The 72,089-nt window shown below is 38.5% G+C and overlaps 2 protein-coding genes across 4 annotated transcripts in view; both read right to left on the bottom strand.

Moving 5' to 3' along the window:
- The window catches only part of LOC148865896 (putative mitochondrial protein AtMg00300), an 18,096-nt gene extending 751 nt beyond the window's left edge, over positions 1-17,345 (bottom strand). The window contains exons 1-2 of one of the 2 annotated variants that reach the window (XR_016109651.1): positions 17,030-17,339; positions 1-33 (exon numbers count right to left, since the gene is read on the bottom strand). The exon at positions 1-33 is cut by the window's left edge and continues 751 nt beyond it. Coding sequence is in view for 1 of the 2 variants with exons in the window: in XM_088976747.1 (XP_088832873.1) it covers positions 1,089-1,426; positions 17,030-17,036 (345 nt within the window). In the remaining variant the exon portion in view is untranslated. Of the gene's footprint in view, positions 34-61; positions 1,427-17,029 lie in introns of those variants that run through there. The other variant, XM_088976747.1, reaches the window with a different exon arrangement.
- A 1,980-nt stretch (positions 17,346-19,325) lies between these two features.
- Positions 19,326-27,250, bottom strand: LOC148865895 (prohibitin-3, mitochondrial). Of its 2 annotated transcripts, none has more exons than XM_088976746.1 (2): positions 26,241-27,250; positions 19,326-19,639 (listed from the first exon to the last, which is right to left on the bottom strand). In XM_088976746.1, the coding sequence occupies exon 1, from the start codon at positions 27,095-27,097 to the stop codon at positions 26,246-26,248; it is 852 nt and encodes a 283-aa protein (XP_088832872.1). In that variant the 5' UTR covers positions 27,098-27,250; the 3' UTR covers positions 19,326-19,639; positions 26,241-26,245. The 2 variants fall into 2 exon arrangements, with proteins under 2 accessions (XP_088832872.1, XP_088832871.1); XM_088976745.1 differs by lacking the exon at positions 19,326-19,639 and adding an exon at positions 22,590-22,816.
- Positions 27,251-72,089: the final 44,839 nt, after the last annotated feature.

Below are 72,089 nucleotides of genomic sequence, written 5' to 3'. Positions count from 1 at the left end.
TAATAAGATAATAAAATCATCATCAGATAATTCCTGCACAAAAACACAGTGATCAGAAACATACCAAGGGAACATGAATCAAATATGTACTTTTATTCATTTACAATAAACTCATAAAGTACATCAATTTTGATTGAAGCTAAGGGCATACAAAACTGTCTAACATTTGCATCATATCATGTGGAAGGACGTCGATCTCTAGTAGATCTTCTGAGTGGAATTTCTGGTTCTGGCAACTGATCAATAGTCTGATGATCTGTCTCGACCTGCGTAGGAGCATTTACATCATCAGTACCCTATTGATCATCCTGGGTATTTTTCCGTCTATGTCGGATCCAAGTCAATCAAATCATCACTGTATTGATGGACTGCTTTTTCTGTCTTCCTAACATCTTGTATAGTCTGATCTTCTATAAATACAACATCACGATGCCTAACTAGCTTCTTCTCAACTGGATCATATAATATGTACCCAAATTCATCTAGACCATAACCAACAAAGATGCATTGTTGTGTCTTCACATCAAGTTTAGACCTCTCGTCTTTTGGGATGTGCGCAAATGCCTTGCAACCGAAAACATGTAGATGATCATAGGAAACATCTTTGTCAATCCAAACTTTGTTTGGACATCAAACTGAAGAGGAACACATGGTGTGAGATTAAGAACATGTGCAACTGTATTCAAAGCCTCACCCCAGAAAGATCTTAACAACTAAGCTTGCAAAAGAAGACATCTTACTCTTTCAACTAGAGTCATGTTCATTCTCTCAACCAAACCATTCAATTGAGGAGTCTTGGGAGGTGTCTTTTGATGTCGAATACCTCGATGCCTACAATACTCATCAAAAAGACCTAAATACTCTCCCCCATTATTTGTTCTGATGCATTGCAATTTCTTCACAGTCTGTCGCTCAACTAGAGCCTGAAACTGCTTGAACACGTCTAACACTTGATCTTTGCTCTTCAAAATGCACACCCATAACTTTCTTGAATAATCATCTATGAAGGTCACAAAATAACAGGCACCACCCAGAGTTCTTGTCTTCATATTACCACACACATCTGAATGTACTAGATCAAGTATACTTCATTTTCTTGAAGAAATAGAACTGTTGAAAGAAACTCTATTATACTTCCCTGCCAAACAATGAGTACACTTTTCCAAATGTGGATCATTCATACTAGAAAGAAGATTCTTCTTAGCCAATACTGTCAAGCCTTTCTCGCTTATGTGAGCAAGTCTACTATGCCACAACTCTGATATAAGCTTATTTTTCACAGCATTGATAGCATCTTGTGAGAGTCCTACTTGTAGTATATACAAGCTAGAATGCTTGTTTCCATGAGCAACAATCATAACACAACTAGTAAGCTTCCACTGATCATTATTGAAGGTGTTGCAATATCCTTCATCATCAAGTTTACCTGCAGAGATCAAATTCAAACAAATGTCAAGAATATGCTTTACCCCTCTAAGAAGTAGCTTTGTGTCATTGTTCATCTCTAAGCACACATCTTCAATACCAATGACTTTGGCCAAGTCATCATTGCCCATCTCTACTGTACCAAAGTCACCTGCTGTGTAGGATGTAAAGAAGTCCTTTCAAGATATGGCATGAATGGACGCTCCACTATCAATAACCCAACTTGTCTCATGACATGCAATGTTGACAACATCATTATCATAAACAGCAAGAAAGTCTTTAGTAGAAACGGTAGCAACTCTATCATTTTCCTTGTTATCACCACCCTATTGTTCTTTGCCTTTCTTTTTATTCTCCCATTTCAACTGTCTACAATATTTCTTGATCTCTCCTTTCATGATGTAGTGATGACACTCAACATTATCAAACTTGTTGGACTTACTTCTTCCTTTATCTTTGTTCCTAGAATCTTTGCTCTTACTCCGCCCTCTTCTTTTTGTAACCAAAATGTCTGACTGCTGAGAAGACCCATGTGACTTTCTTCCCGTTTCTTCATTTAAAATATTGCTCTTAGCTAGATCCATATTGATTATAACACTGATTTATCTGGCTTCTCAGTGGCAAACACCGGTAAATTAAATTGTTTAACATAAAGGAGATCTTCCATTTTTCCTTTCCAAGTATGGTAATTTGCATCATTCAAAGTAATCATTCTACTCAAATTAGCTTCCATATTCAACACAAGATATTTAGTAATAATAACCACAAGCTCTGATACCACTTTATTGGGAGAATCACGAAATCAAACAAACTCTAACCAAGTTCCATAAACAACAGAAATAATATTTTTCTCCCTCTTTTGTGTGAATATATTAGGAAACAATTTAGTAGAGCTTAAAACCAAAAAACAAGCACACAAGAACACAACAAAATTTACATGGAAAAACCTTCGCAGTGTAAGAAGATAAAAACCACAATCACCAAAAACTTCCACTATCAAGAAAGTAATTGTACAAGGGTTCTCTCTAGATAAAACTGGAGGCATACAATCAGCAAATCATCAAGAAAATACATTCTTTGGAAACTAACAAATATCTCAAGATAATGGAGAAATCTCACCCGAAACAGAGGTACTGTTCACGGACTCATATTTCACGAACCAGTGAGCCAAACCAGATCTCCACCGTTCAAATTGAAAAACCTTAAGTTGCGAACATGCCGGAAAAGTTTCAGCTCAATCGGACCACAAACGACCTTCGATTGAGGCACAAGATGAAAACTTTGCAGGCTAGAATTTGAAAAGTCTGCTCATTTTCTCTCTCTATTTTTTTACATGGGATTCTCTTCCTTTTTTCTTCTTTTTTTTTCAATCTTCTAGTAGCCAACACCACTAAAAGTTATTTCCTTTGACTATTTTCATTTGAACAAAAATACCCTCATCCATGGGCTCAAAAATACCACATGGGGCTTCTTGGGCCATCCTCCATATAAGAGGGAAACCCAACACATAGTTCGCAAATCACAGCATTGAGTATATTTGGTGAAATATCCCCATTTTTCTAGGTGGCGATATAAAATCTTTTGGGGATCTTTTTTTCAATAGAAGCATCCCCAATATTTTGTTGATATGTCGATGATATTTCAGATTTCATGATAAACTTTATATTTAAAGTTTAAAATTTTAGAATATTGTTAAAAACTTTAAAATATTTCATTGAAACCATCACAGCTTTTTAAAAACATTTTCCTAAAAGAACCAACATAAAATTGGTGATTGGATAATTGTATTACTATTTTGATATTATTCACTTTCTAAGTCACTATAATTCTAAAGAAAATGAAAAATGCATATCTATACTACTATAGAAAGTGTGAATAGTTCCCCATGGTTTCTGAAATTTTTCTTAATTGAAACACTCCATTTGAATTTGATCACTCCCTATTGTGAGGGTGTAAAAGTAATTCTAATATTACTTTTTAGTGAATATTACTTCAAAATTTCTGATATGTTCTTGAGGACTCCCCTTTTGCCCATCGTACAGGGGCCATTGCTGGGGTGGGCTACCGCCTACAAGGTGTGGCTTATGGAGGATTTGGATAGAGTAAGGTTTCTGAAGGTTTCTCCCATTTACTATAACTGCTAGAGCTTGCACCAAGAAGTGGGAGGTACGACCCACATTTCCTGTTAAGAAAGCGGAGCCATGGACATCATAGGTCTAGGGTTCTAGTGCTTCGGGTGCAGTGACTTGGGGATGTGCAATGGGTTCGGTGGATTGGTCAACTGGGGTGAATAGTGGGATTTTCGATGATGGAGTCTATGGCTAGGAACGTTGGAGAAGTTGTCGCAACATCTCCATCTCCGCTTGTTACCTCTCTAGCCGACTAATACAACCAACCTTTTAGAGAGTGGCTTGCGAGTTCGTAGACATTGTAGGAGAGGATCTCAAGTTCAATGGCATTCTCATAGTTATAAGGGGCCTAAGTTTCTATTTCATTTTGAGGAAGCTCTTCATTCTTAGTAGGCTCCTCGTGAATAGGGGTAAGGTTGATCCTTTTGGTGGCCATCTTCATGATCAGGGTAGTAACTAGATATTCTAATGTGAGTTGTGAAGTAAGGCTACAAAGTCAAGTCTCCCTAAAGGATGGTATATGACTGGAGAGGTGAGGAAAGTAAGGGTGTTAGCTTAGGACATTGTAAGGGGAGTTTTAGGGAAGTAGAAGGCTAGGTTGCTAGGACTCTTGCAATGTTCTTGAGATGATCTCATGTGGAGGCATTCGGACCTCCCCTATTTATAGAGGAAGGGATGTGGATATAATAGAGAACAAGAGAGCTGAGGAAAGTTATTCTATCCTAGAAAGGTAGTATATAATTTAAATGCATAACAAGTAAGTAGCCCAGGGTTTCGCCACGTGACCATGAGAATCTCTTTAGGATAAGGAATCTCTGTCTTTATAGTTCTCACGTGAGCATGTTTATAGCTACAACCCTTTTTGGGAGCTCACTTGTAGTCATTGGAACGATGCTCTTCTGTACAAGCACCTAAGGGTTAACATGCGATATCACCGATAGACTGACATTGTTGTTACCTTAGTGGGATCATGCGATGTCAGGTAAAGTTAAGGGATTTGGCGAATGTAATAGCACATCAATTGTTAGTTGTATTGTGATGTTTATCATTGTCATCACAGTGTGCCTCTTTGCAGTTATTTCTTCTAAATGACATATTTGCTAATAAGGGGATCAGTGGGCTCATTGCAAGCATCATTGTGTGATCTAAGGAATCATGTGGTCCTATGATTTCAATTGTTGATAGTGTGGTTGGTATTAACTTTGGCAATGGACATAGTCTTCATTTGTAGGTTATGTTATAGTTACCTTTGCATTATTATTACCTTTATTATAGGTTCTGCAATAGTTATCTACTTGTACTTACAATTTGAATTTGCCTTTTGAGTCAATTCCCCATTTTACTTTGTCTTCCATCTCTTCACTAGGGATAAGGAATGTTGTGACTATTTAGGTCATAATCTTGAAATTGGTTGAAGTGTTACAACACCAAACTGTAAGCTAATTTGTCCTAAAATTGGGCTAAAAATTGGTTTGATTCTAGGGTTTCATGGCTGGACTATTAATAGCCCATAAACTCCTTTTAATGGTGATTTAAAAGAATTAATGGTAAGGGTTTGATGGGCCAACATGTTAGCCAATTTAGCCCATGCTTGGAAACCCAACTAGAAAGATTAAAGCATGACAAGCTCAACTCAGCCATACTTTAGTATATAGGCTGATTTTTTATTTTTTTTTTGTAGTTGAGCCTATATCTAAAGGAAATTTTAAATTGTTAAATGGGATGGTGATGTGTTAACCTTAATGGGTTGGGCTTCTAAATTCTTGTTTGTTTATGCTGCTAGTATATAATACTTGTTTGCGTGTGGTTTGTGAAATCAACACATTGTCATGGTTTAACAAAGGCTTTGCCTTACCTACGCTTGGTGGACTATGTTGAGTAGCGTTTTCATAAATTCTGCTAGTATGATTTTTTGGAAAAGTGACATTATCTTATAGCAAACCTCCGAAAACTTAACATCTTTTGAGGAAGGGTGGTTGACCTCCTTGGGTGCCTACTTGTGGCAATCCCAAGACCAAATTCTTTGCGGTGTAGCCTTGATTAATTGCTAACATGACTATCAAGGTTCCTCATGGGCACACAATTGCTCATGGGGACAATGCATGGACGGCATTGTACAATGCACATGAAGGGGAGGTTTTGCATGTAAGTCTGGCCTAAGCATGCTCCTACACCTCACCAGCCTCACGTCTAAGCTAATCGAGTTATCTCATTGTCCTAGCACACAGGTGGGTTCTCAAGGCCTAGTGATTGCCTAACACACACAACATAACCCTCTTTGGCGCGTAAGCGACACCTCCCATGGATCGGCAAAAGGATTGTCCTGGTCGCACATGGCTTGGTTACAACACGAGTATCTTTTTCTACAAGAGTTTACCTCATGACAACGTGGACCATAAAGTGCTTGACCCATGTAGAAACTTAAGTGGCTCTCTGCACATGCACATCATTACCATGATGATTTTATAGATCATTGAATGATCCCCTCTCATATGGATCACTCTCTTATTCCCTCTCCCAAGAGGGAACCGCATGGCTACCTTAACTATGGAACTCTTATAGAATCTGACTTTAAAAAAGTCAATGGAAGTCACTTTGCTAAGACCTAAACATAGACTTATGTTCTTATTGTTACCTCATAAATAATACAAGTGCCTTAGATAGGGACTAACTTAAGAAGCAATCTCTAAAAGCCTTTCATCATTAGTTTAAATGTGGGCTAATACAGGAACAAAGATCCACCATAAAATTAAGTTATCTATTTGACTATTGATGTTCTTGAATCAACTCATAAGATCAATAAAAGTAGCATATCTTTAAATGGAAGATTCTCTCACAGTATTTTGGGGCTCATAATATTATGGGCAACACTTATTGGTAAGGCTTAGCCAAAAATGGTTATAAACCTTATCTAATGGAGGCCAAAGAGAAAACTCAAATGAGATAAAAAGATAAAAAAAAAATTCATAAAAAAGTGATAGAATTATGCAATTAAAAGAGTTGAGTCCATACATCTATGTGATTCCTTACACTCTTAGAGACATACAAATGTTTCCATTACTAAGATAAAGGGAAATATTAGAGATGAAACAAAATGAGAGTGAATCCTAGATAAAAGCTCTTCCTACAGGGTATAACATGAAATAACAAATTGGTTGTAGACTAATATGTCTTTTAAACATTTATCAAAAATGGCAAATATACATTTTGCTAAATTCCTAGAAGAAAACAAGCTTAAGGAACTCAACTATATTGATTAAAAATGTAATCTTAACATTGTTTTCTCATATGAAAAGATGGATAGAATTGCCAACCAAAAAGTTTCAAACCCTCCCCAATGAAAGAACTAATGAGAATATGAGAAAAGATTATCAAGAAAACAAACATGTTTCTATGCTTGTTGAATGACAAGTCTAGTAAAAAGAAGAGGAAAGGAAAGTAAGTCACAAAAGAAGATCACCAAATCCAAGAAGTAAAAGAGAGAAAAATCATCTAATGAGTGTCACTTCTACAAGTAGATAAGACATTGGAAGAGAAATTGTCCTCACTATCTAGACTTCTTAAAGAAGAAAGAATGTATGTTTGAATCTCAAGTTAAAGAAACTAGTTTGATGATTACTTCTACATCATGTTCTATTAACTCTAGTGCTTCAACTCATAATTGGAATTCCTTGTAAGGGTTCAAGAAAAGTAAAATGTTGAGGGAGGATGAGATAATGCTATACATGGAGACCTCTATAACTGTTGCAATTACTATTATAGGGATAATAGAGTTTGTGTTTACAAAAGGTAAAATTGTACTTAAAGATTATCTCTTTGTACCTTAGTAAGATTTTTAATTCTAAACTTTACTTGGATGCTTATTCCAATTTATTTAGTAATAATATTACAATTAAGTTGAGTAACAAGTTCCTAACACATGAAAAACTTGAAAATGGTCTCCATGTACATCCTTCCCTATAGACAAATATATCTAAAATTGTTTCAAAATGACTCCCTATGAAAATGACACGTGAAACTAATAATCCTACTTATCTATGGTATTATCAACTAAGCAACATTAACTTATAAAGAATAACAAGATTAGTTAAAGATGGTCATTTGGATTTTCTTTCAATGAAAGATCTATCAACTTGTATGTCTCACCTACATGGCAAGATTACCAAATGGAACTTCATTGTTAAGGAAAAAATAAGCACAAGCACAGTTGACTTGATATATACAGATGTATGTGACCCATTGAATGTTAGGACATAAAATAAACATGTCTACTTTATTACTTTTACTAACAATTTATCACAATATGGGTATGTATACCTAATAATACACTAGTTTGAATGCTTTGAAAAGTTCAAAGAATTCAAATTTGAAGTCATGAAACAATTAGGGAGACATATCAAAGCATTTCAATCAAATCAATGTGGAGAATATTTCTCTAACGAATGTAATAATTACATAAAGAATAATAGAATAATTTTACAATTGTCACCTCCTATTACACCATAATTTAATGGTGTAACAAAGAGAATGAATCAAAATCTATTAGATATGGTTGAATTACTCTTCATCCATTTAGAGTTACCCATTTTCTTTTGGGATATACACTTGAAACTACTATCTACATGTTGAATCTGGTTCAATTAAGTCAATGCCCAAGACTATATAATTTTTGAATTGGCAAGAAATCAAGTGTAAGATACTTAAAAGTGTGGATGTATCTAACATATATAAAAAAGATAAGTGCTGACAAATTGGAATTCTGAACTAGTCATTGCTTATTTGTAGACTACCCAAAGGATTCAATTAGGTATTTATTCTATAATCCTAAAGAACAAAGGTCTTTGTTAGTCAAAATTCCCAATTCTTAGAAGATCATTACATCCTAAATAATCATTATTAGAAATTTATTTTTGATGAGGAGAGCTCTAAATACAACTCCTAGCTTAGGTCAACCTAGGCATAGAGAACTCTTGTTTGATATGGTTATGACCAAAAAATGTTCTTGATAAAAACCAAGGATAATGAAAAAGAAACCTTGACTTATATGGAAAATATATTAGACATAAACTCTTTAAAGTTGACAGATGCCATGAAAGTTGAGATGGACTAAATGAAAATTAATAGATATTAAAATACTATGGACTATAGCCATACACTATGACTACAAAATTTAGCAAATGGATGTCAAGCTAATGTTCCTGAATAGAGATCTTATAGAAGATATTTATTAGAGTTAGCCGAATAAGGGTATATTAGTTTTACTTTTGTTAAGTTACGTGCTTATGTGGCAGTTTTAATAGAGACTTCCTGTCCCATACTTAAGGGGGGCAGTTTAGTCTTTGTACAACTAATTAGAAGCTAATTCATATTAGGGTCAATTGATAGGGTTTAAGCTATAATATTCGACGGTTCTTCTTCTTCCTTCTTTTTCTTCTTTCTCCCTTACTCTCTATAGGTTCGAACTACTTAAACACACCTGTCAAAACATGGTATCAGAGCCATAAACGAAGGAGAAGGCTGCGACTTCAAGTTCTCTCTCCTTTTTTCTTCTTCTTTGGGCTGTGAATTTAAGGTGCACAATTTGATAGCTATGGTATCTGTTATTTATTTTTTTAGGACTGTTGCAATCCCTATTACAAGTATTAGGAAGGTGCGGCAATCCGAGGATATCAGCCTAATACTGTTGTCACCATGTGTGACAGCCCTAGTCGTGTGGTGGTGCTTGTGGTGTTTATCCTCTACTAAACAATTTCAAAAGGGTTTGTGTGTGGTTGCTCAAGTTGTTGCATTGTTGTCATGGTGACTACTATTTCTAGGTTGTTAGTAGTGGTGTGAACAGAAATTTTTTTGGGTGTGGTTGCTTGAGTGTTGTGTTGTTGTAATGGTGCCTAATATTTCTGCGGTGTCAGTAGTGGTGTGAACAAAAAAAAAAATATGTGCTAAAAGAAGTTGCCGAATACCTCAGCCTAGTAGCTTTCATCAATGTTCTAATCTAGATGGTAGTCGAATCTGGTCAAAACATCCAGTTCTTAACCTGAATGTTGGTCTACATCAAGTTGTTGATTGTGACTAGTTGTGAGATTGTTATCAGTGTGCTGTAGTGTTGCCTTGACAGCAGTATTTGGTTGGTGACTGAGAATTCAGCATTAGAGATAACAATGGGGGACATAATGGTAGCAAGGAGAGATGGTTCTAGTGATTAGAAACTAGGTGTGATGATCCCCTCCGATTATTTGGGTGTGCAGATGACCTCCATAAAACTTAATGGTAAGAATTATGTGCCATGGGCCAAGTCAGTGGAAGTTTTCCTCAAGGAAAAGAGGAAAATGAAACACGTGAAGGAAGATAAACCATCAGCTGACTCTCCAATGCTTGATAACTGGGAATAGGAAGATGCCCAAATCATGACATGGTTATGAAATAGTATGGAACCCAAAATAAATGCCAACTTTATGTTCTTAGATACAGCCAAGGACATATGGGAACATGCCCAAAAGCTTTATTCTGGGCAGGATAATACTACAAGGGTATATCAACTCTATCAGGAGTATTTCGATCTGCAGCAAGGGAATAAAACCCTAGAAGAGTACTATGCCAGTATTGAAGAACCTCAGAAATGAACTCAATGTCTATCATCCCCTCACTCCAGATGTTAAGGTTCAACAACAACAGAGGGAACAACTAGATGTTACTAGGTTCTTAGTGGGGCTAAAATTAGAATATGAACCAATTAGGGCCCAAATATTGGGAAGCTCTACTCTTCCTACACTTGAGGAAGTTTTTGCACGGCTTCGTAGGATTTCTTTGGGATTTATAAAGAATCCCACACAGTCTGACAGACCGGCATTTGTGATAGCCAGAGGAGGTGGACGTGGTACTAGAGGGGGAGGACATGCCTCCCGAGGAGGTCATGGTGGTTCCATATTTGGTTGTGGTTGTGGTCCTAACTCAGGGGGAGGCCATGGTAAAGGAAAAATGAACATGCCCAAATGCTTTATTCTGGGCAGGATAATACTACAAGGGTATATCAGCTCTATCAGGAGTATTTCGATATGCAGCAAGGGAATAAAACCCTAGAAGAGTACTATGTCAGTATGAAGAACCTCATAAATGAACTCAATGTCTATCATCCCCTCACTCCAGATGTTAAGGTTCAACAACAATAGAGGGAACAACTAGATGTCACTAGGTTCTTAGTGGGGTTGAAATTAGAATATGAACCAGTTATGGCCAAAATATTGGGAGGCTCTACTCTTCTTACACTTGAAGAAGTTTTTGCACAACTTCATAGGATTTCTTTGGGATCTACAAAGAATCCCACACAGTCTGACAGATCAGCATTTGTGATAGCCAAAGAAGGTGGACGTGGTACTAGAGGTGGAGGACATGCCTCCCGAGGAGGTCGTGATGGTTCCATATTTGGTTGTGGTGGTGGTCCTGATTCTGAGGGAGGCCATGGTAAAGGAAAAAGTAACTCTACAAGGAAGTGTACCCATTGTGGTGGGACGGACATTCGGTGAATTTCTGTTATGATCTTCATGGCCCTCCTTCTACATGGGCTAATCATGCAGTAACTGGTGGGGTTGATGTCAGTGATAACCAATAGGCAGATTTAACACCTTTCACATCTACATCTGTTTTCAGGAAGAAAATGGTGAGTGTACCACGCGATGAGTATGAGAGGTTCCTCCAGGCTACTTCATAGCATACTACAACCACCCTTACCCACTCAGGTATAGCTTGTCTGGCATCCAAACCCTCTCCCTGTATTATGGACTCTGGAGCCTCTAATCACCTGACCGGGACTCCAGGTGTGTTCTCTTCCCTCTCCAAAGCTTCCACATCTCAAACTGATACCCTTGCCAACAATTCCTCTTCTCCCATTTGTGGTGTTGGTAATGTTGACACAACTTTTCTTTCTTTATCATTTGTTCTATATGTCCCTAAATTTTCATTCAATCTTATGTATGTTAGTAAATTAACTAAGACTCTTAATTGCTCTATTACATTTTTTCCTTCTTTTTATGTTTCTCAGGATCTCAAGACGAGAAAGAAGATTGGTGGGAGGCATGAGGCTAGTGGATTATATTACCTTGACGGAGGCGGCTCGTCAGTTGCACTTCTGACTTCACTCACTCCTCTACAGTGGCATTGCCAACTGGGACATCCATCTCTCAAGGCACTCAAGATACTAGTTTCGTCTTTGAGTCATTTGTTGTCTTTATAGTGTGAATCGTGTCAGTATGGGAAACATCGTCGGGTTCCCTTCAGTCCTAAAGTTGATAGTCGTATGTTGAGTCATTTTGCTTTGGTTCATTCAGATGTTTGGGCTCCGATTAAAAGTCTTATAATAGTTACAAGTATTTTGTCACTTCTATTGATGATTGTTCAAGGATGACATAGATTTATCTAATGAAATAAACGAGTGAATTATTTTCCATTTTTCACAAATTCCATGCTGAAATACGTACACAATTTGGTGTCCCAATCAAAGTTCTTCGTTCAGATAACAGTCGTGAATACTTTCTTACTTCCTTTCAATAGTATTTAGAACAGCATGGCATCATTCATCAAACTTCGTGTGCATCCACTCCTCAACAAAATTGGGTGGCTGAAGAAAAGAATCGTCATCTCCTTGAAACTGTTGAGTCTATTCTTCATCATATGAGTATTCCTAAACAATTTTGGAGTGATGTTATACTTACTATGTGTTTCCTTATTAATCAGGTGCCCTCCTTCATTCTTCATGGTAGGTCTCTATTTTCTATTTTGTTCCCCACCTTGTCTCCCTTTCCATTAACACCCACATCTTTGGTTGTGTGTGTTTTGTTCACAATCTGAGTCCTAAGATAGACAAGTTAGATGCACGCTCTATTAAGTGTCTTTCTTGGCTACTCTCGAACTCAAAAAGGGTATAAGTGTTACAATCTCATTACTCGGAAGTGTTATGTCTGTCCTAATGTCACCTTTTTTGAGTTTGTCCCCTTCTTCTCAGGACTTGAAATATCGATGTCTCCACCTTTGCTTCCTCTTCCTCTTCCAGTCCGTGATCCAGTTTCGGTTGTTCTAGTTGGGGTTAACCCTTCACCTCCTCTAGTGCAGATCCCAACTAAACAACCACCATCTGGCACATGTATACTCATCGACAGACACCGGCTCCTCCTCCGACTTCTACCTTGTCTCAGATCCTGTTGTTACTCCTGTCCCAGAACCTTTAGGACTTGATCTTCCCATTGCTTTACGAAAAGATAAACGAAGTTGTGCCCTCCATCCCATTTCCAATTTTGTTTCAGTCTCTCACCTTTCCGCTTCACATCACCAATTTGTTTCACTGTTGTCATCTATTTCTATACCTAAGAATGTCCAAGAGGCTCTTAGCTCACCTAGGTGGCGGCAGGCAATGGAGGAGGAACTCTCTACCCTTCAGCATACTCAAACGTGGGAGCTCTACTCTTCCTCCTAGTAAGCATGTTATGGGTTGTAAATGGGTGTATACTGTTAAATACTTGCTGGGTGGTAGTGTGGAGAGTCTAAAGACCAGACTTATTGCTAAAGGTTATTCATTGTTGTATGGGGTGGACTATATGGAGACCTTCTCTCTAGTGGCTAAGATTGGTTTTGTTTATGTCTTAATTTTTCTAGCAGTTATGTATGATTGGCCGTTGTTTCAACTTGACACTAAAAATGACTTCCTTCATGGTGACCTTATAGAGGAGGTATTTATGGAGCAACACCTAGGTTAGTTGCTCAGGGGGAGGATGGTAAGGTGTGCAGATTGAAAAAAAGCAATTTATGGGTTGAAACAATCGACTCGTGCTTGGTTTGGGAAGTTTAGTGAAGTGGTGAAGAATTTTGGAATGAAACAATGCTAGGTTGATCACTCGGTGTTTAGATATGATTCAGAAGTCAGAAAGATTTTATTAATGGTCTATGTGGATGATATTGTCATAACTGGTAGTGACAAATTGGGGATTGATAAACTAAAGGTCTTTCTACAAAATCATTTTCAATCAAAAGACCTTGAGACATTGAAGTATTTCTTGGGTATAGAAGTTGCTAGATCAAAATAATGTATAAACCTGTGCCAAAGATAATATGTTCTTGATATGCTAGATGAAACAGGACTGTTAGGTGCAAAACCGGTTGAAACTCCAATGGAGCCAAATGCTAAGTTGAACAATGATACAGGGGAAATATTTGATGATCCTATAAGGTATAGAGAGTAAGTGGGGAAGCTAAACTATTTGACTATCACGAGACCAGGCATCTCCTTTTCAGTTAGTGTGGTGAGCCAATTTATGCAGAACCCTCGAATACCTCACTAGGATGTAGTTCTTAGAATTGTAAAGTACCTGAAGGGAACTCCAAGTCGTGGGTTATTGTACAAACTAGGAGAAAGATTTGAGGTAATTGAGTATACGAATGCAGATCGGGCAGGCTCTATGTCTGATAGAAGATCTACTACAAGTTACTACACATTTTTGGAGGAAATCGTGTGACATGGAAAAATAAGAAGCAGATGGTTGTGGCAATGAGCAGTGCTGAAGCCAAATACAGAGCCATGGCACACACTACATGTGAATTAGTATGACTGAGGAATCTCCTACAAGAAATCAGGTTCTCCATTGATAGACCTATGAAATTGTACTGTGGCAATCAAATTACACTCAACAGTGCCGAAGCCAAATATAGAGCCATGGCACACATTACATGTGAATTAGTATGACTGAGGAATCTCCTACAAGAAATCAGGTTCTCCATGGATAGACCTATGAAATTGTATTATGGCAATCAAGTAGCACTCCACATCTCATCTAACCCTGTTTTTCATAAGAGAACAAAGCACATAGAGATTGATAGCCACTTTGTGAGGGAGAAGGTCCTTCACATAGAGATTAATTGTACTATGACAATTAGAGGCTAATTCATATTAGGGTCAATTGATAGGGTTTAAGCTATCAGATTCGATGGTTCTTCTTCTTCCTTCTTCTTCTTCTTTCTCCCTTACTCTCTACTAGTTCGAACTACTTAAACACAGCTATCAAAACAATATTTTTATACAATAATCAAAAGGCTTTATTGTTAAAAGTCTAGAACACAGTGTGAAAGCTCAACATATCAATTTATGAACTAAAATAGGCTTCTAGAAGCTAAAACATCCGATTTTACTCAATAGTTGAACAATTTTATTTTAGGTAGAATATGAATGAAACATCTATTTATAGAAAAATAGTGGAAGACAAAGTTATGTTTTTAGTATTCTATGCGGATGACATCCTACTCATTGGGAATAATATATGAATGTTGTATTATGGCTTTCACAATAGTTTTCCATGAATGATCTTGGAGAATCTTCCTATATCTTGACACTCTGACTCTATAAAGAAAGACCAAAGCGTTTAAAATGATTGTCACAATCTACTTATATTGATAAGGTCATAAAGAGGTTCAACATATAGGACTTCAAGAAGTGATTTATGACTTCCAAGCACAAAGTCACTCTCTCTAAGGGTATGTCACCTAAGACTCACGAGGAAATTGAGGACATGAAGAGGATTCTCTGTGCCTCATCGTAAGGAGCATCATGCATGCCATGTTATGTACGCAAACCTGATATTGTGCAAGTTGTCAATGTTGTAAGTAAATACCATTCTAGCCCAAGAAAAAAGCATTGGACTGCAGTGAAAAGCATATTTAAGTACCTGAGAACCTAGAACCATTATCTAGTCCTTGATGGTAATTCACTACAAGTTGTCAAGTAAGTTGTCAGGTACATAGATGCCAACGTTCAATCAAATCCGAATGATAAAAAGTCTACATCTAGATATTTCTTTCTATTGGGATCCTACTTAGTTAGTTGGAGAAGCAAAAAAACAAGACTCCACAATGGATTCTATAACCAAAGGCAAGTGCATTCCAACAAGTAAAGGTACTAAGAAAATAGTATGGTACCTACCAATATATCACTAATTCCACTACTGTGAGACAACATTGGAGTCATTGCTCAAGTTAAGAATCCAAAAGCCCATTCGAAGTCTAAACACATCAAGAGAAAGAACCATATATTGAGGGAGATAATTGGAAGAGAGGACATCCAAATACAGAAAGTAGCATTAATAGATAAAGTGATTGACCTATTAAATAAGCTAATGACACAAAAAGTGTTTGGGAAACATGTGAATAGTATGAGATTATGGCTTGTACCTAATTGGACCTAAGTGCAAATGGGAACGTTAGATATTATATGCCCTTAGCTCTAATTAAACTTATGCAATTTGATATTTATTAGGGAAAATTCCCGATAGGTACCCTATACTTTAGGTCGAGCGCCGATTTAGTACCCAAACTTTAAAACACGACAATCTAATGCCCGAACTTTTGAAATGCAACAATCTAGTACTTGTTGTTAATCAGCCGTTAAGTATCATGGGAAAAGACACAAATACCCGTTAAGTATCATGTAAAATGACACAAATACCCGTTAAGTATAATCCAATTTTCTTTGTCAACCTTTTGTTAATAAATCAACAACGATCCCAACTTCTCACTGACCAAACCAAACACAAAGCATAAGAATTCAAATATATGAAAAGTGAGCCGAGTGGTCGTTACTCGAAAGGTGATAGGCTAATAGCAGCTACCCTCCCCGGTAGAATAATGGCTCTGATCAATAAGTAATGGGCGAGTGGTCATTGCACGGAAGCGAAGCCGAGTGGTCATTACTCGGAAGGTAATAAGCTAATAGGCTAATAGGCTAACAGCAGCTCCCCGATTCAATAATGGGGATCATTGCAAATCCCTATTTTTCCTCTTAATTTATTCGTTAAAGGTTTTTCTTTTTTATTTTTTAGTTTGACCGCTTTACCAGGCTATTTGTGGATTCAAATATCTTTCATTACTCTATACATTTCTTCAATCTTACTTCCCATCTTTTTCCACTTGCATGTTCGCAAGAAACGGCAGGCATTTCTGCTGAAATAATTCCAGCTCTGGAGATGGCGAATAAAGGTAGCGATGTAAAATGGGTGGTCTTCAATTCCCGTGAAGAAGAAGAAGAAGAATAGGACGAAGAAGAAGCCTTGTCGCTCTCTAATCTACCAATTATGGAAATCAAGAGAGAGAAGCATTCAAGTGAGGAAATTAAAGCTCTGATCTACCGAATTCCATCAAGATATTCTACTCTCACAGTTTAAGTCAACTGGGAATCAGTTGATACAATGACGAATAAGGGTACCGCATCGCGTATTTCAACTTGGGTACCCCTTAAGCTGGTTTCAAGACAAAGATACAATGGTACTACATCAGAAAGTGGCGAAGAAGGGTACTGTATCTTTCTCTTTAAACCAGTTCCCACTTATAAAGTAGACTGACAATGAGTTAAACTGGTTTCCACTGCATCAGAAAGTGGCGAAGAAGTGTATTGCTCGAACCAATTCAAGAGAAAGATATAATGACGAAGAAGGTGTATGAATTACCTTTCATCGCGTATTTCAACTTGGGTGATGTCGAAGTTCGCTTGCTCGAATCATAGGAATGTTGCAGATGATCTTGGTGAGTTTTCTCATGTTCAAGCCTTTGCTTAACCAGCCAGCGAGAAGCTTCATTGGGCTCTTAGAAGGCAAGCCACAGGAAGATGGAGTCATAATTCTAACACAGGAGCCGGAACCCCAACCTTGTGCATCTTCTCTTGGTTCCCCTGTCCAGGTACATAGGGACGAACTCGTTGGAGTGAGTGTTGGCTGCTTTCAGGAGGTGGAGAAGGGGGCTGTGGTTTTTCTCTAGAAATGGAATGGTCTCGGTCGTGGAGGCGGAGGAGAGAGATACGAAGAGTAAGGAAAAAAAAGAGGGTGGAACCAATGAGATACAAATAATAGTAAAAGATTTGTGATGTGGTTTCTGTTTCCGCCTCTGACGTATTTCTCTCTCTCTCTTGATCAGGATCATCAAGTGTGGGTCAGGGTGTCAGCTACGGTGGCAAATTAAGAACACCACCCCTTGTGTTTTCATAATGAAATGGTGGACTTAACTGTTGAGAACTTGGGTTGGGCTCTATTTCCTTTTCTTGAGAAATAAGATGATGAACAATGTGTTTTATTTTCAAGGGTAATTTTGACATTTTCAAAAGTCTTAAATCGCACATGAGGTCACATCATATACATAACTGACAGTCCATTAACGGTAGGTACTAGATTGTTGCATTTCAAAAGTTCGGGTACTAGATTGTCACGTTTAAGTTCGAGTACTAAATTGGCACTCGACCTAAAGTATAGGGTACCTATCGAGAAATTTCCCTATTTATTATTGAATGAAATCTAAACATTGTTATTTTATTAGTTTTGGTATGTTTCTGTAAATTATTTCTTAAGTTAGACATTTATGAGACTTGTGTTTGCTTAGAATGTTTTCAGTCATTTGATAAACTTAGGGAGTTTATCATGTCAAGGCTAATACTATTCCACTACTGAATTAGTGGAGCATGTCTCAACTACTAGGGTTAGACCTAAGATACAATGGATGATTGTTTAGTGAAACACTAAATAGGAACCGTTTCTAGTTATGCCTTACACTTTAGATGGAAAAAAACTAGAAAATTGGACTCAACCTCTGACTTGATAATAATATTTCAATATGTGTTAAATTAAATTACTTTTGATGTACCAACTAGTGAGATCCACTTATGATGAAATACCTATGTACGTTGAAGTAGTTTGGAATAGAACTTGAGTGGTGATCATTGTGATAGAATCAACCACTTTGTCAAACAAAAAAAAATTCTAATTTACATTCTCTCTAATGGAAATCTAAAATTATCAACAATAGATTTTAACTTGTTTTGATATTAGTTTACAAAATGTATTTATATTTATAAATAGCTTATTTTATAAAAGGGTTTGCAAAAGGTTTTTAATCTTGAAATATATTGAGTAAAGGGTGTGAAATTGTATCCTATAGTCATGGAAGAGGTCTTTCCCTATGGGTAGTATACAGATATTACTAGCTAAGAAGTTGAGAGCAAGTGTCTACTTGGACTGAAACCTTATGGGCACTTTTCTCACATTAAACCATTGGGCTTAGGTTCATAGGATGGCTAAAATCCTAGGTCTACTTAAGTGTTGGGCCAAATTTGAGACATAGGATTGGGGCAATTCACTAGATTGTACTAGTGAATTTTGCCCATATGCTTTAACATATGGCCCAAACCCATGTGGCCTAACATGGGAGGTCAGTGGGTGCAACAAATACAAGGTTCAAGTAAAATTGACTAGTAAGAGATGTGAATATAAATAATTATTTAGGCCCATTGGCTTTTCAATAAGTTACTTACCCAGGCAATTACCTAGGTAAGTTTTTCTGGGTTTCCCCCTAGATGGGAAAGTTATTTACCCACCTAGGAGGGTAAGTGATTCTAGGAAAATAAACTTTCCCTAATCCCCACATAAATCTGAAAAAAACGTACATGGGATTCTTGGTCAATGGGAACCAAAATCCCATTGACCAACTCTCCCCCCCCTGTCAAAGTCTGAAAAAAGAACGCCTCATTAGGAGGTTTAGTTCAAATTGACTAGTCACTTGCCTACTTTAAATAGGAAGTTAGGTTGTTAGAGATTATGGGTCAAATTAGGGAAGCTTATTGTTCTCTATGATCCTAATTTAATTAGGATTATTTCCTAATTAGAAGTTATCTAATTTAGTTTGAAATCTGATTAAGAAACTCCTTTTAGGACTTTAGGAGTCCAACTCTATATAAGTGTAGGAGAATTGAAACACACATTAACATCAACAATTGTTCTTCCAAACCTTAGTTCGACCAAGGTTGAAGACTTTCTTCGCTCTTTTCTCTAGTTTTTCCAACAAAAATTGCAAGCCTTATAAGTGATCAATTGCTACATTCAATTGGAGATTTTTGAAGTGCACAACATCAACATCAATTCACATCAATTGACTAGGATCAAATTCTGGCAATTTCGGTTGCATCATCTTCAGCTTTAAAATTCAATTTTGACTGAATCCTTGACAGTTGTTGAATCTGAATCAAGTAACATTCTCCCCAATCTCAAACCACTTGTTAGTCATTGACAGTAAAGCTACAAAAACAATGCAAAACAACCTTATAAACCTCACAAGATAAATGTTGAACTAATGTAGAAGAGAAGAAAGAAAAGAATGAACACAAAAATAAATCACGTATCAAATTTTGTTCCTCTTTATTTCTTACCAAAATATTTTTGGGTATTCTATGAAAATGAAAAGATATCTCTGAAAAATGGATTCAGGGTTGGTATTAAAGAGAAGTTATTCAATCCAACCAACATCTCTGTTTGGTTCAACTCTCTTGTCTCTCTTGTTTCCATATCCAAATGGGTCAAGAGGCCTTTTCTTTCTCAAACTAGGGCAAGAACTTGGTGGCTTCAGATTTGTAATTTTGTTTTGCATTGTTCTTGCAGCTTTGTTGTCGATGATTACATTGTAATTGTCAAAAAGATGACTTGCCATGTCCTCAAATTACTAGTAGAAGGCCTAATGATTTAACTGAGGAATGTATTCAGTTAGACTTTGATGGATGATAATAGTGACTCCTTTATACTCAATCACTACCCACCATATCCATAGTCAAGATTGAGTGATCAAAATACTCATACTTGCTAAGATTGGATAATTTATGTATTTTACCTTATTTTAATTAAACTTGTTTTAGGAGAAAAAGTCATTAGCATAATTAATGCTTATGCATCTAAAGTAGATTTAAAATAAAACATTAAAAAACAATTTTCTTTAAGATATGTTATGGTACATAAAAAATTTCGATTTGGATTTGGGGAGAAAAATAATTCAGAAGGTACAATATTAGATTCTGTAGTAGTTTATGATATGGCAATTTTAAACACCTTTTTCAAAAGAATGATGAGCACTTAACAACATTTAAAAGTAGATCAAGCATAAACCAAATAGCATTATGTTAAGAAAACAGAACGATTGATGTATAAAAATTGTAAAGTTCTTCCAAGAGAAAGGTTAACAATACAAAATGGAAGAGAAATAGGAAAGAAAATACATGTCCAAAAATTAGGTGGAAATTTGAACTTAGAAATATTAATTATATCTGGCTTGAAATGATAAACCAAAGAAGGTAGCAAAGGAAATCTTAGGAAAATGGAAAAGCATTAAAAACTTGGTGGGAGAATGAAGAGATTTAAAATATAGTCAAATTAAAATAAACATGTTACAAAGAATGATAGAAAAACTAAAGTACAAAAAGTTAGAAAAAATATAAAACTATAAGAAATAAAGTGAATGAAGCTAAATGTAAGCTTATGATGAGCTTTACCATAATTAGGCATTAAAGAGGGAGAAAAGTAGTGTATAAGCAAAAAAAAACTGAGAGAAAGGGTAGAGATTTAAACCATGTTAGGTGCATTAAAAATGAAGATCAAAGAGTGTTGATAAAAATGAGAAAATGAAACAAAGATGGGAAAACAATAAGATTAAAAATAATACATACTTTCATAGAATTAAACTTATTGAAATAAAAGAGACATTAACTAAAACGAAGGAAAAAGGCATTAAAACCTTATAGGATTCCAATAGAAGTGAAAGGTATGGGAGATATAAATTTGTTATGACTAAATAAGCTATTTAACAAAATAATAAAGAAAAAAAAGATGCCTGATGATTGGAAAAATAGTAATATAATGTCTATATTCAAGAATAAAGGTGATAAGCAAAATTGTAATAACTATCAAAAAACTAAACTCATGAACTACAATATGAAACTTTGAGAAAGAATAATTGAACAAAGATTACAACTTGAAACAAGTATATTAGAGAACTAATAGGTGAAAGGAAACAACTATATCAGAAAACCAATTTGGCTTTATGCCAAGGAGTTCAACCATGAAAGCTATATTTCTTTTGAGACGATTAATAGAAAACTTAACATCATATGGTATTTATTAATCTAAAAAGACTTATGATAGAATTCCTAGAGAGATAATATGGTGAATTTTGAAAAATAATAAAGTTCTAAGTAGGAGAGACTTCAGATTTCATAATTATAATAGGTCTTCACTAGAGCTCAACATTTAACACTTACTATTTGCATTGATCATAAATGAATTAACTAAACATATTCAGAAAGTTCCATGGTGTATATTGTTTTCAATTGACATTGTTTAATTGATAAAACTTATAAAGGATTAAATGCAAAATTAAGCTTATGGACAAAAGCTTTAGAAATAAATAATTTTAAAATAAATAGGCCTAAAACAAAGTATATGACATATAAATTTAAAAATTATAGGAGTGTAAATCAAGATAAACTTAGAATTAGAGATCAAAAGAAAATTCAATATAACCATTTTTAGTATTTTGGTTCAATATTCACAACAAGAGAGGGATTGAAAAGAATGTCACCCAAATGATTAGAACAGATTAAGTAGAATAAAGGGATGCATCGGAACTTTTGTGTGAGATGAGAATACCACTTAAAAGAAATTTTCTATAAAACAATTACAAGGCCAACTATGTTATATAGAGCAAATTGTTGGGCAATCAAAAAACATATTCAAAATTAGAAAATATTGAATCAGGAATGACACCATCAAACCTATGAATAGCTCCAATAAGTGATATAACGAGAGAATAGGCTAAAATGGGTTAGACCAAAATGGGCATGGCTAGTAGTAAGAAATTATTTAAGAACTGATAATTTAACAGTGGATATGGTTTAACGGAGTGGTGAAACAACATTCATGTAGCCAATCCCATATAGTTCGAATAAGGCATGAATGATGATGATGATGATTCATGCAAAATAAGAATTAGCAGAAAAATGTTCAAAAATGTATAAAATGTAAAAGAATAAGATGAGCATGCACACATTTGTGAAGCTATATGCAGTCCTAGTTTTAATGACACTTTCTTTATTTTTCTCTATTTTTGTGTTTCACCTTTCTGGTTGATACTGATTCTAAGTTTAATGTTCAATTGATTATTTTTCTAACTTGGGATTTCAAAATGGAAATAATGCTGCTGTTATTTGATTCATAACCGGTAAACACCGACAATTTTTTAATCTATAATTTCCATCTACATAAAAGTTCTGGTTGACATATATAGTTTCAGAGGAAAAAGCACCAAATGTTTGTAAGAAACTTCCATTGAATGTGCTTAATATAAACCAAAGCTCAACATTGCATTTTTTTTTTGATAGGTAAAGCTCAACATTGCATTGGAGCCCAACATTATCATGTTCTGAAACAAACCTGTGACAAAAATAAGAGTACATATTAGAGACTATGATTTTTTTTTTCTTTTGAAGCGGAGACTACGATTAATAATATAAATAACAGAACAGGAAAAGTTGCACAAGGACTATTAGTTTAATCAGCACTAATTAACACACTCTAAGAGGAAAAAAAACCTCTCTAGAAGACCAGCCAAAAGTTATGCTCTAAATGAAAATGCAAGGCCAAAAAACTGCAGTTGTAAAGGCACCCCCACCCCCAAAAAGAGGCCAACATACTTCCAACCCTTAACCTACAAATTAATAAATGATCAAGAAAAATCCAGAGTTGTCTATTAGAGTAGACATATACATTGGTGGGGTGCAAGAGGCAACAGTTAATTTTTTTATAGTAAAAATGAAATTTCATTAAAAGAAAAAAAAGGGATACATCCTGATAGGTGATAAGGAATCACCACATACAAGAAAACAACCAAAAATTGCTAAACTAATCACACAAGATTTTCCAAATTACACAATTGAAACCCCGACACTTCCTCAAGTTTATCCCCAAGATCCTCCTTTAAGACTTGTGTTAATTCCGGTAGCATCAGCACCCACTCTCCAACAAATTTGCTAATTGCCACCAATACCCTGTCCATTGGCTAAGATTTGCCTTCAAAAATTCTTCTATTTCTTTCCTTCCAGATATTCTAATATATTGCAAAAATGATGCAATCCAAATTATTTTTGCTTTTCTGCATCCTCTTATCTTCGGCCATGAGGAGAAAATTGTTGTAGGTGATCTTGGAAGAAAATCTCATACCCCAAACATAGCTATAAACAAATTCCATATAAAACCAGCAAACTTGAAAAAAAAAAAAAAAAAACGGCAAATATTTTGCTCTTGCTCTTCACAAAGATAGCACATGTTAACTAAGTTAAATCCTCTTGATTCAGGTGATCCACTTTCAAAATACTGTCCATTGCCACAAGCCATGCAAAGGCTTCAACCCTAGGGGGAATCGGGTTTCCCCAAACAAACGACTATAAATAGACTCCATGTAAAACCAGCAAACTTGCAAGAAAAAAAAAACAAACAAATGGAAAATGTTTTGCTCCTGCTCTTCACAAAGATAGCACATGTTAACGAAGTTAAATCCTCTTGATTTCAGGTGGTCCACTTTCAAAATACACCTACACCATATCATATTGCATAAACAAGTTAAAACTTAAAAAGGTGCAATGGGCACTATAGGAAATCAATTTTCAACTTAAAGAGAAATAAAATAATAGGGGTGCAAGTCAGGTGCCCGACTTAAAAATTTAAACTGCACCAAGCCCAGCCCTCAAAACTTAACGAGTGCCACCTAAGTACAACCATTGCATTGTGGAAGGTCATTCAGAAAACTCAAGCACAATTCCTAGAAGGCATTGTAAGCAAGCTGGGCAATGGTGGATGTCTAAAAGATTCTGGTTGGACTTGTGTGGAGATAGGTCCTCGGCTGAAATCTACCCTAGCCTCTTTAATTCAGCCAAAAACAAAGAGGCAACAATTGCTGAGACCTTCACTAACGAAGGAGCTATTAGTCATTGGTCCCCTGTTTTCAGAAGAAACTTGTTTGACTGGGAGATTGAAAATTTAGAAAATATTTTCCTCCATCTTCAGCAATTTCAGCCTATCAACACAGAAGAGGGCAGTAGAATTTGAGCAGCACCTCAGTTTGAATGTACCCACTTTCCCACATAAAGTTGTTTGGGCACAGAAAGTGCCACCAAAAGTTGCTTTCCAAGTCTGAACTGCAGCCCATGGCAAATGCCTTACTAAAGATAAGCTAAGCGAGGTATTCCCATAAACTCCCCCAACTGTCCTCTTTGCAATGCTTCTCAAGAGACTCCAGACCCTTTTCTGAATTGCCCTCTCAGCATAATCATCATTTGGAACCATTTGTTGGCTAATCTGCATTTATGTGGGTCTTTCCCAATACAGTCTTGAACTTCCTAACAGTTGGAGAGTTGAAGGCCTCTTTGTTAATGGCATAATTTTCCCGCATTTTCCCGCAGCTGCACTTTGGACAATTTGGAAGGAGAGGAACAGCGGAATTTTTCAAGGAAAACCCTCTCATACTGACGAAATTGTACACAACATGTTAGCAAAAATTTTCTCCTGGGAAAAGGCACAATATTTCTACAGATGCCCTCATTTTGTAATTATCTTCCTTAAGGTTTTCTTGAGGAAGTCTCACCCCATGTACAGCCATCCATTTACACATATGATACAATATACTTTACCTTCTCTTAAAAAAAAAAAAAGGAGTTTTGTACCTTGTTTCATTTTTTAATCCTATATAATTACTCCCATCTGTCTTTCTAACCATAAGCACAGAATAAAGGCTCAGCCCTTTTTCCCTTTCTCTGCAATTAACCACACTTGTACAACCTCTACTCTATATCTGTCACAGAAGTTCTCAACCTCTACTCTATATCTTTGAAGACAAACTCAAGAACAAAAAAGTTCTGGTGGCTCTGGTAGGGAAGTTGATTGCAGAATGGGTTTGGGTGTTACCAGATTTCGATCAAGTAAACAGATCAGATTTGGGGGGAAATCTCTGGAGTTAGCTTGAGATTCAATGATGTGTGTGTACCAGTCTTAGTTTTTCTGTACCCAGTTCAGTTTTTGCTCTGTTTTGTAAGCTAGGTGTCATCCTGTCACTTACTACATGTAACTTATCTTTTTCTTTTAATAAATTTCTATTTTAATCTTCAAAAAAAAATATATCTGTTACATTCAAAATAACAATGGCCCCATCCCTTAATATGTTTCCTTTCACCTATTCTTTGACTTAACACATTATACAAATTCTCTCTTTATCTCCCTCTCTTGTTAAAACAATAGAGATCCATCCCCTGGATTTTAATAGAGAAACTAGTTAATTCATAAAGGAAAAGAGGAACAAGTGACAATCATCTAAAAGTTATATATAAATTCCTTAGGCTACAAGGCGCTATGTTGTCCCCCAGCCTCAACTTAGAAACTTGGCAACCTCGCTTGTGAATCAGTTTGCACTCTCTTACATTGGTATTTTGATACTTAATGCAAATGTCATATTCTCTAAAATTACATATATTGAAAATCAATAAAAAATCAAATGTCTCCCTCAAAAAGGTAATATCTATTATAGTCACGGTAACAAACAGAAAAACGAGCAAGAAATACCAATTCAAGCTAAAAACGTATTCTATAAGCCCCTTTCGCTAAACAAGCCTCCACTTCAAAAGCAAAAAAAAAAAAAACAAAACACACAAGAGACATTTGAAATTTTGGTAAGTCCATCATAATTAAAAAGAGAAGTAAAGAACCAAGACGGGTTAAAGAAACAGTGAGAACTCAGAAGCATTGCTATTCTTAATTCTAAACTAAATAATTAACTTCTAGAAAGATATACAGAAAGAGAAAAGTTTACCATGATCAACGCCCAGGCGTCAAAGAAGGATTGAGCCCAAGTAACATGTTGTTTCCACCAGGAAGATACGCCACATTGGGTGACTTCGCCAATGTAGCAGCAATTTCTCTTGACGCCTCAATCCTTCTCAACTCTATCAAACCCATCCCAGCAGCTGCAGTGGCATCTGAAATCAGCTTAGCCGACTCACTTTCTCCTTCAGCCCTAATAATGGCTGCTCTCCTCTCCTGCTCCGCCTTCATCACAATAAACTTGGACCTCTCCGCTTCCTGTTGTGCCACCTGCTTCTGCTCAACAGCCTTAGAGAACTCAGGACCATAGGACAAGTGAGTAATAGCAACATCATCAAGAACAATGTTGAAGTCCCTGGCGCGATGAATCAAACTCTCGCGGACGAGGGCAGAAACGTGGGGACGTTCAGTGAGGAGCTGATCGGCGTTAAATTGGGCGACGACCGCTTTGAGGACTTCGTTGCCGATTGAAGGAAGGACCTTTTCGTCGTACTCGAGACCGAGGGTTTTGAAGATAGTGGGTAGGCGAGGGACTTCAGGGCGGGAGAGGACCCGGAGTGTGAGGTTCACCATTTGAAGGTCCTTTGTGCCGGAGACGGAGGAGAAGGTGTGAGGACGAGTTCGGATGTCGAAGATGTAGGGTTTCTGGAGCCAGGGGATTAAGAAGTGGGTACCTTCTCCAATGGTCTCGTCGAGAACTCCCCGGAAACGATCGAAAAGGACGGCTCGTTGGCCACCGTCGACAGTGTAGAGGGAAGAATTGAGGATGGTTGCACCCACACCGAAGCCGAAGGCTGCTCGGGCAAGGTTTGTGAGGAAGGACACGGCTGCTTGGCTGCTTCCCATCTTCAGAAATCACAGAGCGAGCCTCGGAGAGAGTGGAGTTAGCTGTTTGATTTGTTTGTGATTCTGGTTTAATGGTTTTTTTCTTCTGAAAGGTGGCAAAACCCTAGTTTCCTAAACCCTATGGGCTCCGTTTTGTTTGATTCATTACAAGAGAAAGAATGTGCTCGGACCTCGGAGTAGGGATGCAAACGAATCGGATCGGATTCGAATTCGATCCGATATTTGTTATGTCGGATCCGACCAGATCTGATAGTATTCGATTTATCCAATTTGAATTCGAATCCTATCGCATCTTCATATCTGATCTGGTTCGACTTGTTTTTTAAAAATTAATAAATTATTCGTAGGGAGCGTGCGATGCATGGGAAAATTTAAAGATTTAATAAATTTATCTTTTATTTAATGTTAATTTATAAAAAATAATTATTGTTAATTGAATATGAACAAATATTTTTAATAAATTTAGTTTTATTAATAATTTGCAGTAAATTTAATCATTTTTATTCTTTTTTTTTATTTTTAAATGAAACTTTGATTAATTTTAAATAAATAAAAATAATTATAAAAATTAACATTTTTATTAATTCCATTAATAATTAACAATTATATAGGAATGGCAACGGGGTTCAGAGTAGGGCACCCATTCCTTTCCTTGCCCCATAGTAAAGACACTCTACCCCATCCTCGCCCCGTCCCTAGTGTCACACGGGTTCAAGGCAATGTAACCACTCCTCAATGTCGGGCGAGTTCAGGGGCAAGGCACTCCACTCCTCATCAAGGACGGAGAATCCTCGAATTTCCCTGTCTCGTCCCCAATAGTGGACGAGTTCAAGTAGAGGTGTAAATTGGGTCATGCTGGGTCGGCACAACATGACCCACATGTGGCCCGCACAAAGTGCGAGTCGTGTTGTGGTAGCCTACGAGGTGTCCTAGGGCGTGCGTCCCTCCTCTAGGATAATTTGGGGGGTCAGTTCGGCACGACCCATGGCTTGAGCCTACATAGGCCCATGTTGTGTCGTGGGTCGGGTTGGGCCTTGGGCCAGAACATGCCGCACACCAAGCCAAGCTCAAGGCAAGGCACCCACTCCCCGTCCAATGTTTTTTAAGTTGGACCAGATAGGGAACCATTCTGGGGTCGAACGGTCTAACTATTCGATCCAAATGGATGACATGCTCTAACAAAAATAAAATTAGAAAAACAAAAAAAGGCCAAAAACTATTGCCCGGGTAGATAGTTCCACCGCCCAGGTCAACGATTCACTAACCAAATAAATGGTTTTTGGACAAAAAGTGGTTTTGAGGTGAAATGGTGTCCAATTTCCAATTTTTTTGGTCTAACCATCTGGTTTGATCCAGTTTTGAAAACACTATCCCCGTCAACCCAATATTCAATTTGATCAAAAGGATATATTGAGTATCAACTATATGGTAAATTTCTAAAAGTACACTAAATTATCTTTAATATTCAAAAATGGAATTTTATTAAAATTTTGGAAAATTTATTGTACTTGTGTAATTTTGAAAATTTATTCAAATTTATTTAAATTTTTGTTAAATAATTTATTTTCTTTTTAAATGGTTTACTTATAGAATTAGACTAATTTATCTTATAATTTCTAATTAAACTAACCAATAATTTTGTATGATGCGCAATCCGGTCGGTCCTACCTGCCGGTTACCTTGCCTCTGACGAAATTGGAAGTGCTTGAAACAAAGAAGAAAATGGATATTTCCGGGGAGGAACCCAATTGGAACACTCCGAAGCTCAAGTTAGTGCTCTTGAGAAGGCAAGGGAAATGAGGGACTTCAAGACCAGAAAGAACAAGAATCACATACCTTCTTCTTTGGGGGAAAGGGGGTCTTTTATAATCACCCTGGTACACTCACTCCCATACCTCTGCCAGATCGGGCATCAATACCTCCGCCAGATCGGGTGTCATCATTTCCGCTAGACACCAGTTTGGGTGTCATAACCTCTGCCAGTTGCCAGTTTGGGTGTCATAACCGCCACTGTCTTCCTAGTCAAGGCCGTCTCTGCCACGTCTGAGATGGCGGTGGCAGGTGGCCGTTGGAGGGCGGCTGTCATGTGTCGGGCCCCTAAATCAGTCAGGCGGGCCGCCTCCGTGTACGGGCTTCCTGGATGTCAGGTACGATTGTTTAGCCAAGCGACTTGGAGCCGAAGTGGCGTGCGAAGTGAAGTATTGAGTTTGGATAGAAGTGTGGCCCGAACTGCCCCGAGGTGGGTCAGCTCGGGTTTTTGCCCTTTGCGCTCCTTGCAAGGCTTAGGACCTAAAAGGGAGAGCTCGGGTTCTTCCTTGCGGAGCTCGGGCGGTGGGTTCCTTTTTTGGGGGAGCTCGGGACTCCTTTTCTTGGACCTCGGGTTGTGGGCCCGCTGTCGTGCCTAGTTGGCGCTTCTGCCAGGTCACTCTCGGTTGCTTCCACGTGTCACGTGGCCAAGGGGTCGGGCCAAATCTTCCTCCATCAATTGCCCCCCACTCCCCGTGCCCGAGGTCCTGACCCGGCGTGGGGAGTTCACGGGATGACGGGTGGATTTGCCTTATGACGCATTGGCCTTGGTTTGGAGCTTCTCCAGTCTGACCTACTTGTGTCTTTGGCCCGATCAGGGTCGGCTTGGTTCGACCAAGGGTCAATCCCAGGTTACGTGCAGTTCACGCGCGGGCGCTGAACGATTTTAAATTTTTGAATATTGAAAATGCACGCTTCCTGACTTCTTCCTCGGGGGGCGTGCAACCGGTTTTGCAGGGAGTCGTTGGATGGTTTTGATCTTGGCCATTGATGCGCAAGTACAGTGACTATAAATAGTGGGGGGGCCCTGGTCACTTTCCTTCGCCATTCTTCAGCATTCGTTCCTTGAGCTCGCGTCCAAGGCTATCAGCTCGCGTCATTCTTCGTAGTCCATAGCTTTTCCCTTGTGAGTCCTCAGCCTTTTTTTTCAGTTCAATGTCTAGCTCGGGTAGTTTAGATTGCCTTCTAGGGGGGTCAGATGCTGGGTCCACGAACCGAGCTGCTGGCGCTGACAGCCTAAGTGAGTCTGAGACAGTGCCCAAGGTAGAGCTCGAGGAAGAGCTCGAGTTCGAGCCCGTGGGTCGAGTTACCTCGGGTAGCTTGGCATCCACCTCCCGTCGAGGTCAGATGCCAGATAAGTTCAGGCCTTCCATTATGACGCCTGAGAGACTTCGGTCCTTGATTGCTCAGTATAACCTGCCCGGGGAGTATACTTATTTTTTACCCTCGGGCAACTCCCTTGGGAGCATGGTCCAGACGAGATCATGATATTCCGGGAGCAGCTTGTTGCCGGGCTGCGCCTTCCCTTCCATCCCCTTATCATCGAGGTCATCAATCACTTCGACGTTACTATCGGTCAACTCCACCCGAACTCCATTCGCAACCTTGTTGGGACCATCTCCCTTTGTTGCGAACACTGCCTTCCCTTTGGACCTGGAAATCTTTTCTGCCATTCTTATGCTCAAGAACCAAGCGGGTCCCCTGCCCGGGAGTAGGCGAGCCTACTTCTTGTCTCCTCGTCCGAGGTTCAAGCTTTTGCACGATCTTCCGAACAAGGTCCCGGCATGGAAGCGGGACTACTTCATGGTTCGAAGTGCTATGGGATGGCCGTTTCCTACCGAGTGGGGATTGGTCGTTCCTGATCCCGGTGCCACGTTGGATGAAGAAACGATGAAGGGCCTCCAGGATTGGGCTCGACTTGGACTCAAATGCGAAGTCTACCTAATGGAGGCCAAGCTTATCCAGGCCGGTCTGAGTTCGGGAAGGTTTCTTGCTTCAGAGGCTTGCTTTTGCTTTGTTTTTTATTCTCGTCTTTTGATGCCGAGCTCTTTTTGCAGGTGTTATGGAGGCAAAGAAGATTCGAGGTGCGAACTTATTTGATGGTAAGAGGAGGAGGAAGCGAGTGTTAAGCGGGTCCGTGCCGATCCTTCCTGGGTTGCGGAGCCCGATGCACCGAAAATGGAGCCTCCTGGGGAGTCTGAGGTGGCCCCTCCAGTTGAGGAAGCGGCAGGGGTCCCCTATGCCGATACTGCTTATACCTGGGCTATGCCTTCAGGCTCGGGGAGTCAGGATGGGACTGAGAGCCTGCTGACGCCGAGCTACGCTCTCCGAAAAAAGTAAGGCTACTTGCCCTGAGGAGGTCGCGGTGTGGGTCGATCTTCCTCCGCAATACATAGGCACGTATGCTGCTACTCACACCACAGTGGTAAGTCGAAGTAGTTTTTTTTTTTTTTTTGTCGGGCTGATTTTGTTCTTGTTTTGGCAGGTGAACTCCTCTATCCACGCTCTAACAATCCAGGCAGAAAGGGGCTTGAAGCGAGTGTAAGCTGCCGAAAAGGCTTCCGGCGCTGCACGAGTCGAGCTAACGAGGTCTCGGAGGGACAATGAGGCCTTAGGATTGGTGGTGAGACACATGGCGGACCTGAAGTTGGACCTTGAGCATCAGGTCGAGTACCTTCAAGATGATATCGGGGAGAAGACAGAGATCTTCTCTCAGGTCGTCGAGGAGGCGAAGGTGAAGGTTGTTAATGATTATATCGCTTGGCCGCGCTTTGACAACAAGATGGTGGGCTCGTACAGAAGGGGTTTCAAGTTGAGCCGATGGATGATAAGGAACACGTACCCTGAGCTCGACATTAGTGCCATAACCACTTCGCGCATCACTCCGGAAATGGCTGTTGCAGCTGATGATGATGCGGATTCCGAAGACGAAGCGGGACCTTCAGGTATTGTCCAAGTCCCTTTTGAAGGCGAGGAAGATGTACCTCCCGGCCTGTGAGCTCCTTGCCATTGTTTTTCGTTGTTTTGTTTTTTTTTTTGGAATGAAATGTAAGCAAAATTATTTTGTAATGAATAGTCCCCTTTTTTGGTTAAGTGTTGGGCAGTCATTTTCTCTTTTTGCCGAACCGACTATGTTGTCGAACTGCTAGATAGGCCCCGAGGCGAGTTAACATAGTAAGGTCATACGCCCGATCTGTTCTCTACCTGGGCTATGCACCTCAGGACCCATACTTGTGCAGCCTGCTTCGTTGATGAGGTGCCGAGGTCATCTTCAGCTCGGCATTCTTGCTCTTACGGTGCCGAGGTCCTTGTTAGCTCGGTATTCTGGCCCTTAGGCTCTAGTAGTGGCTCATGGCCTGCTTAGTTTGATAATTTATAGGTAATATCGTCTTAAGTTGACGATGTTCCATGCCCGGGGTATCTGTCTACCCTCCAGGGTCTCGAGCCTGTATGCTCCCCCGAGTGCTCTCTTTACTCGGTAGGGTCCTTTCCAGTTCGGCCCGAGTTTGCCAACGCCGGGCTCAAGTACCATGATCTTGCGGAGAACCAGGTCGCCAATGCGAAAGTTTCATTTCTTAACTCTGGAATTATAGTACTGAGCTACCCTTTGCTGGTACGCTACGGTCCTGATGTACGCGAGGTCCCTCACCTCGTCAAGTAGGTCGAGGTTGGTACATGGCTCGTCGTTATTAATATTGTCGTTGTATGCTTCCAACCGAGGTGGGGGGACTTCGATTTCGGCTGGGATGACTGCCTCTGTGCCATACGTGAGGTTGAAGGGAGTTTCTTCGGTGGCGGTCTTCTCCGTAGTTCGGTATGCCAATAGGATGCTAGGTAGCTCGTCTGCCCATAACCCTTTAGCTCGGTCTAGCCTGGCTTTTAGTCCACGGAGGATAGCTTTGTTCATGACTTCTGCCTGACTGTTTGCTTGTAGGTGCGCAACTGACATGATGTTTTGTTGGATCCCCATGTCTTGGCACCACTCTTGGAATTTGATGTCCTCGAACTGCTTGCCATTGTCGGAGATCGGCACCCGAGGTAGCCCGAAGCGGCACACTATGTTCTTCCAAAAGAAGTTTTGGACGTTTTGAGCTATGATAGTTACGAGAGTTTCAGCTTCGACCCACTTGGTGAAGTAGTCTACTGCCACTACTAGGAACTTCCTTTCTCCTGTTGCTGGCGGGAATGGCCCAAGTAGGTCGATACCCCATTGTGCGAAGGGCCACGGGTTGGTGAGGTACTTGAGGTCGGCGGCGGGCTGGTGGTGAATATTGGCGTGCTTTTGGCACTTCTTGCACTTCCTGATTAGCCCTACGGCGTCTGCTTTTATTGTTGGCCAATAGTACTCTTGTCGTAGTGCTTTCTGGGCGACGGCCCTACCCCCCAGGTGTCCGCTACATAGGCCTTCATGAATGTCATGGAGTACGAGCTCGGCTTTGGGAGGCCGCAAGCAACGCAGGTAAGGGAGCGTGTAGGATCTTTGGAACAGTCGTCCGTCTATCATGACGTACATGGCTGCCTGACGCTCTACCCTCCCGGCGGCGTTGCGGTCTGCGGAGAGGGTTCTGTGTAGCAGGAAGCTCGCGAGTGGATCAATCTAGCTCGGTTCTGCTTGGGCGACAGGAGCGACCTCCTCTGCCCCCTAGAGAATTATAGGCCGAGGTAAGTCCTCTTTGTACACAGTTCTCATGGTGTTGTCACTAGTGCTGGCTAGCCGGGACAAGGCGTTGGCCTCAGCGTTTTCCAACCTCGGGATTTGCTTGATGAAGTGTGACTGGAAGCTAAGCAGAGCCTCTTTTACCTTTGCCAAGTAAGCGATCATAGTTGGTTTGCGGGCTTCGTATTCCCCTGTAACTTAGTTTACCACGAGCTGGGAATCGCTACAGATAACTATGTGTTTTGCCTTTACCTCTTGCGCCAGGGCTATCCCAGCTATCAACGCCTCGTATTCTGCCTCATTGTTGGATGCCGCGAACTCAAAGCGTAGTGCGTACTCCAGCTTCGTGCCACTCGAACCGTGGAGAACTACACCAGCTCCGCTGCCCTGCTGATTTGAACTGGGTGACCTCATGGGGCTCAGACTCAACCGGCATGGGAGCACCGAGCTCACCCAAACTGGGAGCCTCGTGCTCAACCAGGCTGAGGACCTCGGAGCTGAACATGCATTCTACAACAAAATCCTCCAAGGCTTTGGCTTTGATAGCGGTTTGTGGCTTGTACTGGAGGTCATACTCACTGAGTTTGATGGCCCACTTCGTCAATTGACCTGAGACCTTGGGCCTAAGTAATACTTGCCTCAAGGGTTTGTCGGTGAGGACGATGATGGTATGGGCTTGGAAATACGAACAGAGTTTGCGGGCCACAATGACCAGCGCATAGGCTAGCTTTTCTATCTCCGAATATCTTGTTTCTGCTCCCTGAAATATTTTACTAACATAGTAGATGGGTCATTGGACCCGATCTGCTTCTTTTACCAGTACCGAACTGACCACTTCGTCGCTTGCCGAGAGGTACAGTTCTAAAACATCGCCCTCTTCGGGCCATGTCAAATGCGAGCTGGCATTTTGGGTTCCACTCGAACCCTTTGCCTTTTATTGCCTTGAAGAAGGGTAGACAATGGTGTGCTGACTTAGACATGAAATGACTTAGAGCGGCTCTTCTGCCATTTAGCCTCTTAATCTCCTTCACTTTTCGGGGTGGTCTCATATCTAGGATGGCTTTTATCTTGTCTGGGTTGGCCTCAATACCGCGTCGGTTGATGATATACCCTAGGAACTTACCCGAGGTGACACCGAAGACACACTTATTTGGGTTTAGTTTCATGTTAAAGTGACGCATAATTTGAAAGACAGAATGCAAGTCTTGTATTAATTCATGCAAAAATTTTGTCTTGACGACCATGTCATTTACATAACATTCTATCTTTGTGCCAATTAAGGGTTGAAACAACTTATTCACAAGCCTTTGAAAGGTCGCCCTAGCATTTTTCAGTCCGAAGGGCATAACCTTGTAGCAGTACAGGCCGAACTCGGTTATGAAGGCGGTTTTTTCTTCATCGGACAGGTCCATCCTGATTTGTTTGTAGCCCGAGTAGGAATCCAAGAAGCTTAGCAACTCGTGTCCCGAGGTCGCGTCCATTAGGCGATCAATCCTGGAGAGGGGGAAGCAATCTTTTGGGCAAGCTCGGTTCAGGTCGGTGTAGTTGACGCACATGCGCCACTTGCCGTTTGCCTTTTTTACCAGAACAGGGTTGGCCACCTAGCTCGATTTATGAACTTCCCTTATGAAGTCTGCTGCGAGGAGCTTCTTGACCTCCTCATCGACCGCCCTCCAGCGCTCTGGGGCTAAGTTGCATTTCTTCTGTTTAATGGGTCTAACTACAGGTTCAGTATTGAGCTTGTGAGTTATAAGGTCAGGGTTCATACCGGGCATCTCTATCGAGACCATGCAAAAACATCTAAATTTTGGAGTAAGAAACTTACCAGTTTGGACCGCAAGGGTTCTTCCAGGGATGCTCTGACCTGAAGTAATCTGGCGAGGTCTTCTACCGAGATAGAGATGGGAACAGTTTCCTCCGTTGGTGCAGCTCGCTCCTCGTTATGCTCCACAGGTCGCTCCAGTTCGAGGTCGCCGGTTACCTTGGCTTTTCCCTTGAGGGCAGCGACGTAGCACTTATGGGATTCGAGCTGGTCGCCCCGCACTATCCCGATGTCGAATTCCATTGGGAACTTCATAGCTAAATAGTAAGTGGATACCACAGCCTTTAAAGCGTGGGTGATCAGCCGACCTACTATGGCATTGTAGGGGGAGGGGGTTGCAACCACCAAGAAGTCGTGCCTGAGTCTAACCGTGCTAGGCCACGTGCCGACTTCCACAGGTACTATGACCTTTCCCATGGGTCTGACCTCCTCTTCGCTAAAGCTGACCAACGGGGTGTTCGCAGGCTTCAAATCACTCTCTTGGAACTGGAGTTTGTCGAAGGCCGCTTTAAAATGGATGTCTGTCGAACTGACGGATTCAATGAGTACGCGCCGGACTTCGAAGTCATTGATCTTCACCTTTATGACAAGTGCGTCATCGTAGGGGTAGTGGACACCGCGTGCATCGTCTTCAGTGAAGAATATGGGGTCTTCCATCCTAGGCCGCTTTGGGGGATTTTGTTCTTCTCTAGTGGCTTCCCGGCTTGATGCCCGAGCTGCTGCCGAGGTGCATCATGCTACGATCGATCCTCCAACGATCACGTGGATTGTTCCCCGAACTGTTCTTTCCTCTGGGGGTTGCTTCTGCGGTTCGGCTGGCCAGCTACTGGACTTGAGAGCATCTCTGCTGTGCTCTCCCTACCGACTTGTCTTATTGTTATTATTGTTATTATTATTATGTTGTACAAAATTTCTTAGGTACCCGTGACGGATAAGTTCTTCTATCTTGTCACAGAGATTATTACAATGTTCAGTGCTATGACTATGGTCTCTATGGAAACTGCAGTACAAGTTTTTATTCCTCTCGTTCGGGTTTCCCTTCAGACGAGGTGGCCATTTCACGTATGGGGCATCTTTGATTTTCATTAAGATCTTGGCCTGCTTCGCGTTCAAGGGAGTGTAGTCCATCCGACCTGCTAAGGGAGCTCGGAATGGCTGGCTTGGCTTCACCCCCCGAGGTGGGTCTTTCCTTCTGTCATCTGGGTTGGAGGGTTCGCCTCCCCTCTTCCTTTTTTTGATCCTGCTTTCAATCCTTTGACTGATCTCCTCCTCTGTTCTTATGAATTTGTCCGCAAGCTTGAGAAATTTAGCTACGGTCGCGGGCTGGTTGACTACCAAGAGCCACTTGAAGTCCTTGTGTGTACACCCCTCTTGGTTGTTGCGAGCTGTACCATGGGGTCTAGGCCCGGTATCTGCAAGCACACATCATTGAACCGCTTGACATAGCCCCGGAAGGATTCTCCTTCCCTCTGGACTATTCCAAGGAGGCTCTCCTCGGTTCAGGGACATCGCTTGCTAGTTACAAAGTGCGCGGTGAAGACTTGCACAAACTGGTTCCAGCTTCTTATCGACCCAGGGGCCAGCTTCCTGTACTAGGTGCGGGCTACTCCCCTGAAGGTGGTAGTGAAGACCACACACATGCAGGACTCGCTGGCCCTCGCCAGGTGCATTTGGGACTAGAAAGCATTAACATGGTCATTTGGGTCAAAGGACCCATCATACTTGTCTAGGGGAGGGAGTTTGAAAGAATAGGGGCAACTTTCACCTCGTCCGAGCTTGTTTCTTCTTTACCTCGAAGCTCGGGCAGGATGCAGGTGGTAGTTCGGTGACTTCGCCGGCGTCTTCGCTGCTGCTGAGGCTTGGTATTGGCGCTATTTGCCTTGGTTTCGCCGAGCTCGATCGGCTCGGAGTGTTGGTAGTCCGCGACCAGGATGTCGAACTGGTTCTCTACGAGCGGGAGCTCGAACTTAGAGTGCCAAGGTGCTGACTTGATCGACAAGGAGGTTCCTGATCCACCGTCGAGCTGCGAGGCGGGGGTAATTAATCTTTCCCTTCTGCCCGGGGATGAGGCCTGGCTCCTGGAGGGGTTCTGAAGTTGGGAGGCTTCCCCTCGGTGAAGGCGCCCACCCTGAGGGGAGGGTTTGACCGGCTTCGAAGCAGGGTGCCAAGGTGGGAGCTGTGGTTGGTTCAGAGGCAGTTGGGGCAAATGCTGTTGATAGTGACACTGAGAAATGCGGTGCAGTACTTGCTGCTGATGGAGCTGATGTTGCTGGAATTGCTGCATTTGGGCTTGCATTGCCTGCATGCACTGCATCAAGTCATCAAACTGGTTCTGGCTAGTCGCCAAGGGGACAACAGTCGGTTTGGCGAAAGTTGTCTCGATAAGGGGGGGGAAGGGGGACATTCACAAGTGCCACCGCACTTGGTGCATTGAGGTTAGGGATTTCGTCCGTCGAGAGGGGGACGATGAACTGTCCGATACATTCGGTGGTAAGTGGCCGTTGGAGGGTGGCTGTCATGTGTTAGACCCCTAATCAGTCAAGCGGGCCGCCTCCGTGTACGGGCTTCCTGGGTGTCAGGTACGGTTGTTCAGTCAAGCGACTTGGAGCCGAAGTGGCATGCAAGGTGAAGTATTGAGTTCGGATAGAAGTGTGGCCCGAACTGCCCGGGGTGGGTCAGCTCGGGTTTTTGCCCTTTGCATTCCTTGCAAGGCTCAGGACCTCCAAGGGAGATTTCGGGTTCTTCCTTGTGGAGCTGGGGCCGTGGGTTCCTTTTTTGGAGGAGCTCGGGACTCCTTTTCTCAGAGCTCGGGTTGTGGGCCCGTTGCCGTGCCGAGCTGGCGCTTCTGCCAGGTCACTCTCGGTTGCTTCCACGTGTCGCGTGGCCAAGGGGTTGGGCCAAATCTCCCTCCATCAATTTCCTTTTTTTCAATATTATACTAATTTATCATAATAATTTGTGTAATTATTTGTTGAAATTATAGTTTTCCATTTCCCATAGTCATTTATCTTTAATTATTTCCAATAATTTGCAATGAAAACTACATAATTTTTCAATGGTTTTCCAAAATCTACCAAATGTAATAAATTTTCCTACAATTTCCAAAATATTCTAATAATTTTCAATAATTATTTAATGCATTTTAAATAAACTTTCAAATACTTTATATATTTTAATTTCAAGATTATTATTTTATGACAATGTAGTTTTATGAAAATTTTATTATATTTGTGTAACTATGGGGATTTATTGAATTTTTTTTAAATTGTTATTTAATTATATTTTTTTATTTGATAGTTTATTAACAAAATTACACTAATTTATCTTTTATTTTTTAATATAAATTAATTAATAATTTCATTTTCTAACATTATAATATTTTGTTCCCCATTTGTATTTGGTTATTAATTATAATAATAACAATAACTAAAATCTTATACTTTTTGATAATTGTTAAATATAATTCTCAATTTTATAGAAATAAGTTAAAGAGTTTTCAATTTCTATAAAATGTTGTTAATGAGTTAATTAATAACAATATTTAGTAATTTACTAAGTGTATTAATAAGAATATTCAATTTTTGGCAATTTACTAACTGCAATTTTATTAACTTTTGGTAATAACACTATTTAATACTCATTGAATATGGGTGGGATTAAATATTAATTGTATTTAACTATTTATATGAATATTTTAAATGAGGGAGAGTGCATATAAAATGGGGGAATGCATTTTAGGAATTGATTAGGGAGTGGAGAAACATGATATTTTCCTATTGGTTTAAATGAAATACCTTAGGAGAGAAATTAAAATAATATTTTTAGGTAGTTGGGTGACATGGCTTAATGGGAGTGGTGGGAAGGGAAGATGAGAGAAAGTCAAAGAAAATGCAGGGTGGGGATTATGGAACAAGGAGAGGCATGGTAACGAGGACCCTACTTTGTTAAGCGAAAGTTAAACAATAGAAATAAATAAGAGTATATAATTGTTTTATATTTTAACTTTTTAATAAACGATTAAACTCAACTCGAGTTGGTCAGTTTTCTAGCATTTCATATTGGTTTTGATTTAATAAATATATATTAATATTTTATATTTTAAATATAATTTTTTAATACGGGAAAATAAGGAAATTCCCATATCTGTTAGTCCAAAATATTTTATATCATAGATTTAATTTTTGTAATTTATTTTTTAATAATATTATTGTAATTTATGAAATTTAAAGTTAATTTTTAAGTTTAAATATTTTGAACAAACAAACAAACTAAACCAAAAATAGACCCAAATCAATACAACCTGAATTGGTGGGTTTTCGCTAATGGTCAATCAGTTTCGAGTGACAAACTACAAGCTTGTCCAGATCAATTTGGTTAGCGAAACAACCTGCAACTAAACTGAACCAATCATTGAACACTCCAAATTTAATAACAAAATTAAAAATACATGTATAAATAATTATTGAAAGCATATTTATAAAAACAATAAATAATTACTAAAAATAAAATAAATAGTAACTATAGTATATATAAATATATACGAAATATACACTATTATTGTAAAATTATTACTAATAAATATAATTTTGGTGATAGTTATTTTCTATAACTATTAATTGATATAAATGAAATTAGTTATTTACAATATTATTTAGTTATTGAAATAATATTGTTATTAAGTTCTTAAAATATTAATTATTTATTCAGTTTAACAATCCATAAAATTATAATTGTACTATTAATACATAAATCACTATTAATTTTGTAAAATATTAAATTATTATTAATATGAATATTATGAATTCTATTATAATTATTTTTCTACTTCTAGGATTTTTTTTTTAAATTTATTACATAATTTCATTATTTTAACTATTTAATATTTTGTCATGGTAAATATTTAATTAATATGTAAAATATTTAAAAATTTTCATTATTTGAATTTTATTTATTTTAATGCTATTACATAAAATTAAATATTTTGTTATATTATTTATCTATTTTTAATGTTTTTTATTTAAGTTTTTAAGTTATTGAGATATTTAAATAATGTTTTATTTTTTAATATTAAATTTTTATTATTTGAATAACAATTAAATTGAATAAGTAATAAAATAATAATTTATATTGTTACTACATAATTTCATGATGAATTTTGTAAAAATATTGATTTATTAATAATACAAATATAATTAAATCTATTAATTTTTTGTGTTTTGAATAAATATTTTAAATTTAGTATATAATTTTGTTGCAACATTTAAATAGTTCTTAATTTTTTTAATTAATACTTTCTTTAGATAGATATAGATAAAAAGTGGGGGGAGAGGATAAATAGGAACTAGAGATAGTTTATGAGAGAATCTCTCTACTAAATTAGAGATAATTTAAGAGATAAATAGGAGTTAGAGATAATTTAAGAGATAAATAGGAATTAGAGACAATTTAGAAGGAAATGGGTGAAAGTGGTGCCACTTGGCTAAACATTAGAAAAGCAAATCCCTCTTTCTTTATGGTTGTTAGAAATAGTTAAGCATATGTTGGTTTAATGGGTAATTATGTGGAATTAAAAATTAAAATTCAAAAAAAAAAGAAAATTAGGAAGGGGGTTTGAAACAAGGAGAGGTATGGTGATGTAGACAAACCAAATTTAATATATATATTAAATAAATAAAATATACAAATTTATAAAAATATAATATAAAAAATATATAAATAAATAACATATATATATATATATGTATTATATATTTTATTTATAAATATATAAATATATATTGGATCAAATCTTCTTGGATTGAATTGGATCATGATTTGATCCATTTGCACCTCTAGCTCGACGGGAGAGGTGTAAAACGGTCTGGGCTGCCCACCATGCCTTAAAAAGGCCTTCCAGCTGACGGGTCATGCTAGGCACCACACAACCCCTTGGCCATGGGATTTTGACCCACAACACAACCTGCCTTGCCTAGCAATAGCTGTGGAGCCAATTATAATACTCCACATCAATTATAAAATATATGGGACCTATTTGGGTTATGGTTGAGCTGGCCAAGGATGCCATGTGTCAGCCTCTGTGGCCATCTTCTCTCTCTAGCCACATCAGCACCACGCATGATGGAAACACCAAGAATGAGTGCCTTGCATGGATGAGGAATTTAACTCCGTTGGGGAAGAGGAGACATCTCGAAGACCTCAGCGAGCAACCTCATCCCGAAAACCCTAGAAGCCTCATCCGTTTAGAAAACGAACGTCCAACTATAAATAGGTAATCTCCACCTAGGGTAAGGGACTTTTGGACTTTGAACACCTTTGCTCTACCTTCTCTGCTCGGACTAGCATTGTTTACACTTTCTCGGCCCAACAACTTAACTATATTCAACTAACTTGAGCATCGGAGTACCTACCCAAGGAATAATTCCTCAGGCCTTTTATTTTCCCTCTTGGTTGCAGATCCTAGTGTGCGGCTTCGTCCTTCTACCTCGACTTCGTCTAATTGGTAGGATTATCTAATAGTGCCCTCGGTTCGAAGCACTTTGGATTAGACATCATCAGATTGGTGTCGCCTGTGGGAAATGCACAAAAAGTCATTTCCCAAATCTCATTCTGCGCACTAAAAAAAACCATGCCTAAGAGCACATATAACCGCTCTAGAGCCTTTTCCCCATCTCGGGGCTCCCACTATTTTTGGATCATACTGCAAACCACCTTGATTAGAAAATTGAGTTATAGTCATAAATCAAGGAAACCCTAATAAACCATAAAAGACATATCAGGAAAAATCTAAAGAAATAAAAAAAAATCTATGCTAAAACACAAACAATCAAAGCAATTACCCCTATATATATTTTTTATGAAAATTTCAAGAACAAAATAAGGATTAAAAGAAGCACAAAAATCAACTAGAAAGACCCCGACAACGACGCCAAAATTCGGTGAGCTGCCGCAGGCACCCAAAAATGAAATTTATACTCCTAAAAACACATACAGTAGTGCGAGTAAGGATCGTTCCCACAAAGAGTATCTAGACCAGTTTTGTGCTACGTGAACAAGGAGGGGGGGGGGTTTGAGTATAATGAAAACAAATAAAAATAAAACAAATGAGGAACAACTGAATTTGAAATATCGAAATTAATCAAAAGAGCAAATCTTGGTCCAAGTCAACATCCACCATCAGAATTTTACCACTGATCATCGATGAAAAAATATATCAATTCACACCTTGAATATTCACCGTTGGAACTATTTTCCTATCTTTCCTTAGTTGCAGTTAATTAGAAAACAATCGATCTATTAACCCTTACTACTAAATAACCCGAAACAAATGTTAAAGATTTAATCTAGTAGTAGTTGTAAGAATTAGAGAGAGATCGATGAAGCTAAACAACACAAGCACAAGCAATTGTATTTAATTTAGTCGAATGTTCTTCCTAAGATCTAACAACTTCTGACGCAGCAAATCATTAAATCCTAGTTGCTTCGTAGATTAGATGAATCAAACAATTACGATCTGATATCTAACCTAGCAGCAGATTGCAACAAATAAAGAACTAGTAGGCCTCCTAGCTATTAAACGAGACAATCATGAAAATAGGCATAGAAGAACATTCTACACTCAAAGCATGAATTAAACAATAAAAATTAAATTAGATCTCACAGTTTTGATGTTTATGAGGCTTCCGTTTCCTTTGACCAAGTATCAAAGTTTAGCCATGCAGGGACATGATGAAGAACTCAAGGAAGAATTAGAGAGAAGAAGAGAGGTTCCACTACTCTTACGTCTGATAATTCTTTTTCTTTTTTTTTTCTCTCTACTTCCCCTTCCCCAAGAGAAGCCTACAAAATCTCCTAAAAATTCTCCTAAGATAACAATCTCCAATTCTGACTTATCAGGGAAGATATTAAAAATAAAATAAAATTAAGTTCTAATGCAAGTGGGAGAGTGGTGATTTCCACATATTAAACTTGTGGGCTAAGAAACGTTTCCAGCACGTGAACAGTGTAGGTGCAGCTATTTCGATCCCAATTCTGACCTCAATGCAGCTAGTATCTCTCAAAACTCAAAACATAAAAGTTTTAGATATTTTCCTTGTCGTTCCAAAGCATCTTGAATCATCTCAATTGGAGATCTGATGAGAGAATTATGCCTAGATTACGAAATGACGCTGAAACTGTCTACAATTGCCCAATTAGCGTCGTTTTTCACTTAACGCCTTCATGCGCATCCTAAATCAAAATATAAGAATAATAAGTACATTTAGGCACCAAATAAGTATAAAAGACTAAATATTAAGGGAGAAAAATATGATATTTTTCATTCTCATCAGGAAAGGTTAATCGGCTAGGGTTTACAATAAAATACAAAATGTCGGGTCGGGATGGGCACGGGCTGGGATTTTGTGACAAATCCCAAGCCCAGCCCGTAAAATGGTCAGGCTCGGGCTTTCAGGCCAGAGGTCAAGCCCGCAGGCTAAAGTTCATGCACAAGCCCGTCCAAGGTTCGGGCCAGGCCATCGGCCTACCCGGCCCATGAACAGGTCTATGCAATTCTAGGCAATGCAACAAAAAGTTGATCACATTCTTGCAATAATGGAGACACTAGGACAGCAGGCTCAAGCCCCTTAGACCATTTTCCCTTGCCGCGTAGGCACTTACCATGGCTAATCCTCATACCGAGGACCCCAAAAAGCGCCACACAGACAGGTAAGGGGCCTGGTTCAATCGTGAAAAGCAGTAGTCATCTAGAAGACTAGACTCGCTAACCCAATCTCGTGAATATGACATCCACAGCAAGTCACATCATTCCATCTAAGTATCAGCTAAAGAACGGCTTGGCCAACGTCTACAATAACTGCCAATCTCGATAGCTGAGTCTAGTTCGGTTTGCAATCCCAAAAAGGAAAAAATCTCATGGATGTGACCCCAGCCGACAGAGACACTGAGATCAGAGAGTTGGGAGAATAGTTGGTCAAACTGGAACGTAGCCGAGTAGACAAAAGCACGACTCCTCCAACAACCCGACCCGAAAAACAACACCATAGCTAGCTCACGAAGGAACCTATCTTCGTTCAAGAGGTCATGGACAAGCTCCCATTGGATGGCTGATGATCTCCTCAGTTCTAGAAGTACGACAGAACCTCAGACCCCAATGACCATGTCGAAGGATTCAAGGCTGTGATGATGATGCATGACTCTTTCAAAGGTCTCATATGCAAGGCCTTTGTCGCCACCCTCCACGAAGTCCCCAGAACTTGGTATGCCTCCCTTCCTCCGCAGTCCATATCCTCTTGGGTGCAATAGGAGACCCAATTCTTGGTGCAATTCATCGCCAGTCAGAGACATTGGAAGACGTCGGCCAGCCTCATGCGAGTACAACAGAGGAAGGGAGAGACCTTGAGAGAATACATGGCAAGGTTCAAGGCCAAGGCCCTCCAGGTCCAAGCCTTGGATCAGTCAGTGGCAGTGACAACAATCATGAGCGGCCTATACTCCTCTATGTTCAACTTCTCATTGTAGAAGAACCCTCCTCCCAACTTCACAGTGCTCATAAAGCATGCACAAAAATATATGAACATTGAGGAAGCCCAGGCACTGCGAAGGAGCGAGGAAGACTAGCATGATCGAAAGCAGAGAGATCATGATGAGCGCAGGTCAAGCCAACGATCATAGTGCGACGGCAACCCCACGAAAGACCTAACCAACCACAGACAATCGAGGCCAGAACAAGACCCCAATGGGTACTGCAGGAATGGTGTCCCCACCACATAATGGCAAGAGAATGGCCATCAAACTCTGCACACCCATCCAACTAACAGTCCAACTAAAGAGCGTGCAGCTCTCCAAGACTAGGTGCCACCGAGGTCTTCAGCAACATTGAGAGCTTGGAAGCACCTTGGCTAGAATAAGACCAAGGTCAAGCCAGAGACCTCAGTCAATGAAGACCATCGACCTCATTCAACATAAGATCAAGACCACTAAGCTAGAGACCTCGACCAACAAAGACCAATGACCTCTGCTAGCATAAGCTCAAACCCACTGAGCTAGAGACCTTGGCCAATAAGAACCAAAGGCCTCCAACAAGCCCAAAGTACAAGAGCATGGCCTACACTCCGTATCAACCAACCAAATTTTGAAGCAAGACAACTTAGAGAAAGCAAAAAGTATCACAAAATCTGCTCGGCAAAAAGATGTAGTTCTCCATTAATGATAAAGATTAGTACATCAATCAAAAGCTTGGCATACTGAGCTGAATACAATAAAGAAAAAAAAGGGGAAAGGGAGCACATCAGTCTTCCATTAGGGGGCCTTCGGCTCGCTCCTAATCGGCAGCAGCATCATCCCCTTTGGGCGCTATGGCATCAAATGGGTCAAACCCTTGAATGACTTCGGCCGCCTCAAGGAAGTGATGCATGAACCTCTGCAGACCTTGGCCTCTTCCCCTGGTGAGGCGTGCACTCTACCGAGTGCCTTTGTGTCTCTGCGGTCCCGAACTGCACACCTGAAGCCCTAGCCGTCTGTGCCCTTCTCTCCACCATGACCCTCATGCATCGAGCCCTTTCTTCAGCACTGGCCATATATGCTTCTGCAAATACACCACCAAGTTAGAACCAAGTAAAAACAAGATCAAATATTAAAGAAAAGAAAGATCATGTAACCCACGGATAATGGCCGCCGACTCCTCCCTAGACAGCTCAGCCTTAGTTGGCGGCTTCACCTTGGTTCTCAAAATATATAGCTTGGTGGGGAATGGCCAACTCCCTGAGTAGCGCACAAAGAAGAAGCTCTCTTTCCAGTGTTTCATTGAGGAGGGAGTCCCGATGAGCACCTAGTTATGCAGCCGAGCTGAGAAGTAATAGCCTTGCTAGTGCTTCTTCAGGTGCAGGAAGTAGGTGAACATCAGTAGGGTGATGTCCACATTGTGGACCGAGCAGTAGCAGGGAAGGCCAACAAAATACCTAAAGGAGTTGGGCATTAATTGAACCAGTTGGACATGGTACCACCTCAACACCGTGGCAATACCCTCACTCAGAGGAAATCTTAGCTCGACTATTAGGCTGTGCTCATAGATATAGAGTTCACTAGGCTGAGCTGAAGTAGTCCGATCACTTGTACTCAGGCACCTTAGCTCATACTCCGTGACAATACAATACAGGGAGTCAATCTGTAGAGAGAAGACGCAAAGTGGATACCAAGCCGTGCAGGGGCGCTGGGCACCTCATCTGACACGACCTCCGGTTTGGCATCCTCGACATCGCACCCTAAAAGATCACGACCTCCTCCACCACAGCACCCTTATCCACAAAATTGTCGACCATAGCCCTGTGGCAATCAGTTCACGGACCACAAGCATGACAGCCTAGACATGAGACCCCGGCTCAAACTCACTACTCTGCAAACCAGACGAAAATGATGAAGAGGAAGAACAAGAAGACGAGGAAGATGAAGTCATCTTACCAAAAGAAATGAAGTGACTACACCGCGAAACACCCAAAGCACCAATTGAGGACTATTTCTCACCGAACTCCAAAGAGTAGACTCTTTACAAATGACAAAGTGAAATGGCTCTTCACCCCCCTTTTTTATAAAGCCAACCAACGGCTCAGATCAAGTTAGATCAATGGCGCCGATTCGACACCACAGTCCGCACGTGCATGACCTTGGGAAGGGAAAAGATGCATCTACTGATCCATCTTGGAAATGGCATGAACGTCGAACCGACTTTACTCTAGGCTCTTCCACGACTAAGCACTACACTCCTTAACTTTGGATCTAGGAAGTGGTGTTTGGGTTATGGTTGAGCTGGTCAAGTATGCCACATGGCAGCCTCCATGGCCATCCGCTCTCTAGCCATGCCGGCACCACACATGATAGAAACACCAACAAGGAGTGCCTTTCACAAACAAGGAAATTAACTCCACTAGGGAAGAGGAGACATACTGAAGACCTTGGTGAGCAACCTCATCCTGACAACCCTGGAAGCCTCATTCATTTAGAACATGAATGTCCAACTATAAATAGGTAATCTCTGCCCAAGGTAAGGGACTTTTGGACATTGACAACTTTGCTCTACCTTATCTACTTGAACTAGCATTGTTCTCACTTGCTCATCCCGATCACTTACCTCTACTCAATTGACTTAAGCGTCGAAGTACCTACCCAGGGAGTAACTCTTCGGGTCTTTGACTTTCCCTCTTGGTTGCAGATCCTAGTGCATGGCTTTGTACTCCCACCTCAGCTTCGTCCAGTTGGTAGGATTATCTGACAACATCCTTGGTTCGAAACACCTTGGATCAAACAACATCATATCTTCTCGGATTGGATTGCATCATGATTCGATCCATTTGCATCCCTAGATCAGAGGGAGAGGTGTAAAATGGTTCAGGCCGCCCACCGTGCCTTAGAAAGGCCTACCAGTTGACGGGTCATGCTAGTCACCGCATAACCCCTTGGCCAAGGGATTTTGACCCACAGTACAGCCCGCCCTACCTAACAATAGTTGTGGAGCCAATTATAATACTCCACATCAATCATAAAATATATGGGACCCATAACCATTCAATCACTTAATGTGGGTCCATGTATTTTCCTCACACCATATCTCAATCGTAGATAGAGAATATCAATTATAGTTATGTGCTATTATTCTTGGGAGTCCAATACATGATGGGATATAGCCGTGAGGAGACAGGAGAGCTTTGTGAGGAACAAATTCCAATTCTCCTATTTTAACATTTTACAATGCTAAGGATTTGGAGTTTGGGTTGAAGTTCTTTCATTGGTCAATACGGGTGGCAATATGCCAAACTGGGTTGTGCCAAGACTGCATGGTATGGGTCTGACGATCTAAATATCGATACGATATGTCCGGTGTATTGTATCCGTATTAGGCAATACAAGATACATTATGAATAAAAGCATATCCCGAAAATCGTCCGTATTGAACCGATATGAATGCGTATCGACATGTGTCACATTGTATCATTCGATACACCCTAATACAGGTACGTGTTATATGTCATATCCCTCTATCCTCTAGAAAAAACGTAACATGGTGGTTCAAACTCTAGTCAACCAAAGCACGCCAACTTACAATGCACCTCTATACCATCTAGCCACATTTAATCTTGTGATAATAAATTTTATTACTTTTTGCATCTATATACAATTTAAATAAAAGCCACGTGTTTATATTTAACAACTCTAACTATTCAAAACAATAATTTGTAAAAATAATATTTTATAAACTAATAGAACAAATGATCTACCAAATCCACATTTACATAAGAGGATGATTTTTATCAAAAAATTTATACAAATAAAATATTAATAAGAGAATAATTATTTTAATATTAAAAAATTTATAAATTTCCACATGACATGTATCTTAAAATTTTTATATATTTTTACAAATTATTAATTAACATTTTAATTTGCATTAATAAGTAATAACAACCTATTTATTATTTACAAAAAATAAAACATTGAAGAATATAATATTGGATTGAATCTATCAAATCCACTAATCTATGTTCATTTCAAAAATGATTTTTTATTTCATATAATTTATAGAAAAAATGTTAATAATAGAATAATTATTTTAGTGATTAAAAATTCTGAATTTGTATATGATATGTATCTGAAAATTTTAAAAAATTTGATATACTTTAAGTTAAGATTATATTTTTATAAATTATTAGTTGATAATTTAATTTGCATTTGAAAATTTAATATTTAGTTATTTTTTGTTAATGTTGAAAATTTTTAAATATAAAAATAAAAAAATAATGGACATAATAATTAAAATATAATATGTGCATGTTATTAGTGTTTTGAACTCCTGACTAATGCACTATAAATAAAATTATATGATATCTATGCATTCCAGTATATTAACTGTAATATATTTCTTCATAATATACTTTTTCTATGTATTTATATACGATTTGTGATTATTTTAGTCTTAAATTTGGTGTTATTAATGTGTTTGTGGAATTTGTATGTATTTTCTAGTGTATCCATGTGTTTTGAAAGTGTATTTGTATTTGTATCCATATCCAAATTGTTCAATACGATATTCGATACCGATACTTTAATCCTTGTGGGGGTTTTAAGAGGGGCCTAGGCCTAGCCTACCACCCATTTTTGGGCTACAAAATTCGGAAAAGCTGAACATGCCAATGGGCTCAACTAGGAAAAGTTTCTCAAAACTGAAACATCAAAATTATATTATTAATAGACTTAACAAGAAAAATGATTCTTGATTTTGCCTAAGTTTCAATTTTTGACTAGCGATAATATGAATGTAATAAGGTCTATCTACATTTTGCTTAAAAAGAGAGAAAATATCCATATACAGTTTTTCTCTTTCAAAGGGCTTTGCAGTCAAGTTAGGGATAGGAGTGTCTCAAGTCTCAAGTCTCAATGATACTTGGTTACATTTAATTTTACTTTTTATAAAAAATAGAATATCTATATGGGATAATTACTTATATATATATATATATATATATATGAAGGATTCTTGATTTTGCCTAAGTTTCAATTTTTGACGAGAGATAATATGAATGTAATAAGGTCTATCTACATTTTGCTAAAAAAAGAGAGAAAACATCCATGTACATTTTTTCTCTTTCAAAGGGCTTTGCAGTCATGTTAGGGATAGGAGTGTCTCAAGTCTCAATGATACTTGGTTACATTTAGTTTTACTTTTTATAAAAAATAGAATATCCATATGGGATAATTACTTATATATATATATATACCTAAAAACCACTTAATTGTATCCTATATAATTTCAAATAAGATACCCCTCATAACATCAATAGGCCATTTGTTAGGAAAACGTTTAGGACTGTTTAAAATGTTCATTAAAATATTTTATAATCCTATTTTTACCCCTCTTCTTAAATGAGAATCGACTCTTTCCGTTCATGTTAGTTGAGATATTAGGAAAACCATATCTCTACAAGAGATTAGTAGGTTGCTTGTATTCAGATTTTTTTGTTAAATCCAAAGTGAATTTGTCCTAAAAAAGATATCACTTTTTTATTTAGGTAAGTTGAAAATTTCAGGAAAACAATGAAAAATTGGTCTAGAAAGAACCCTAATCCCATTGCTAAAGTTACTTCATTCAGATAAGTATAAGTAATGTGTTAGACATTTAACAGATCTATTAGGATTTTTGTCACTTGCCACGATTAACAAGATGCAACAATTCAGATTTGAAAAGACTGATACAAAGGATGAAGTCAAATCACCGGAGACAAAAGTAGATGGACTCAAAACAAAGGAACCTGGTTTTGCTCTAATACCATCTAAAATTTTGAGAAGGGCAAAGAAACTCAAATTTCATCAAATAAACTTAGCATAAGTACTGAGGAAACATGCAATTGTGTACATGAAACTTGTTTCACATCTAGATTTCGGGGTTTGAAGACAACTTGTTTTGGGTTTTTAAAATGAAGGTTGTTCTATGTTTTGGGTATTGGAGATGCTTGTTTTATTTAGACTCTTATTATTATAAATTTTGTCCTCACACATCCTTATGTGAAAAGAAGCTTCCAATTATTTTGTTGCTCTGTTAAAGGTGACAATAGAAGATCTTCAGTGTTGCTACTAGGCTTGTAAATGGACCGAATTCTAATAGAACTAGACGATATTCATATTCGATTCTGATTAAAGAATAGCTGATTTGAATTTGATCCAATATCCCTTGGTCATTCAAAAATATAAATTGAATCCGAATTCATTTAAAATATCGAATATTCGAATCAATTCAAATTTGGCTATTCTATAAATATTGATTTTTTTTATTGGAAACAGTAAATTCATTAAATAACTTTTCAAATTTAAGTACAGCTGTCAACCCCCAAGTAGGTGTTGAGCCCCAATTATTTTTCTTACAAAACTGCCCAAAACATACTCTCCCTCACAGTCCCTTGTTTATCCAGTGTGTCAAAGCTAAACCATTAGCTAACCTCTTTGTCCATTTGACGCATGCACCGATCTCCCTTGTTGTATTGTGGATTTCCCTTATGAACTGTCTATAAATCCAGGCTCCCAATTTATCAGATTGCCGCCACTCAATCAACAATTTAGAGTCTCCCTCAATCTCAATTTGGTGTAATCCCAACTGTTTTGCATATCTTACACCTTGAAGGAAGACCATCACCTCCATTCTCAACGAGTCCCCCACTCCTATTGGTCTTGAAAACAAAGTCACAATTATGCCATTTTCATTTCTGAAAACTCCTCCTATACCTGAAGGGCCCAGGTTACCTCTTGAACTCCCATCAAATTCAATTTTACTCTTTGTTGTGTTGGTGGGGACCACAATTCCTGCACAATAGATTTCGTGGAAGTTGTAGAAACCACCACTTCCCAATTCTTGTAAATGTCTTCAGCTGAGAAGTCTTTAAACAAATCCAAAGTTTTCAACCAATGAATAGTCATAATAATTATCCTTTCTACAATTGACTCATTGGACTTCTCTACGCCTTTAAAGATTATATTATTCCTTTCTTCCCAAACTGGCCATAAGATAGCGCTGCTCTTGTGGCTCTCCACATTAATCTTCCACGCCTCTTCGATTGCCTGAAAAAGCTTGGGTCAAAAAGGCTTGCCACATCTGTGGGAGGTGTCCACCTAAAACCAAAGATAGAAGAGAACCAAGTCCAAATAAAGCATACAAATGGACAAGAAATCAATAGGTGTGTGATCGTCTCACCAGATCCCAAGTAGAGGTTACAAACATGGGGTGATAGACAAACATTTGGCCTTTTTCTTTGCAACAAATCTAGAGTATTGATTTTTTGGATAACCACCTCCCAACAAAAAGCTTGAACTTTTGGGGTACAGGCTGACACCAAATCTTCTTTGAAGGAAATCTCCTTATGAGCACAAAAGAAACAACCTCAAAAGACCAAGAATAAGAAGAAAAGAAAATCAGAAAAACACCTAAAAAATCTAAAAGAAAATAACAGAGAAAGCAAGAAATGAAGGAGCTTGGGTGCTTACATCGGGTAGAAACTAAGATTCGAATGATAGAAGTTGGAACACCACAAAACCCATTTGTCTTCGACAAAACCTGGTGCTATCTCCTTTTTTCTCTCCATGCTACCTCTGATTGCAAGTTAAAAAGCAGTGAAAAAGGAGGAAGATGAAATGAGGAAGGGAGAGGGAAATGAAGCGGAGGTGAGGAGAAGAAATAACTGAGAGTAGATCATTTGGCCATACCTGGTCTTGTTTGCCAGTCCCAACGGGCAATGCCTGAGACTTCTCAAACAATCCATGGAATTAGGGCTTTTCTCACTTCTCTCTATTGATCATTTGGCCATAGTTACCTACTCTATTAAGAGTTGCAGGTAGGAGATGGCAAGAAGAAACTATCTTGTCAAACTATCAAAGTGAAGTAGGGAGAGGGAGGGGTTAATGGGTGATTGTCTTGATGAAGAAAAATAATATAATAATCACTGAACTATTGTATCATTAATGTGTTTTGTCCTTTTTTCTAAAAAGGACTATTGTATCTTTTACTCTCAATAACACAATACTTTTTTTAAAAAGGTTAAGAGTATTAAGAGTACAAAACATGGTAAATATATATATATATATATATATATATATATATATATATATATTATTTAATTGAATCGAATAAGCCTATATTGGAATTCAATTTATTTATGTCAGGTATCAAATTCAAAATCAGATACTTAGATACTGTTTACACCCATAGTAGCTACATAATCAAAACATGGTAAAATGTTAGGGTTGTCTTGTTTTTGTACAATTGTTGGATTAGAATGTGTAAGTACATGTAGTTCGTTATTACCGAAATCACAATGAAAGCCTTAAATGAAGACTACATAAAGAGATCCCAGCCAGAAAGGACAAAGTAGTTAGATTAAATAAGGCATTGGGAGATGTCTAAAGTGCCAGGGCAACTGATGAGACACCTCTGTAATAGCACGATGATGCTTTGTCGAAGTAACAAAAACCGCCTACACTTGCGATGAGCACAAAGTGTTATCCGAGACTAGAAATGTGTACAGAATGATATCACAACTCTGCGATGAACTCAATATGCTACCATCACCCAGTGAAGAGCATAGAATAGTAGCATGTCGTGACAAATGATAGACCCAAGACCGGAAATACCCGTTCATAGGTGGCTTTCGCTTCTTTTGGTCACAACAAGCTATGACAAAGTGCCTTGAGGATGATTAATGAGACATTTGAATACGTTAACCAGACTAAGATCTTGTCTATGACACGTGGCCAGGAGAGAACCCATAGAGGGACGTAGCTAGCACGTGCTATGTGAGAAACCTCAGGGGAAAGAAACTTTATTCCTAGAGGACCTCACTGAATACGTGGCGAAACCCCAATGGTGTTTGTCTGATAGTTGATGTGAGGACAAAGATCTCCTTCCTCAATAGGAAAAGTCCTCTTTTGGACTCTTCTCCATATAGCCTTGGGATCGCCTCTATAAAAAGGGGGAAGCAAACCATGTGGGACACAAGAGAAAACTCTGAGAATCCACTAGCCGAAAATCATTCTTCTCTAAGAGATTACGCTTACATATAGACCCTAACCCAAATCCTACCCCATCTTCGTCCTTCAAGGCGACCATCTTATATCACCTTACCACCACACTTATAGAATGTAATCTAATAGTGGGTGTTATCCCTTTAAAAGGGTGTGTTTTTGCATATAAAAGGTTTCGTTCTTTCCTATGTATATGTATACTTATGCCTCTTTTATGTTAAAAAAGAAAGAATCCCTTTTGGGGAGAGAATAAACCTCTAGGCAGAGATCTCTTTAGGAAGATTTGAACAAAAGTTGATGCTCTTTGTAAAATGGTTGTTTTTCTATGTAGTAGTTCTTAAGTTTGAAGAGGAAAGAGAAAACAAGTGTGCAAAAGATAAGGATTGGTTTAGATTGTAAACTATAAATAATCATGTATTGTCTTTTATCATTTTTCATAATAATGAATGAATTGTAAACCACAAAGAGAAATTTTTACAAGAAGAGATTTACTGGAAGCAAAAATCAAGAATTAAATGGTTACAAGAAGGGGATTGTGATCCCAAATTCTACCATGCAACTGTTAAGGCGAACCAACAACACCACATGATGAAAGAAGTTTTTTTGGAGGATGGTTCTTGGGTAACAAAGCCGGATCATATTATTTTGGAGGGCATTCAATATTTTGAAAATATTCTCTCAGCTAAACATTTCAGAGGAAAATTTTACAAAGATGGCATATCCAAGGAAAATACAAAGGCTCCTATATGGAAGATCACGACAAATCTTCTAGAGTGTTTCTTTCACCTTACAATCCGGCATATACGTGAAAGAGATATACCTTTCTAGATAGAGAATTGGTGGGGTCCAGAACCATTGTTTCACTTTGCTCTAGACCCAGTCTTAGTGGATCTAGGTTTGAAGCTAAATGATATCCTTGACAGGGATGGTTCTTGGCATTGGGACCGAATTGAGCATAATCTTCCAACAAAAATTATGTCTTATTTGGTTGCTCTTTCGATTAATATTAAGGAAGGTATGGATGTTAGAATTTGGCAACTTTCTTCAAATGGTTCCTTTTCATGCCACTCTGCTTGTCGATCTATCTCTACTTGTGAAGATCCTTTATTCTAGAACTCGTTAGTGTGGAACAAAAGAATCCCCAAAAAATTTCCTTCTTTGCTTGGAAGCTTTTGAAAGGGGACATTCCTACAGACGAGAGAATTAGAAGGCTTGGTATTCCAGTAGTTTCAGCCTATGTTTGTTGTGCTTCCAAAAAAATTGAAACCACAGATCATTTTTACTTGTATTTGGCAAAATGGCAGATCAATCGTGGACAAAATTTAGCTCATTGTATGGTGTTCCCCTTATTCCCATGAAATCCACAAAAGAAAGACTGCTATATTGGCTAGAAAAAGGTAGTAGTAGGCTTTCTCAAGTACAGGAATTACTGGCTTCGGTCCCCCTCTTTATTATGGAAAGAAATATGTAAAAGAAAGTTTGAAGGGCACTACAAAATGGTTGGGCAGATAATTACAAATGGGTGCATGAAACTTGTTGGTCAACGCCGAAAAGGAGCCTAGTTTTATTATTAGTCTGACTCTCGAAGCTTTGGGGGTCCATCCTTTGTAACTTCGTCGTCCAAAATACCTTTTGGAAGCCTTCAAGTCCAGCCTAGTGTAAGGTGAATGTTGATGGTGCCTATAGAGGTAATCCAAGAGCTTCGGGGGTTGGAGTTGTCTTCCGCTCTGACAATGGGCAGTTTATTTTTGCTTTTGCTTCCTTATATACTCACTCAACAAACACAGAGCAATCTTTGACTCTATTTATTATGCCAAGGCCTTAGGAATCATGAGACTTGTGATAGAAAGTGATTCCTTAGTGATGTCTCAGATTCTTATAGAAAAGTCAGATCCTCCTTGGAATATTCTCTCTTGGTTAGATGACATAGCAGATGTATGACCAAGGGCTTTGAGGTTCACTACACTTACATTTGTCGAGAGGGTAATACGGTGGTAGATAGTTTTGCTAACCTAGCTTGTGACAGTTCGGGGAACCTTCTCTCCGATTCCAAGGATAATCTCCCATGACACATCTAGTTTTTAATTCTTGATGCTTCTTTGTTTCTTCCTAGAATTTGTTGTAAATAGTGTTTGGGGATGAGTTTCTGTTTATACTTTAAGAGCTTCTTGCATTGTTTTGGAATTGGGGCAAGGTGGGCTATGTCCTTCCATGTATCTATTGGTTTTTCTTGATATTCTAATGAAATCTTAAGGTGGCACCCCCTCCACCTGGAGTGAAAAAAAAAAAAGAGAATCGTAAACCACAAAGAGTCATGGATTTCACTTTAGTGTAATCCTAATCGTGAGATGAGAACAGTCCAACTCCAAAAACCCGAAGGAAGTTAGTGGTAGTTGCAAAGGTTAGTGATTTAGGGAAGTGAGAGAGAAAACGTGGTTCTCCCCTCCCCCCTTAATGGGATTAATCAATATGGTGTTCATAGGTCCCCATATGGGTATGGGCCTTATTTATAGTGTTTTGACCTTTATCTTGTTAGATAGTATATGCCCTTAGCTCCAATCAGAATTATGTATATTATGACATTTAATGTAAATGAATAAAATACATATTTGATTCAGATTATTATGATGTGTTTCTGTGTAGTATCCTTAAAACTGAATACAAATGAGACTCGTGTTAGTTTAGAATCTTTACAGCCGTTGGATAGATCTAGGGAGATTTATCCTGCCAAGGCTGACATTGATGTGCCATCAAGTTGGTTGGGGTGGTTTGTTTCAGCTGCCAGGGTGAGACCTGAGGTATATGTAGTGTGAGTTTTCTTGAAACTCTGAACCGGACCAAAATTCCAATATTGCCCTGGACCTTAGATATAGATGAGCAAAACTGTAATGTTACACCTGACCCCTAAACTCGATTATGATACTACACTAGGTATCGGATTGGGCCGTCTTTGATATGCCATTTAGTGAGATGCTTAGAGGGGGTCAAAACCTGGGTATATTGAGACAGTCCGAGAATTCATCTGAGTGGGTGATCATAGTGACAGGATCAGCCCCTTTGTCGGACAAAGTAAATGATCGGGGATGCACTCTCTCTGATGGAAACCAAAGTTGTCGGCAATCGATTTCAACTGTTGAAATTTGTTTTGCAATATATATATATATATATGTGTGTGTGTGTGTGTGTGTGTGTGTGTGTGTGTGTGTGTGTGTGTGTGTAAAATGTTTTAATTCCCGAGATCTATGTGAGTAGAGAGTGCAACACTATACCTTGCAACCGAGGGTGAGGTCCTCTCTTGTCGGGCAGTGTTTGATCATTATGGGCTGAGAGGTTAAGTATAAAACCATTGAGGGTAATACCTTATGGGCTAATCTTGCATATGCCCACAATCCCTAGGGCTTGACCCAAGTACCATTTAGTGTAAATGTTAGGCCCATTAAGAGCCCATGGTGATGGACTCAGGGGTCTACTGTCTCCTACAGTGAATTCGGCCAGGCCTTGTGACAGAGGCTAAGCTGAACCCATGTAGTTGATGTGTAAATCAATGTTTGGGTCCCACGCCATACAAGGATAGTCAACTAGGTAGTAGATAAAGAGGATAAATGCGCACATAGACTTAGCGGGCTTAAAGCCCAATTCGAACTGGCTTAAGAAGATTAATTAAATAAGGGGTGGTTCTGGGATTTGGATCAGCTGATAGGATAAGGGATTATCTCTATCCACTTAAAGAGTCCAAATCCAAATAAATATTTAGATAAGGAAACTTCTAATTTGATTAGGAATGTTGATCTTTATCTACAGAAAAAATAAGGGCATATCCTTATCTCTTAAAAAGAGTCTATATCCAATTAAAAGATTTGGATTAGGAAACTCCTAATATGATTAGGAGAACCTCTCTTTAAGGCTATAAATAGGAGAGTTGGGCGAACCCACAAAAACACAACATATAGTCTACTGAATTAAGAGAGAAGACAATATATAGTTTGACTGCTTCTGTCTTCTGCTCTTGTTCCTCTACTCTTGCCACCCTACCTAGTTTGATATCCACCAGTGTGAGTGATCAAGAACAGTTCTTGATATTTCCCTTTGCTAGAAAAGGAAATCTGAAGTCGTGCTCGCCAGCCCTCCACCATACTCTTGTTGAAGAATTTGGTTCATGCTGAAGAACCGTCCTACTGATTTTGCTTCACCACACACTGTGTCATCTTCAGTGGAAACAGTCTTTGGTCTTCTCCTTGGGCGTGAACACCTTCATTAGGGGTTTACTATTACTCCATATCAAGTATATCCCTCTACTCCCTTTTGGTTTCAGATCTGGTCCGGTTTGGTTTCAAGATTGATCATTGAAAATGCAGTTTTATAAAATAGGGAATGCGATTCCCACATGGGAGAGAGAAACATTTTTGAAATTTCGCCCAACCTTCCCGTAGGGTTCAGCCATCCATATGATGGATCTCTCATCCTTTCATACCTTCCATAAACTTCATATATTTTCTTTTTGTCCATTTTGTCCTTAATTAATGCACACGTATTTAATTGGTATTCTAGAAATTAGTTAAATGTTATTATTCTAGAAAATTCTAGTTCTTGAATTGTTTGTAAATAATTAGTGGACAATTGGTCTGACCTGGATTTATACGGGTTAGTCGAGTTAATGTACTTGCATAAATCCACTATCTCACATTACCCCCTGCTTAAAAATAGTGAAAGTCGTTTGTTAAGCAGAAATTGGGTCAGGTGTTTTAATTATTAATCTTAGGTTGTGAGTGAGGAGGTAAGGCAACAATGGGGGTCTACTTGAAAGACGGTAAATGGCTCTAGAGGGAGAAGGAAGAGCAGTGGAAGAGTTATAGAAAGCTTTAATGAAGCTTTAATGGAGGTTGTAGGAATGCTGAGAATGAGCACGGATGGGCAAAGCTTACAGCAAGGAGACGATAATGTACATGTGTGGAAAGATCCGGGCCTCCTTTATAGAGAAGACCCCTTAATAGAATAAGAACTCACATGATAAGAAAGCGAACTTTTTCTAAAATGGGGGAGTTTGTTAGTCGGTTAAATGTGGAGCAAAGAGGTCATGAATAAGGCTTTGCCACGTGCCACTTCTATGAAGGCTCATGAGCCTCACGCTGCGCTACGAATGTTGATGCAGGAAAGCTGGGACTAGCATATTTCTACGCTACAACCTAGGTGTAAAAATGTTAAGTAAGGACTTTTAGGCCTTGAAACTATCAGTGCAAGCACAATTTTCCAAAGATGGCGCATCATGTTAATATTTGGAATGGCAGCCTCTAGTGAGAGAGCCTTGACACAGGTGCAGCAACCCTTCTAGCCCCATTGTGCTCACATGGTTAGGACAACTCCATGGCCACTATGCTAATAAGTTCACAATGGACAAGGAATAATGGTACACAACTACAAAACCCTTCATGTATATTTACATTGTGAAGTAAAAAGGATAAGAAAATGGGATCCACCTCAATCGCATCGGTTCGTCATACTGTTACAACACCACTGGTGGAAATCTACAACAAGTCCCTTGATCTGTGACTTCAGTGCATGCCGCCTCAACCCCCTAAACAAGAGAAAGTAAAATGTTTAGAAATGCATAGATACACAACAAACCAAAAAAAAAGGATATAGAAAAGATTTAAGTTCGATACCCAACGCTATGAGCCCATTTTCTTTTGCCTTTTGGCTAAAAATAACTATGACCCTATAGTAACCCGTCCCTTTTGAGGGAGCCTCCTTCATTGGAGAGCTGGCCTTGCTCCCTCTTTCTTCACCAATTACATTAACCTCCACCCCCAATAGGGCTCTTTGGCACGATCTCGGGACTTGTTGTTGTTGCATGCAGTCCCTTCGTATGTACCACCCTCAATAGCCTGTGGGAGAGGAGCTTTCTTCTTTCTCAGCATTAGGAGTCCTCTGCATAGATTTCTCCTTGGGGGCGCCATCCTCTTCGATGCAAGAGAATTACTTGGCTCAACAATCTAACCCTGCGTAGGTCTTTCACCTTCTCCCTTCTTTCTTTTTCTTTTTTTTTCCCCAGTCTCCTACACCTTCCTTTGCCCATGTTTCCCCTTTCTCCCCACCCCACGACCTTCTGGGGTTGGAATAGAAGTTCAAGGAAAATGTTCTTATGTAGAAATTCCTTTTACACTACAAACTGCTTTCTTAGACTTATAACTTCTTCAGACTTCATCATTGGCTCACACTCATGCGCCACAATCAGAATTTGATTACAACCAACATATGAAAACTTTCAATTTGGATGACAAAGCACATCCTTAACTTCACAAGACATGAATAAGGCCCCTATTGTGTCATACGCATACTGTTTCAAGAACCTATCTGGGCTATACAAACTTGTGCTATTGAAGATATGTAATGCTCCAGGCCAACAAGTAAGTTTAACCTCTTCCACATCCTTGTCATCGTGACCCACCAACAGTTCTTTCTCTTGTACACCTTCCACTTGCCTACCTATGCATAAATCCTACACATTATCAACTCATCACGCATAGAGATGATATATGAAAAATCCATTTCTACTTTTGCACTTCTCAAAACCAACCATGTTTAAATGCACTGAATTCTTATAGCACATCCAATGTTTCCCACCACAATGAGCCAAACTTCTTCTCTTATCACCCTCCCTGTCTCTCTTAATAATAGTCAACACAAAAGGTTCTAACATGTGAGGAGTGATCATGATCTTAAGTCTCGCACAACCACATGAACAAAAATGGGGTACAAATATAAGAGTTAACCTTCTTCAAGTTGGGATAAAACCCAATTTCCCATTTGTCATAGTTTGTGGAATTGGATTCTTGGAAACGGAACACTAAATCCTTATCGAAACCACTGTAGAAGATCACCAATTCATCCCCTATGATGACATCATAGTGCCCTTCTTGATCCATAAACCCTAAAACCAGTGACCTGTATACTCCATTTGTCTCCTTGGCTTGAAGTTCTCGTATCGTCTTGTCCAAATGGTTGAGGTCCAAATGCTCCAAATATGTTAGGAACGAGAAGCCAAAGTAGTTTTTAAAGAAGAAGAAGAAGCACTAGAAGCAGCCAATTGAGGCATCATTACAGAGAAAATGGTAGCAGAAGCAGAGAGAGACAACAAAGAAAGCTCTAAGAACAAGGGCAATAGGGAAGAAGATAAACAATATAGTTAGGAGATTCATATGTACAAGCAGTTTCCTTAAACTGTTATCCTTTAAATAAAAGAGAGGAACCCACATGCATTGTCACATGGTGCAATGGGGTTAACCCCGTGTCTAGGAAAAATTGCTCTATAGAGTTCTCTATTTTCAAAATTTGCACTTTAGTCCCTATGAACCTTATCATTACCTACCATGCATTTAATGGTTGCACGATTGTTACATTGATGTAGAAAAGGGAAATCATGTTAATTAGATTAATGAATAACACTTGAATACATTAATCACACCCCCATGTGTGCCAACACAAATGAAATATTAGATAAAAAGATTTAATTGTTACAAGCATAAGTACATAGCACCACACATTCTATATTGAAAACTAAAACCTTACCAATGCAATGTAGTTCCATAATGAAGTACCTTAGAGCAAAGCTTTTCATCATATATGCTCATTGTCAACACCCAATTTTTGTTCCGTCCTTTCATCCTTCTATTTTTGTACCTTCCTTTTAGACCCCAAAACTCGGAAACACAAATAGATCAACTTGAGACTTTCTAAAACCTAAAAGTCCTTTTCTTAACACAATGTATGGGACAAATAAGAACCTTGAGATCAACATCAACATCCATTCAGACATTACCCCCAAACTTAGGAAACTATAACTTAATTACACATTAGTTTTCATGACTATACTCCAAAGATCCACACCATTCATCATGCCAACTTTCTTTCTAACGGCCTTGATATATGTGATATTCAAACTCCAACTCCTTAAAATCAAATCCATCGCCTCAGTATCATTAGGATACAATCAACTAGCAAATCCCACCACAAATCTACAACGATCAACATCAAAAGCACCAAGATTTCATTTTGACGACCTTACATGACTAGAATTAAAAAACCAAGATTAACCATTTTTTCTCAGACCAGAACCATCCACTTGACTCCTTACTTTAATTCGTGCCTATCCACCAAATTTCAGCTCAAAATTTTCCTATTTTACCCCATTAAGCAAACATCCTATTTCATTAAATCTTATTTATTAGAGCTTATAATCCATCACCCCAATTTTATTTGACCAATCTAACCCCACCATTGTGTTTAAAAACCCAAAAATACCTGGCACAACAAATTTCATAACTAAACTCCTCCATTTTTAATTGCTAAAAAACTAAGATTCCGCTTCGAGCATTCTCGTTAATTAATAAACCATTGGTTAAAACCTGGACCTAAACTAAATCTGTCAATCCACACCTCTAATCAAAGATACATCACTTCCATCAGATGCAGAATGTTCAAATGTGCCTATCCACCAAGTTTCATCCCAAAATTCCCTTGTTTGTCCCTTCAATAAGCAAAGATTCTATTTCAATAAATCCCGTTGATCCGAAATTCTTAGCCTTAGATCTCCATCATCTTGGCCTTATTTGACCAATCAGACCTCACCACCACATTCAAAGACCAAAAATACCTTTGGACGTCAAATTTCAAGACCCAATTCATTCGTTTTATCGTTAAACTAGAAATATAACATTTCGACATGCTAAATTAAATTATCATACCATCTGTCCCAACATGAAACCTCAAAAGGATGATGGCTGATGTTAGACCCATTATTGACCTGTTCAAACACTTAGACCAATGAAATTTGGCCCAATAGAATCAAAAAGACCTAAAACCCCAAAATACCCCCACTTAGGACCAAGAAAAGACAAAATAACATTTTTATGCGAGTCAAATTTACATGTTCTGCTACTAATAGCCCCAAATACGAGACTACCATGATAAGAACGCCCTAGCTCCCATTGGATGCACAAAACCCATGAAAACCACCCCCAGATAGAAAAAAACCTTTCACCAATGAAGAAAGCTTGACTAGGCACCATTTTCTTTGAAAAATCTTTACATACTTTTGTAAAAAAGTTGTTTTCAAATCCAGGTCCTCTGATTGGATGAATTTCAAAACTATTTCCCTCATTTTCTCTATAAATACAAACCCAACTCAAGGTCTAGAAGAACTTAGGGGGAGATATAGAGAGATAAAAGACAAACGAAAGAGCCAAAGGTGAAGGGATAGGAAATCCATCATATGGACACCTAAGATTGCAGAATAAAGGGGGCGAATTTCAAAAATTTTTCTTTCCCTTCAACTGGGAATTGAATTTCCTATTTAGAAAATCTTATTTTCAATGATCATTCTTGAACCACAAACTGAACTAGATCTAAACCAAAAGGAGGAGAGAGAGATAATACCTGATACAGAGAAATAGTATCTCTCAATGGAGGTATTCACGCCCAATGTGGAAACCAAAATCTGCTCCCACTGAAGATGGCGTAGTGCAAGGTGGAGCGGAATCAGCAGTGTCCTTCCTAAAAACTTGATTCTTCCCAAAAATCACTTGGACGGTTTGTGAATACAACTCCTACCAATATTTTCTCCAAAAGATTGGAATCAATATCCAATCTCGATTTCTCCCAAGCAATGGAGATCGAACTGCTATAGGCGGCGACTACAGGAAGGAGGCGGCTAGAAAGAATTTGCAGGGTACAGAATTCTCCCCTCTGTGACCTCAGCTCTCAAGACAAGACTTGAGTCTGTTGGATGATGTGTCTAAAGGCTGCCGCCCCCTCTTCCTTTTATAGACTTAAAGGGATCAACTACTAATTTAGGAGTTGCTAACCCAAATCATATATGGATTAATGTCCCTTTAAGATAATGGATAATCCTTATCTTATCTATAGATTAGATCAACCAGCTCCTAATCTAATTAGGAAGTTTCCAAATCTAAATCTCATTTAGATCTTGGACTCTCTGAGTGGATAGGGTGTGGGCCCAATCCTATCAGCTGATTTTATCTCAGAATTCGCCCCTTAAAAACTAATCAAATTAGCCCAGTTCAAAATGGGCTTAAGGCTCATTTAGGTTATGTATTCATCAAGCCTTCCAAATTGCTGCCCAATTGGACTTCCTTGTATGGCGTGGGACCCAAACATTGATCTACACATCAGCCACATGGGTTCAGCCCAGCCACTGCTACAAGGCCTGGCCGAATACACTGTTATGGATAGTGCACCCCCTGAAACCCAACAGATGGGCTCTATGGGCCCAACACTTACCCTAAGTGGTCCCTGGGCCAAGCCACCTTGTAACACCCAGGGACTATGGGTAGATGCAAGATTATCCCATTAGGTATTATCCTCAATGACCTTACACTTAACCTCTCAACCCATAATGATCATACACTCCCCGACAAGAGAGGACCTCTCCCTCGGCTCCAAAGAACAGTGTTGCACTCTCTCAAGTATGGATCCCGGGAATTAAAACCTATTTGCAAACATTTTGAAAGCATAATATATATATATACTTTTATATCTCATATAAAATATATTTTGCAAAACAAATTTCAACGATTGAAATCGGCTGCCGGTAGTCTTGGTTTCCATCAGTGAGAGTGCATCCCCGATCATTACCTTTGTCCGACAAAGGGGCTGATCCTATCACTATGATCACCCACTCAGACGAATTCTCAGACTATCCCAGCATACTTAGGTTTTGACCCCCGCTAAGGATCTCACTGATTGATACATCAAAGACAGCCCAATCCGACACCCAGTGTAGTATCATAATCGAGTCTAGGGGTCGGGTGTAACTTTCCAGTTTTGCCCATCAATCTCCAAGGTCCAGGGCAATATTAAAAATCTGGTCCAGTTCAAAGATTCAATTAATCTCACACTGTATGTGCGTAGGGTTTCACCCTGGTAGCTGAGACAAGCCACCCCAACCGACTTGGTGGCACCATAGTGTCATCCTTGTCAGGAAAGGTCTCCCCAGACTGACCCACTGGCTGTGAACATTCCAAACTAACACGAGCCTCATTAAGTGTGCAGTTTAAGGGTATCACACAGAAACATACCAAGGGAACATGAATCAAATATGCACTTTTATTCATTTACAAAAAACTCATAAAGTACATCATTTTGATTGAAGCTAAGGGCATACAAAACTGTCTAACAAAAGGAGCATTCCTAACTCTTGTAGGTGCCTCATTTGCGGAAAAAACCCCAAGCATTTAAACTTAAAATTCCAAATCCACTCACCGTGTTTCAGATTTAAAACTTGCACAACATCCCCAAGCTTCCAACTATTTAAAAGCTCTTCCAAACGCATTTAAGTCCTCTCTTTGTTCAGTTCAGCTATGAGAATCTTAGTAATGAGGTTACATATGAGAGGTAAGTCTTTAACATCATCTTTTAGCTAAAGTTTTTATTTCTGGTTTCTTGAAGTTCTAAAACCTTGGAGAACTTGCATTCTCAACTTCTAAGATTAGAATAGAGGTAGAGAGAGGCAAGGGACTTAGGAAAATTAGTATCTAAGGCCTAATAACATCACCTTAAAATCAGTCTTACGAGAAGTTGAGGTCATGTTTCTCCAGATTTCAAAAATTTTAACAACAAATTTTGTTGTTTTTCATAAGAAATAGAACATAGACAACTCCCGTAATGGACTGCTACAACATCTTGGAGAGAGGGGTGCCTAACACCTTCCCTCTCCCAATCTTTGGAATCCAAATTCTCTTGGTTGTGTCTTTTCCTATGGAGACCAGAGTCACTATCAAAGAGAAAAATCAAATTTTCAAAACTGAAAATGAGGGCCCATTTCTTCTAAAAATTGGGTAGCAATTCCATTACTTTGATCCATCCATGAGCTTCCCAAAGATCACACTTATTAACAAAAAGGGGATACCTAAGGTTAAGTAATCACAAAATTACCATACCACTTTTAAAACTATATGCTTATTAACAAAAATACTTTTGTCAATAAGCAAGGGGCTAATGCAAGTACCTGGGTTCAAGATCCAAGGAGATTACATTGTAGACACTCAAAAAAATGACCATAGTGCAATCACATCACACTTGCAAACCCAAGCTTCACATGACTTAGTCACAGTTAATAGTTTAAAAGTCTTATAGAAAAATCCCACTTATGTCTTAATTACAACAAATAGGCATCCTTGAGATGGGACATAGTAAGTCTTGGTCATAGCGTACAACAAAACAGAGCTTACCACAGACATTAGTATCTTTTGATTTAGTGCAACAACAAAATGATTTTTTTAGCTGTAATGACATATCGCCAAAATGCGACAATGTAGCCACGTGATGTACTCATAAAAACCATGACAATGCTACTTGAGCATCGCAACGTACTGACATAACACACAAAAGTAGTATAGTAATACACCACCATGTCAATGTTTCAAACAACTGCTTAAGGAAAGGACAAAATCACTATGATAATACACTAGTGTGTTAGAGTTTCAAATAAATGCTTAAGGCAAGGAGAGGCTCCTAAAAGTGGTGTTGTAACCAAACTTGTGCTCACATGCAGACCCTAAGGAGAATGGTAGGAACCTAGACCCCGTGATCTTCACTATGACACATGGCCAAACCCTATTTGTGACCTCTCTGTTCCAGATGTAATTGACTAACAAACTTTCCTACTTTGGAAAAACTCCCTTTCTTATTACATGACTTTCGATTCTATTACGGTGTCCTCTTTTTAAATAGAAAAGGTCTAAAACCTTCCATTCATATACACTATCATCTCTTTGGTGTGTGTGTGTTCTTCTTAACTACATTCTTAACCTTCCCAAAACCTTCATTAAAGCTTTCATAAAGCTATCTGCAACTTCTCCTCCTCCTAGATCCATTGGACATATTTAGACCAGACCCTCATTGTTTCCTTACCTCTTCAAAATTCTAAAACAATTCAACTTTGAAGAATTTTTGAAAATATTAACACAAAGTGTTTGATGAAGTTTTTAAAAGATTGGCCCTCAAAATTTTTAAGAGATTTATAAGACATTAGCCCCAAAGTGTCTAAGGATTTTTTTGAAAGATTAGTCCTCAAAATTTTTAAGAGATTATAGAAAGATTGTCCTCCAAGTGTTTGAAGAATTTTTAGAAAGATCAGCCCCCAAATTCTAAAGAGATTTTAGAGAGATTACCCTTAGAGATCTGAAGCAATTTATCAAATATTCTCCCCCAAGTGTTTGAAGAATTTTTTAAAAGATTAGCCCTAGATTTATAAAGAGATTTGTGAAATATTAATCCCCCAAATTTTGAAGAGATTTATGAAAGATTAGCCCTCAAATCTCTGAGGATTTTTTTTAAAAGATTATTCCCTTGATGAGACAAATTGTACAAGGTTGTAACTCTTAATGTATGTGCAACCAGTGCTCTTGTTTACCAGTATGTTCCAAGCTTTGAGGTTGTATAGTAAAAATATGAGATTATAGTAAGGTTGAGCAAGATTATTACGATCAAAGTCATACTAATTAGATAAGCGAGATGAGATTAGTACATAGCCATGAGGCCTATTGTCATACAATGTGTGACGTCATATCCATGAGAGGAGGCATGAGGACGAGTTTAAAAGCAAGGCATGAAGTTAAAATAGTATGAAATGTATTGAATGAGGTTTCCATGAGGCAAGTTTTCTTCTGATGTTATAGGTATGTACTCGAGTGTGTATGATCATTTTGTGGAATTATTTGTGAACTTGTGAGTTTATGATGTTTAAGTGTTCAGAAATATTATCTTATAACTATGAGTGTACGTAGAGTGAATCATTAGGCTAGATTACTGGCTGCTAACCTTTGAAAAGTGCAAGGCTGCATTTATGACCACATTTTTATGGCATGGCTATAAAGTTCCATATGTCATAGTATGAATTACCACCACATAAGGATGTGAGCTTATGATCGGCATATAAGTGTATAAATTATGAATACGTAGGTTTATAATTTTCTAGGTTCGACCTTAAGTATATGGATCATACATACATGCATTTTTGAACTTATGATTTGAACTACCTGTTATATGCATCAAACACTGTTTGTGTAGGAGAGTTCAAATTATACGGACATATGAGCCATTAGTGATTACTTACATGAGTTATGTACATATAGAACCATGAGTTGTGATCATGGGCTATGTAGGTATACGCATGAGGTATATGAATTTATAGAAATACTGAACATAACATATCATGTAAGCATGATAATATTTCATTTTCACTATGTAAGCATAATATGAATGCATGAAGTATGATCTTGTTCATGCCTGGGAAGGCTAGGGCTTTGCTTAAAGTGCCTAGAGAGATCAGGGCTTTAATAAATTCTTGGAGATACTAGAGCTTTGATAAATTCCTGGAGAGACCAAGGATTTACTATATGTATTATCACTAAGCTTTGAGGCATGGTGCCTTTTGTAATATATAGACATGAAGTCTTTTGTAATATAGAGGCATGGAACCTACGGTAATAGCATTAAGATTTTGAGGTGTAAAGCCTTTTTGTAGTAAATTCTAGAATTACCATCGAATTGAAACCCCCTGGAGTTACCAGTTTGGCTTTAAGCCTTTCTTTTGATATTAAGTTGGGCCATTAAGGCATAGAATTTTCTCTTAGAGTTATTGTCAAGTTGGAGCCCTTGGAGTTACTATCTTTTGATATTGAGTCGAGCCATAGAGCCATGGAATATTCATTTGGAATTATCTTCGAGTTGGAGCCCCTAAAGATTACAAGTTTGACTTTAAGCCTTTCTTTAAATATAGACGGGCCATAAGGTGCAAACTCTCTTCTGGAATTATTGCCAATCTATAGCCCCTAGAGTTATCACCTTTTCTAGATTTACCATTGAGTTAAAAACCCTGAGGGTTATTCGGTTGGCTTTTAAGCCTTTCTTTTGATATAATCAGACCATTGAGGTGTGAAATCTCTTCTAAAATTACTATCTAGTTGAAGCCCCCTCAAAGTTACCAAATTTACCGTCAAGCCAGAGGCCCCCAAAGTTAATGGCTTGGCTTCTAAGCCTTTGTCTTATAATCCAATGAAGTTGTAGGACTTTGTGTCATGGCTGGCATTATTGTCGAGTTAGAACCCCCATAGTCAAAGTTTAAAATTTCAATACGATATGCCCAATACAAGGCATATTGTTTTGTATCTTTGAATAATCGATATAGTAAATGGTAAGAAAAGGGGTGTTAATTTTTTCTACCATTTTATTACCATATCACGACATGTCAAAAATGCATTGGTGGCATACCAATCTAGACGCTACTGCAACGGAGGTGTATTAGTGAATACACTACGAATTCCTAAAGGGCCAAAATGGAAAAAATACAAAAAATAAAAATAAATGTTAATCATCATGTTTTATGAAGAATTTTCAAATTTTCTCAAAATATATTATGATTTCTTGTGTTTTCCGTTTGAATGCTTGAGGAAACTTAAATCTATGTTGATCTACATTTCATGTATTGAAAATCATATAATTTTTTGGTGTTATTTATAGATTTATGGATCTTTTGAAGAAATTTGGGAAAAATATAAAATAACTAAAAACGAAAAATTTAGAAATACATATTTTTAATTTGCCCATAAAAATATTGAGTATGTTACATATTTATGGATGATCTATCATATCTATAGAACAATTGAAATTTCTTCTTTAATATTTATTTTTTATTTTTTTGTAATTTTTAGAATTTAAATATAAATAATAATTATTTATACTTTTTTGTGGTCTGCCCATAAAGATTGAGTATGTTGTAGATCCCTGAACGATTTATCATATCCATATAATACTTTCTTGTGATCTAACCATAAGGGTTGAGTATGTTATAGATATATGGATGATCTATCATATCCATAGAGCAATTGAAATTCCTTCTTCAATATTTATTTATTATTTTTCAAATTTTTGGAATTAAAAAATAGGATTGTAATATATCATATATATTCACATAAAATTTGTGCCAATGTATATTTTATGGTTAGATAGGATATTTAAGTATAAGATTATAATGAAGTTTAGAAACTAGAGAAAATTACATAAAAAAAAAGATCAAATATATTCTATATGATATGATGATACAATTTTATGATTTATTTTTAATTAAGAAGTAGAAATTGATGTATCCATAACCCATGCAATTTTGTGTCAAAAATTAAAATTTTGAATTTTTTTTAAATAGAAAATAACCATTTGAATATCAAAAGAGTTATTGCTTTTATTTTCGTGAATAATTTTTATAAGGGGACTAACCTAAGTAATACCATGGATTGATGACTGAGATCAAACTAATTGAATCCATGGACCTGTTAAAAAATGCAATTTTGTGTCAAAAATTAAAATTTTAATTTTTTTTAAATAGAAAATAACCATTTGAATATCAAAAGAGTTATTGCTTTTATTTTCGTGAATGACTTTTATAAGGGGACTAACCTAAGTAATACCATGGATTGATGACTGAGATCAAACTAATTGAATCCATGGACCTGTTAAAAAGGAAAGTAAACCCTTAAAGTAAATCTGTGGATACACGCCTTAAAAACAAAGCAAAAGAAACAAACTAACCATAGATTCGCTAAGTATAAAAAGTAAGTCCATGGACTATGCTCACTAAAGACAAAATCTAGGGAACAAACAACTATAACGGTTGTTACGTTGATAGAACGTATCCCCTCAAACGTGACAAATAGTAGGAACCTGTGAAAAACTTTCTGGAATGCTTGACTCTCCCTTTTTCTTATAAATAGGAGGTTCCTTGACGTGATGAGGGGGATATCCATTCGTCTATAATTAAGACACATCAAAGCTCTAATTATTTTCTCAAAGTTCTGACCTCATTCTTTTATCCATCCTTAAAGTTGCTCTTTCTAGCTTTATTGCTATCTTTCTCCTCTTTTCGTCCTACACAGGTTCTCCAGACCATTATCATAGTGCCTACATTGCAATAGAATCTTTGGTTTCAATTTTTGTGGATGTGCATTACGATGTTAACAAGAAAGAATATCACCACCTTTGTCTAAGACAAGAAACTTGCCTAACAACCTATACTGGAGGATCCTTTATTAGATTCATCGACATGCTAGAAAGGTATATGGATTAGAGAAGAGATTAAACAAAATGGAGGATCTGCTGCATCAGTGTTTCTTTAAGTTAGAAGAGAAGCAAGACCAACTTTTTAGTTGGCTTAAAGAGAGAATTGTAGTGCAAATTTCACTAGCGCAACCGTTAGCAACAGCGGTTCTCGAGCTCAAGTGACATCAATTCATCACCATCACGACCGAGACCGAACAACATCAACTTGATTTTCCTTCATTGGAAGCATCGCTAAGAATGCCTCCATGGCCATTGTCACCAGCTTCCCTTGTCCTTGCAACTTTAGACCCATGATCTCCATTAGCAAGTGACTGGAAGAACCGTCTAATGGACGCCAAGAAGGGTGCGGAATGGGGGCCGAATTTCAAAAAAATTTCCTACTTTCTTCCAACTGGGAATCATATTCCCTAAATTTAGAATACATTATTCAAGGATCCTACTTGAACCATAAACAAACCAGATCTAAACCAAAAGGAAACAGGAAGGATTATACCTGATCTGGAGAAATATTATCTCCCAAAATTGGTGTCTCTTCTCTCTGGAGTCTGTGAGAGATCAAATCTCAGATTGCAGGATGTGTTTCTTGCTTACTCAAAACCCCTAGTTCAAAATCTGATATTTCTGCTAGGGTTTTCTCCTCTTTCTTCTTGATTAAGAAACCTCCCCATATTTTGGGAGTTATCCCAATTCAAATCAGTATTTGGATAGGGGTTAATCTTAATCCTATCTGCAGATTAAGTTAGTTAACTCCTGATCTTATCAGGAGGTTACCAGATTCAAATCTAATTTGAATTTGGTCTCTAAGAGTGGATAAGTTTAAAGACCCAATCCTTTTACTAGTATTAATCTCAGATTCGCCCCATGAACTGGTGATCATATCAGCCCAGTTCGAAATGGGCTTTTGGCCCATTAAGTGTTCAGTGTTTAACTAGTTTCCAACCTGCTACCCAGTTGGGCTTCTTTGTATGGCGTGGGACCCAAGCATTGATCTACACACCAGCGACATGGGTTCGGCCCAGCCTTTGTTA

The sequence above is a fragment of the Nelumbo lutea genome, chromosome 3 (assembly GCF_056320005.1).
Source record: "Nelumbo lutea isolate HS-2025 chromosome 3, American lotus-T2T, whole genome shotgun sequence".
NCBI lineage: Eukaryota > Viridiplantae > Streptophyta > Magnoliopsida > Proteales > Nelumbonaceae > Nelumbo > Nelumbo lutea.
The sequence above is the reverse complement of the archived record's forward strand: the minus strand, read 5'-3'. Positions and strand labels throughout refer to the sequence as shown.

What these genes read in the sequence shown, in the direction of transcription:
- LOC148865895 (XM_088976746.1), bottom strand. Translation starts at nt 27,097, where the DNA reads ATGGGAAGCAGCCAAGCAGCCGTGTCCTTCCTCACAAACCTTGCCCGA.